Raw genomic sequence first — 71,859 nt, 5'->3', positions numbered from 1 at the left:
TTCCTTCCTGGCATTTGAGTCATTTCCCAAGGTCTTTGTCTGCTTTAGATAAGGAACTTAATACCCAAGATGGATTGTAAGTTCTACACTTTGTTTCTCCAGGGGCCTTCTATCCAGATATAGGCATGGGTTGGACAGAAAATCAGGTAGGAAATCAACAAGTGGAGTTTTCAGCAGGACATGACTCTATGTATGATCAACTTCACTGGATCTCCTGATGGAGACAAAAAATCCTGTTGTTTTAGAGATGAAACTCACTTTTTCATGACATAAAGGATCTTGCGATTCAGGGAAGGTACTTTCAGTGTGCCCCCCCCCCCACCCCCACTCAGCAATCCTGAGGGAGATGAGTGGGATTGAAGTGAGGGGTAAGAGAAGGGACTCTGGGGATTTGTAAAGACATCATGGCTCAGACATAAGGGGATGCAGAGCTGGTGAGGGCTCCCACAGCTGGCGAGGCCCAGAGCTGGAAGAAGTTCTGTGTTTCTTGCCCCAGTGGTGTCTTCCTGTCCTGATCCACAATCCAAGTATCAGCCTGAGTCAGAATCAGTATGAATGAACATACCCTCAGTGTGGGGTGTCCAAGATGGCCTTCATTTTCCTTTCCCTGGCCCCCAACCTATGTCTGCCCCTCTGCTGTCCCAGGTTTCTCTTCTGTAAGAAGGGTCCACTCGTGGGCATGTTAAGAGTTACCCAGGCCCCACCGATGCTGGATATGCTGTGTGAACTGCAAAAATGTCATATAGATATGAGGTGAGTATGGTGGGGGTCAACAAACCATGACCTGTGGACCAAATCCTGCCCACTGCTTGTTTTCATAAATAAAGTTTTATTGGAACACAGCCGTGCCCATTTGTTTACATATTGTAAACTGCTTTTGAGCTACAAAGACAGAGCTAAGCAATTGTAAGAGTCCATATGGCCTGCAAAGCTAAAAATGTTCATCATCTGGCCCTTTATGAGAAACATTGGTGACCTCTGATATTATGTTAACATTTTATATTATAGTACATATTATATTTATATTTTAGAGACACTAGCTGCAGAGGTGTGGCTGCTATGCTCACAGTTGAGGCATCTTCTCCAAATAGTGGAGGCGATGTTACTCACTGGTCCTTCAGTGGACCTCACAGACATGTTTGATGGCTCCCACACTTCCCATGCATTGGACTGGTGTCCTCCCTTCTGAGGGCCCTTAGCTTTGGTCCTACCAGAGGACCACAAGGCGTTGGGACTCCTTGGGACTAACTCTGGCCTGAGACAAAGGTTGAGACAGAGGTAGATGCTGGTGGGCCTCCGTGAATAGGTCTGGCTTTTCTGCAGCTAACAGGTGATGGAGCAATTTCCACCTAGGTTATATGCATGTGTGAATAAACATGTGTCCAAGACCCTCTCCTTTTTTTTTTTTTTTAACTTTTCATTATGAGATTATTGTGTGGTAACATTCAGTTTGTAGGAAAAAACACAGAAAGATGCCATGTTCCCTTTACTCAGTCTTCTCAATGGTAGCATCTTGCAGAACTATGTAATACACTGTCACACCTGGGATACCAACAATGATACAGTCGAGACACAGATCATTTCTGTCACACAAGGACACCTCCTTGTCCTTTTATAGCAGTGACAAAAATTCTGCCTCTCATTGCTAAAATTTTATCATTTCAAAAGTTATTATATACATGGAACCATACAGCGTATGATTGTTGGGACTGGCTCTTCTCACTCAGCATTATTACCTGGAGGTTGACACGTGTGCCTAGTTCTTGAGAGTGAGTTGTTGTTACTGAGTTGTATTCATGGTGTTTGATGGACCACAGTTTATTTAACCCTGAGCTAATGGAAGGACTTTTGGGTTCCTGCTAGATGGGGGCTACTACAAACTAATCTGATATGGAAATCTGTGTGCAGGTTGTTGTGTGAGCATGGAATTAATACAGTAGAGTCTCAGAGGGGTTGGACACAGACAGGCAGAAGTGTTCTGGCTATGGATGCCCTTCCCTGATAGTCTCCATAGACCTATGCACCATCAGGTTGAAATGGATAATAAACCACCCGGATGGATGCTCACCTGCCTGTCACCCTTCTTCCATCCTCAGGTCTAGGTCAGAATTCTGCCTTCTCCATCACCCCTGGATCCACCATCACCTATGGACCCAGCATTACCCCTGATCCCGTTATCATTTCTGGTCTCAATCATCATTTCTGGGCCCTCTGTCATTCATAGCTTTCCCATTGCCCCTGGTTTCATAATTATTCCTGGTTCTAACATCAATCACTCCTGGTTCCATTATCATTCCTGGGTGCATCATCACACCTGGCTCTATCATCACTCTTATGCCCTTCATTAGTCTTGGATCCTCCATTATTCCTGGCTCTTCCATCATTCCTCCAAGTTGGTCTTGGGTGCATCTTTCCAGTTTAGAGAGGATTGTCATTACCCACCTCAGCATGTGCTCTTGAGAGAACCTCCCTTGCTGGTGAGTAAGAGGATTAATGAGACAAAGTATGAGAAAACTCTTTGAACTCCCAGTTATCATAGATGCTCAGATGTCCTGTGGCTCAGCTTAAGGGCCCTGTGCACAACAGTGCACACACATATCCAGGCAAATGCTAGCTGCTGGGAAAGAGGTTTCTACTGGAGCTGCAATATGTTCTTCTATGAAAGAAAGGTGACATGTCTGTTCAGTGGGGGTATATTGAGTATTTGGACTGTTCCAGGCCTTTTGTTTCTCAATGCTGTGTGTGTGTGTGTGTGTGGGGGGGTGGTCTGGGTGAGTGTGTGTGTGTGTGTGTGTACGTGAGAGAGAGAGAGAGAGAGAGAGAGAGAGAGAACAAGGACACCCAGCCCAGGCCTCACCCACAGTGAATCTGATTTACTTGGTCCAGGCTGGGGCTCGGCACTGTGGTTTGTCACACTCCCACGATGATTCTCTTGATACGAGAAATGAGCATCATGCCCAGTGTCACTGCAGGAGCCAGGAGAAGTGGTGTTTGGTGGTTTCCAGTCCCTGGTCCTCCTGGTCCAGATTCCCTGGCAGCCTTAGGGATGCACTTTGTCTCTGCCCTGCTCTTCCTGCTTTAGAAGGCAAGAATATTCAAGTTGAATGCTTCATATCTGAGAGACTTTGCTCAAAATGGGGACACTTTAAAGGATGATGAAAACAAGTGTGACCAGATGGCCTTCTTCCTGCCATTCCCTCCTCTGTGCTTGTTCTAATCACCACCTTTGTGTGGGTGTTATTCCTTTAAAAGCATTCCCTAGTGTATTTAATGTGGGCTTTAATGTTTTACAAAAAGACACACAAGGAGAAGGAAAGTCAAGAAGGAACACTGAGTGGTGGGCCTTGAAAATAATATCTTAGTGTCAACCCTGCTTGAGAAAGCTAAGAACCCTGATGTTAACAAAAAATGGAAAGCACAACGTGGAAGGACAGGAATCCTTGAGGCATCCTCCAGAATGCATGTGCCCATGCTGACAGAATGGTGGAGATGGAAAAACGGAGCTTGACACAGGCAGAAGGGGTCTGGTGACCAAGGGTGAAGGCCAGCGTAAGGCAGTCATGAATTCTATTTCACTTACAGGAACAGAAGACCTGCAAGCAGCAGGGGGCAGGGGCCAACCTAGCAAACCCTCCTCCATTGCTTTTAAACTTGAACAGACCTCTTTCTGAAATGTAAATGCCTCAGACAAGTTGGCAATATACATCATAATTGTCCATTGGATTTCCCAGCTGACCAGACCTTCCCCTCCTTCCCTCCATGCTCACGTTGGGGGTTCATTCATTCAACAAATTGTTCATTCTTTCATTCAACCAACTCACTGAGTCATTGAACAGTTACTGACCTCCTACTCCTGTAGCAGCCACCAGGGACCTACGGTGACAAGACAGATGGGTTTCCAGCTCTGACAGGTTTATAGTTACTGGAGGGAGACACCGCCTCCCATACAGTTACTGGAGGGACACTGTGTCCCACATGCATATATGAGGTTTCAAATGTGTGAAGTTCTAGGGAGAAGAGGTGCAACGCAGGGAGACTTTGCTCTGAGAGCAAATAACATGGAATTTGGATCTACTCTGTGAAGATGGGCACAGCTTCACTAACACCTAAAGAAGTTAAAAGGGTTAACTAGTTAACTAGTCTGTGTGTGTGTGGCCATGTCTATATATGTGTGTATCGGAGTACATGTATGTGTGTGTAGGTGTGTGTATAGAAAGGTATATGTATAGATTTGTGTGTATGTGTATGTGTGTCTCTAGGCATGTGTGTATTGTTAGTAGGGATGTGTGTATAGGAGTGTGTGTGTGTGTGTGTGTGTAGATATGTGTGAATATGTGTTTATGTATATATAGGAGTGCGTGTATATGTGTAGGTGTGTGTAGGTATGCATATAGGAATGTGTGTTTGTGTGTATAAGTGTGTATATAGGAGTGCATATTTGTGTGTGTATAGATATATGTATAAGTACATGATATACGTGTGTATAGATATATGTGTCTGTGTTTGTAAGCATGTGTATAAGAGTATATGTATGTGAATATGTGTAAGTGTGTATAGGAGTGTGTGGATATGTGTGTCTAAGTGCACATACATGTGTATATAGGAGTCCATGTGTAGGTGTGCATGCATGTATGTGTGTAGATGTGTGTAGATATATGTACAGGAGTGTGTGTAGGCATGTGTGTAAGTGTATGTGTGTGTGTACATGCATGTTTGTGGGTATGTATAGGAGTTTGCAAGTGTATATAAGGGTGTATAGGTGTGAGTTGGTGCGCATGCATGTATGTATATAGAAGCATGTGGGGGCATGCGTGTAAGTGTGGATAGGTGTGTGTTGGTGTACATATATGTACAAATGTGTAGGCATGTGTGTGTTATCAGGCCAGTGTACATAGGTTGCAGATGCCCTGTGGGAGGAGCCGGCAGCCCCTGGTGCTACAGCTGGAGAAAACAGAGATGGAAAAAGAAAGGGGAAAAGTACCAGACCTAACCAGGCCATTTAGGATTTTGGTTTTTCTCCTGAAAGCAGTGGGAAGCCTCAGCAGCATCTCATTGAGGAGTATGTGGTGGAGGACGGGGAAGAAGAGACCACATTTACATATTAAAGTGGTTTCACCTTCCAGTGTGAGTGTGAGAGGCTGGAACTGAAGCAGGTGTCCCACCAGGAGTCCTGCACAAAGGTCCCCATGAATGATGGTGGAGATGCAGCACAGGAAGAGACTGGGCAGAGAGAAGAAGGGCAATTCTGGATTGATGACAGATTATCCATAAAAGGTTGGGGGGACAGAAGGTAAGGACGCCCCATACACATCCTGTATAACTAACTGCATGCTTCATGGGGCCAGGCAAAGAGTGAGTGTGACTTTGATTTTGGTGATTTGTAGCAGTCCAAGTGAGAAGTAAGGAGTTGGATCAGTCATGGTGATCTTTGGATACCTGAGGTAATTCAGGGGAGACCAAGACATCAGGAGACAGGGGACCAGGAGATCAGCCACCAGGGGAAGAAACCTGGGGGTATGCGGACTGCCTGATGTCCTTGACATCAAAGGAATGCCAGAAGGTTGAGAAACTGAGGACTGACATGAGCCATGTGGTCACCCACGGAAGCCAGAGGGGACTTTTGTGAGAGCAGCTTCAGGACATCAAAGAGGCTGTAAAGAGAGAAGCGGGAGAGACAGGAAAGCAGAGGTGACATGTACAACCATAAGGAGCGTGGCAGTGGCAGGAGGTGAGAAGGACATTGGTCGGGGCAGGGATGCGCTGTCCTGCAGGCACATTCTCGTAATGCGTTCCAGGCAGGTGCAAAGACCTGGTGAAGCCAGCCTCGCCTGTTGACTCAGCCTTTCCAGGCAGAGCAGGGCATCCCCTGGAGCCAAAATGTCTACTGCCCTTCTGTGTCTTTGTGAATCAGTTTGCTGTGTTACAGGGAGAAGAAATCAACAGTAAACTTCATTCAGAACAGGTCACTCATGTCCTTTATGACTCTACATAGATCTATTGAACGATGCAGTGTCCTAGTAAAGCAATCTACTGTCATTCTGCACCTCCACCACCTCTAACTTGAATTAGAGTTGAATGGAAACACATTTCTTTCACTGAATTCTATGGGACCAGCTGTTTTCGCCATGTGACAACCTAACTCTTGTAAGTTGGTCACCATTTAAAATTATAATTTGTTTGAGGGACACAGAGATGAATCACTAACACACCAAAATCACTTATGCCTTTTCAACATAAGAGATAAAAGAAACAACACACACTTGCTGAATCCCTCAGGTGAAGTGCCTGCAGACCCTGGGCATTCTGACTTTACTTTTTGTAGGGAATCATGGGGAGCTGCCGCTGCTCTGTGTGATGTGACATCATCATGTTTCATCCCAGTATCCAATCCTGCTTCTGCTGTAGTTCAGAAGCAGCTTCTGAACGTTGGAAACTGTAGCAACCTGGGTTCTTCTTGCCTTCCTTTCTGCCACCCACTTCATTCCCATGTGAAACAGGGAGGTGATGGCAGGTGTAGAAGCCAGGTCTCTGGGAAGCTCAGCCGTGTGTTCCATGGCCCCCTTTGTTCCATCTACCTCTCCCTGATGTCACTAGACCTCAAGATGAGGGGAGGCTATTGAAGCATGGACAAACAGACAAAAGCCTTCTCTCCAAACATTACTTTGCTGGCTGTTCCATGGCATTCCATCTGGAATATCTTCAGGTATAAGCAGCTACATCTCTCACTATCAGCTCCTGGCAAGGGATGCCTACTTTTCCACCAGAAAGAGCCCAAATAGAAGACTTTTTTCTCTTCCAATATGGGTGGGGGGAATAGTTTGACCCCTTGAACTTTTTTGGGGGGATTTGATTTGGCAAACAGACCAAAGCTCTGAAGACTTGGGAAAAACTTGAAAAGCTTCTGGGTCATCTCTTGTCCCACAAGGTAAAATATTTAGAACTCAAAAGTCTGGAATTAATGCTTTTGGCTGCAAGTGATAGCCAACATATAAGTTGTTCACACAATGAAGTATGCTAATAATTTCATTTAAGAAGTCTCAGGTAGGGTGATTTCAGGCTTAGCTAATGTAGCAATTCATTGAGGCCTCCGAGGTCCCAGGTTCCTTGTTCTCTCTTGTCCCAAGCATGCCTGCTTTTCCTGATCCCCAGCAGCTTTGTACACCAGCATCAGAGGATAAGAGGACAGGATGACTGTTGCTCACTTCCCTGTTTGAGGACAAGCACCTAGCACTCTCCCTCACACCACGTGGTCAGCCTGGGTCTCATGTCTGGCCAGACTCAGGTGTTGGCCAGAGGGATGGACATGTCATCATTGGTTCAGACTTGTCCAGGTTCATGTGCTGGATAAAGGAATCTCCCAGCATCTCCTGAAGCTTATGGCCAATGGATACACAACTGATTTCCTCTCTGGAAAATTAAGAGGGAGCATCTGTTGAAGAGGCATCAAGGAGTCATAAGCTGTTGTAATTAGAAAGATTCCCTACATCCTACTTCATATAGAGGGAGGGACCCACAGAATTCTGGATAGACCCCCTGTAACTTTCAGCTGAAGAATGATCATAGCTTTAGGTGGAAGACAGGTGGGCTACAGAGATGCTATTTAGTGGATTTGAGGTCCCAGGGCTACTGGATCCATCACAGCAGCACCCATGAGCATGGTGTGGCTGCTGATGGCCACGTTGGACTGAGGCCAGTGTTGTTACACACTCTGATTTGTCATAAGAAGCTAGAAACCCAGATCTTTGTGTAAAACCTTACACTTCTTAAATATTGATAATTAACTCAATTTTTTTTCAATATATGAAATTTATTGTCAAATTGGTTTCCATACAACACCAGTGCTCATCCCGAAATGTGCCCTCCTCAATACCCATCACCCACCCTACCCTCCCCCCCCCCATCAACCCTCAGTTTGTTCTCAGTTTTTAAGAGTCTCTTATGCTTTGGCTCTCTCCCACTCTAACCTCTTTTTTTTCCTTCCCCTCCCCCATGTGTTTCTGTTAAGTTTCTCAGGATCCACATAAGAGTGAAACCATATGGTATCTGTCTTTCTCTGTATGGCTTATTTCACTTAGCATCACACTCTCCAGTTCCATCCACATTGCTACAAAGGGCCATATTTCGTTCTTTCTCATTGCCACGTAGTACTCCATTGTGCATATAAACCACAATTTCTTTATCCATTCATCAGTTGATGGACATTTAGGCTTTTTCCACGATTTGGCTATTGTTGAGAGTGCTGCTATAAACATTGGGGTACAAGTGCCCCTATGTATCAGTACTCCTGTATCCCTTGGGTAAATTCCCAGCAGTGCTATTGCTGGATCATAGGGTAGGTCTATTTTTAATTTTCTGAGGAACCTCCACACTGCTTTCCAGAGCGGCTGCACCAATTTGCATTCCCACCAACAGTGCAAGAGGGTTCCCGTTTCTCCACATCCTCTCCAGCATCTATAGTCTCCTGATTTGTTCATTTTGTCACTCTGACTGGCGTGAGGTGATATCTGAGTGTGGTTTTGATTTGTATTTCCCTGATAAGGAGCGACGTTGAGCATCTTTTCATGTGCCTGTTGGCCATCCAGATGTCTTCTTTAGAGAAGTGTCTATTCATGTTTTCTGCCCATTTCTTCACTGGGTTATTCGTTTTTCGGGTGTGGAGTTTGGTGAGCTCTTTATAGATTTTGGATACTAGCCCTTTGTCTGATATTTCATTTGCAAATATCTTTTCCCATTCCGTTGGTTGCCTTTTCTTTTTTTTTTTTTTAATTTTTTTATTTTTTTATTTATTTTTATTTTTTATTATATGAAATTTACTGTCAAATTGGTTTCCATACAACACCCAGTGCTCATCCCAAAAGGTGCCCTCCTCAATACCCATCACCCACCCTGCCCTCCCTCCCACCCCCCATCAACCCTCAGTTTGGTCTCAGTTTTTAACAGTCTCTTATGCTTTGGCTCTCTCCCACTCTAACCTCTTTTTTTTTTTTTTTCCTTCCCCTCCCCCATGGGTTTCTGTTACGTTTCTCAGGATCCACATAAGAGTGAAACCATATGGTATCTGTCTTTCTCTGTATGGCTTATTTCACTTAGCATCACACTCTCCAGTTCCATCCATGTTGCTACAAAAGGCCATATTTCATTTTTTCTCATTGCCACGTAGTATTCCATTGTGTATATAAACCACAATTTCTTTATCCATTCATCAGTTGATGGACATTTAGGTTCTTTCCATAATTTGGCTATTGTTGAGAGTGCTGCTATAAACATTGGGGTACAAGTGCCCCTATGCATCAGTACTCCTGTATCCCTTGGATAAATTCCTAGCAGTGCTATTGCTGGGTCATAGGGTAGGTCTATTTTTAATTTTCTGAGGAACCTCCACACTGCTTTCCAGAGCGGCTGCACCAATTTGCATTCCCACCAACAGTGCAAGAGGGTTCCTGTTTCTCCACATCCTCTCCAGCATCTATAGTCTCCTGATTTCTTCATTTTGGCCACTCTGACTGGCGTGAGGTGGTATCTGAGTGTGGTTTTGATTTGTATTTCCCTGATGAGGAGCGACGTTGAACATCTTTTCATGTGCCTGTTGGCCATCCGGATGTCTTCTTTAGAGAAGTGTCTATTCATGTTTTCTGCCCATTTCTTCACTGGGTTATTTGTTTTTTGGGTGTGGAGTTTGATGAGCTCTTTATAGATTTTTGGATACTAGCCCTTTGTCCGATGTGTCATTTGCAAATATCTTTTCCCATTCCGTTGGTTGCCTTTTAGTTTTGTTGGTTGTTTCCTTTGCTGTGCAGAAGCTTTTTATCTTCATAAGGTCCCAGTAATTCACTTTTGCTTTTAATTCCCTTGCTTTTGGGGATGTGCCGAGTAAGAGATTGCTACGGCTGAGGTCAGAGAGGTCTTTTCGTGCTTTCTCTCTAAGGTTTTGATGGTTTCCTGTCTCACATTCAGGTCCTTTATCCATTTTGAGTTTATTTTTGTGAATGGTGTAATAAAGTGGTCTAGTTTCAACCTTCTGCATGTTGCTGTCCAGTTCTCCCAGCACCATTTGTTAAAGAGACTGTCTTTTTTCCATTGGATGTTCTTTCCTGCTTTGTCAAAGATGAGTTGGCCATATGTTTGTGGGTCTAGTTCTGGGGTTTCTATTCTATTCCATTGGTCTATGTGTCTGTTTTTATGCCAATACTATGCTGTCTTGATGATGACAGCTTTGTAGTAGAGGCTAAAGTCTGGGATTGTGATGCCTCCTTCTTTGGTCTTCTTCTTCAAAATTACTTTGGCTATTCGGGGCCTTTTGTGGTTCCATATGAATTTTAGGATTGCTTGTTCTAGTTTCGAGAAGAATGCTGGTGCAATTTTGATTGGGATTGCATTGAATGTGTAGATAGCTTTGGGTAGTATTGACATTTTGACAATATTTATTCTTCCAATCCATGAGCAGGGAATGTCTTTCCATTTTTTTATATCTTCTTCAATTACCTGCATAAGCTTTCTATAGTTTTCAGCATACAGATCTTTTACATCTTTGGTTAGATTTATTCCTAGGTATTTTATGCTTCTTGGTGCAATTGTGAATGGGATCAGTTTCTTCATTTGTCTTTCTGTTGCTTCATTGTTAGTGTATAAGAATGCAACTGATTTCTGCACATTGATTTTGTATCCTGCAACTTTGCTGAATTCATGTATCAGTTCTAGCAGACTTTTGGTGGAGTCTATCGGATTTTCCATGTATAATATCATGTCATCTGCAAAAAGCGAAAGCTTGACTTCATCTTTGCCAATTTTGATGCCTTTGATTTCCTTTTGTTGTCTGATTGCTGATGCTAGAACTTCCAGCACTATATTAAACAACAGCGGTGAGAGTGGGCATCCTTGTCGTGTTCCTGATCTCAGGGAAAAAGCTCTCAGTTTTTCCCCGTTGAGGATGATGTTAGCTGTGGGCTTTTCATAAATGGCCTTTATGATCTTTAAGTATGTTCCTTCTATCCCGACTTTCTCAAGGGTTTTTATTAAGAAAGGGTGCTGGATTTTGTCAAAGGCCTTTTCTGCATCGATTGACAGGATCATATGGTTCTTCTCTTTTTTTTTGTTAATGTGATGTATCACGTTGATCGATTTGCGAATGTTGAACCAGCCCTGCAGCCCAGGAATGAATCCCACTTGATCATGGTGAAGAATTCTTTTTATATGCTGTTGAATTCGATTTGCTAGTATCTTATTGAGAATTTTTGCATCCATATTCATCAGGGATATTGGCCTGTAGTTCTCTTTTTTTACTGGGTCTCTGTCTGGTTTAGGAATCAAAGTAATACTGGCTTCATAGAATGAGTCTGGAAGTTTTCCTTCCCTTTCTATTTCTTGGAATAGCTTGAGAAGGATAGGTATTATCTCTGCTTTAAACGTCTGGTAGAACTCCCCTGGGAAGCCATCTGGTCCTGGACTCTTATTTGTTGGGAGATTTTTGATAACCGATTCAATTTCTTCGCTGGTTATGGGTCTGTTCAAGCTTTCTATTTCCTCCTGATTGAGTTTTGGAAGAGTGTGGGTGTTTAGAAATTTGTCCATTTCTTCCAGGTTGTCCAATTTGTTGGCATATAATTTTACATAGTATTCCCTGATAATTGTTTGTATCTCTGAGGGATTGGTTGTAATAATTCCATTTTCATTCATGATTTTATCTATTTGGGTCATCTCCCTTTTCTTTTTGAGAAGCCTGGCTAGAGGTTTGTCAATTTTGTTTATTTTTTCAAAAAACCAACTCTTGGTTTCGTTGATCTGCTCTACAGTTTTTTTAGATTCTATATTGTTTATTTCTGCTCTGATCTTTATTATTTCTCTTCTTCTGCTGGGTTTAGGCTGCCTTTGCTGTTCTGCTTCTATTTCCTTTAGGTGTGCTGTTAGATTTTGTATTTGGGATTTTTCTTGTTTCTTGAGATAGGCCTGGATTGCAATGTATTTTCCTCTCAGGGCTGCCTTCGCTGCGTCCCAAAGCGTTTGGATTGTTGTATTTTCATTTTCGTTTGTTTCCATATATTTTTTAATTTCTTCTCTAATTGCCTGGTTGACCCACTCATTTGTTAGTAGGGTGTTCTTTAACCTCCATGCTTTTGGAGGTTTTCCAGACTTTTTCCTGTGGTTGATTTCAAGCTTCATAGCATTGTGGTCTGAAAGTATGCATGGTATAATTTCAATTCTTGTAAACTTATGAAGGGCTGTTTTGTGACCCAGTATATGATCTATCTTGGAGAATGTTCCATGTGCACTCGAGAAGAAAGTATATTCTGTTGCTTTGGGATGCAGAGTTCTAAATATATCTGTCAAGTCCATCTGATCCAATGTATCATTCAGGGCCCTTGTTTCTTTATTGACCGTGTGTCTAGATGATCTATCCATTTCTGTAAGTGGGGTGTTAAAGTCCCCTGCAATGACCACATTCTTATCAATAAGGTTGCTTATGTTTATGAGTAATTGTTTTATATATCTGGGGGCTCCGGTATTTGGCGCATAGACATTTATAATAGTTAGCTCTTCCTGATGGATAGACCCTGTGATTATTATATAATGCCCTTCTTCATCTCTTGTTACAGCCTTTAATTTAAAGTCTAGTTTGTCTGATATAAGTATGGCTACTCCAGCTTTCTTTTGGCTTCCAGTAGCATGATAAATAGTTCTCCATCCCCTCACTCTCAATCTAAAGGTGTCCTCAGATCTAAAATGAGTCTCTTGTAGACAGCAAATAGATGGGTCTTGTTTTTTTATCCATTCTGATACCCTATGTCTTTTAGTTGGCGCATTTAATCCATTTACATTCAGTGTTATTATAGAAAGATACGGGTTTAGAGTCATTGTGATGTCTGTATGTTTTATGCTTGTAGTGATGTCTCTGGTACTTTGTCTCACAGGATCCCCCTTAGGATCTCTTGTAGGGCTGGTTTCGTGGTGACAAATTCCTTCAGTTTTTGTTTGTTTGGGAAGACCTTTATCTCTCCTTCTATTCTAAATGACAGACTTGCTGGATAAAGGATTCTCGGCTGCATATTTTTTCTGTTTAGCACACTGTAGATATCGTGCCAAGCCTTTCTGGCCTGCCAAGTTTCAAAGGAGAGATCAGTCACGAGTCTTATAGGTCTCCCTTTATATGTGAGGGCACATTTATCCCTTGCTGCTTTCAGAATTTTCTCTTTATCCTTGTATTTTGCCAGTTTCACTATGATATGTCGTGCAGAAGATCGATTCAAGTTACGTCTGAAGGGAGTTCTCTGTGCCTCTTGGATTTCAATGCCTTTTTCCTTCCCCAGTTCAGGGAAGTTCTCAGCTATAATTTCTTCAAGTACCCCTTCAGCACCTTTCCCTCTCTCTTCCTCCTCTGGGATACCAATTATGCGTATATTATTTCTTTTTAGTGTATCACTTAGTTCTCTAATTTTCCCCTCATACTCTTGGATTTTTTTATTTCTTTCTTTCAGCTTCCTCTTTCTCCATAAGTTTATCTTCTAGTTCACCTATTCTCTCCTCTGCCTCTTCAAGCCGAGCCATCGTGGTTTCCATTTTGTTTTGCATTTCGTTTAAAGCGCTTTTCAGCTCCTCGTGACTGTTCCTTAGTCCCTCGATCTTTGTGGCAAGAGATTCTCTGCTGTCCTGTATACTGTTTTCAAGCCCAGCGATTAATTTTATGACTATTATTCTAAATTCACTTTCTGTTATATTATTTAAATCCTTTTTGATCAGTTCATTAGCTGTTGTTATTTCCTGGAGATTCTTCTGAGGGGAATTCTTCCGTTTGGTCATTTTGGAGAGTCCCTGGAGTGGTGAGGACCTGCAGGGCACTTCCCCTGTGCTGTGGTGTATAACTGGAGTTAGTGGGCGGGGCCGCAGTCCGACCCGATGTCTGCCCCCAGCCCACTGCTGGGGCCACAGTCAGACTGGTGTGTGCCTTCTCTTCCCCTCTCCTAGGGGCGGGATTCACTGTGGGGTGGCGTGTCCCGTCTGGGCTACTTGCACACTGCCAGGCTTGTGGTGCTGGGGATCTGGCGTATTAGCTGGGGTGGGTAGGCAAGGTGCATGGGGGCTGGAGGGGCAGGCTTAGCTTGCTTCTCCTTAGGTGATCCACTTCAGGAGGAGCCCTGTGGCAGCGGGAGGGAGTCAGATCCGCTGCCGGAGGTTTGGCTCCGCAGAAGCACAGAGTTGGGTGTTTGCGCTGAGTGAGCAAGTTCCCTGGCAGGAACTGGTTCCCTTTGGGATTTTGGCTGGGGGATGGGCGGGGGAGATGGCGCTGGCGCCTTTGTTCCCCGCCAAGCTGAGCTCTGCCGTCCGGGGGCTCAGCAGCTCTCCCTCCCTTTGTCCTCCAGCCTTCCCGCTTTCCGAGCAGAGCTGTTAACTTATGACCTCCCAGACGCTAAGTCGCGCTTGCTGTCGGAACACAGTCCGTCAGGCCCCTCCGCTTTTGCCAGCCAGACTCGGGGGCTCTGCTTGGCCGGCGAGCCGCCCCTCCACCCCGGCTCCCTCCCGCCAGTCCGTGGAGCGTGCACTGCCTCGCCGCCCTTCCTACCCTCTTCCGTGGGCCTCTCGTCTGCGCTTGGCTCCGGAGACTCCGTTCTGCTAATCCTCTGGCGGTTTTCTGGGTTCTTTAGGCAGGTGTAGGTGGAATCTAAGTGATCAGCAGGACGCGCGGTGAGCCCAGCGTCCTCCTACGCCGCCATCTTCCGGAACCCTGCCCGTTGGTTGCCTTTTCGTTTTGTTGGTTGTTTTCTTTGCTGTGCAGAAGCTTTTTATCTTCATAAGGTCCCAGTAATTCATTTTTGCTTTTAATTCCCTTGCCTTTGGGGATGTGTTGAGTAAGAGATTGCTACGGCTGAATTAACTCAAATTTTTAAGAACACTGTGTGATTCTAATAAAAAATGTGCAAGAGTTAGACCTAGTCTAGGACTGGCATTCCTCATACCGATAAAGAGGCTCACATCTAGAAGTTATGAGGCTTTGCCATTACTGATTGTCACTGACCAGGGGTGGCACCCCTGGATTGAGAGACACCAAATATTACAGCAGAAGCCCAGAGCTCTGTTACATTCTCCCAGGACTGAGGATCAGGCCACTTTCTAACTTTTATCTTCTAGAAAGGACTGGAAAAGGGAGATGACATAAACCAGGATGCTTTTAGGAAATAAGACAGAATGCATCCTGCCAACAGGAATATTTCCCTTGCCGTGTTGGAGAAAGGTAGGGTGCGGACCATGTGATTCATAGTTTCAGATGGAAACTAGACACAATCCAGAATGTTTATGGGAAAAGCAATGGGGTGATAAAACTTAGCCACCACTGAATAAAATTAGACAAATGAGCACAAGCATGGACAGCTAATTCCACTTTATGGGTAGCTGCAGTTGCAGAATCCTCCAGAAACTGGGACACAGGGCCTCTGTGTATTGTGGACCATCTCTACTTTGACTCATGTCAGTTCTAACAAGATTCGGTGCTGGTACTGGGGGGTCAGTCATGCCTTCTTGTCCAGGACAATCCAGTCATGGTTGGATGCCTGACTCATACGGACTTTTCTTTGTCATTGTGCCCTGGGTACCCACCCACACCCACACTCTCACCATGTCACATATCTTGCTGTCAACACCTACCTGTTAGCTGGAGACACTCTGGCCCCTGGGGCTGTGGGACACCTGTATCCCTACCCTGTCCTGACTGCCCAGCTTTCCTCTCCTTACACCCCTCTTCCTAAGCAGATGCTAAGGAAAACACAGCAGCTCATAAAAAGGTCAACTATTTATTTTTTTTTAAAGGATATTGAAAAAGCAACCTGGTTTATTTTCAAAACAAGTTAATGGAACTAAATTACTCCACCATTTTTTACGATATGAAAACAGGAGTCTTCTTCATTTGCCCAGTAAATGCTGTGACAGAGGCAATGAATGCGGGCTGATCTCCTCCAGGGTCTGCCCTCTCCTGCCCTCACCTCCTCCTATTGTGTGGAAAAGGGTCAGAGTGACACAGTAGCCTTTTGTAGATGGAAAAATAAGGGCACAGAAGAGCTGAGTCACTCCCCCGAAGTCACAGAGCTTGGACCAGGCAGCAGAGGAGAATTCACAGTGTATCTCTATCTAGACCCCAGGGGCTCTGACTTCTCATCCTATGCTACAGGAAGACAGGAGAGGGGGGTGTCTAGTTTACATTTCCATGGAATAGTCTGGGCCAATCAGGAAGATCAGATTCTAGGGAGCCCTCAGGGCACTCAGGGAGCCCTGTACACTCTGACTGCAGTTCTTGACTTGTGGATCTGAATGCTTCCCAGCCAGCAGGCGAGCTCCCAGCTCATTTCCAGGAGAGCCTGGCTCTGCTCCAGAAGTCAGGAGTCCACGCACGAGCCTTCTGATGGCGCTGTTTGAGCGGCAGTTACAATCGAATGGCCCTGCTGCCTCCTCTGTCTCCACCTGGCCAGCAGGGCCTGGGCCTTTGAAGCATCAGTGTCCTTGCAGAGAAGCAGCCTCCAAGCACCCATATGGGGTCAGCAGGTCCTAGGTGCCAACAGCAACTTGTAACCCCAGTGGCGAGGGTGATTGATTGGCATAACAGTGCACCACTGAAGGAAAATACAGTGTGGTAACTTCTGGACAATTCAATCCCACGGCAGGCAGGAAAAATTTGCTGGGCACATGTTGAGATCTCAGGTCATTGTGCTGTCTTTGAATACAGACACACTGCCCCATGCACTACACACATCTGCCTGGGGTCCTGGGTTAAAGACACCTATGGCCATGGTCTGTCTGCACTGGCTGGCTCCTCTCCCATTCATCCCCCCAGGCCCCTGCAGCAGGCAGTCGGACCTCCTTGGGTCCCGTTCTGGGCTATTGGGCATTGTGCTACCCCTGGGGTATTCGTGGTGGCTGTTTCCAGAACCAACTAGAGCAGAAATAACCGTAATCATAAAATTTTCACGTTGTGAATGTGAGACTCTATTCACAGGGCTAATGATGGCAATTGTTGGTGAAGCGCTGACTTCCAAAACCTTTACTATGTCATCTCATTTAATCCACATGCTTCCGGCTGTGTGACATAATTTACATATTAGGAAACTGAGGTCCAGAGAGGAAAGATATTTGCAAAAGTCACATGACTAGGAAGTGTCATATTTGCCAGCAATCACAACTACAGAAAGGGGGAATTATCATTCCTGTTTGTAGTTGAGGTGAGTTTGAGGATGCCAACTGAGGCCAGGCAGCAGCCCTGACCTAGAAAGATGGGGCCTGTCTTTTCTGTGTGCTCCTAGAGCAGGACACTCATCTCCTCTGCAGCCCAGGCTCCCAGTTGCAAATGGTTTAGCACCCACTCAGCATGTCCTGGACCTACCTGGTATCTGGCCTGTTCTTGATGGATGCTTGAGACATCTGCTTCTCTACGTCTAGTCTATACTTCTCAGGAACCCCCAAGACTGCCCACTCAGCTTCCTGAAAGCAGTAAAATTATATCTATTCAACCTGTGAGACCTCCTTGCAAACAACTGTAGTGTTACTGTTCTCATTTACCGAGAATCAAAACTTGGTGTGTGAGGCCAAAGAGGTCATTTGTATTTCTATGAAATTATATTGTCTAAATAGGGCTAACTTGTTATGACAGCTTATTGGAACCGCTGAGAATATTGTAAATGCCAAAGAGATCCTGAAAATTGCCCAGCTTAGCCATGGAAGCATGATTTACAACCTTGTATTTCAAGCACAGAGTTGCTGCTGGAGATGAAAAGAAAAAAAGATCCTGCCGAAAAGCATTATTCCTCTTTGTGATTTATCTCTTTCCAAATCCTGACAAGCGGCCTTTTCTTATCAAAGCCAGTTGTCAGGAGGTGAACACCAGTTAACCTTAAAAACAACATTCAGCCCAGTCAAGTTTTCTATAAATATTGTGCATGATAAATCACGTTAGGAGACTATTTACAAAATGTGGAAAAATCAATAATGCTCTAAGGAAGAATGTTTAATCAGCCAAGGAGCCAAACAAGACTTGAAGGCAGGGAAGTCTTTGAAAAAGAAAAGCTCCAAGTCTCCACCAAATGTAATGGGGCCTTTTTGTCCCTTTCATTTTTTCTTCAGTGGGGACTGGCCGGAGGTGTGGAGCCTGCCTCTTCTCTGTTTCCTTGCATTCACAGTAACAGTGACTCTTGACTCCTGAAGATCTGCTCTGCCCCAGCCTCCACAGGAAGTGCTAACAGCTATTGTCTCCTTGAATTTAATGCTCACAACATGATGGTATCTTGATTCTTATTTTCCCCTTTTTCAGATGAGGAAATCAAATCTCTGGACGTGAAGAGGTTGGGTCCAATCCCAAAGCCAGCAAATGGCCAGATTGAGGCTCCAGCTCTTGTAAAAGGAGAGTCTGGGCCGTCTCAGCTCCTCAGTCTCCTGGTGTGATGGTAGCTCACCTCCTGCCAGGCACTGTTCTGAGTGCTTTGAGGTATGAGCTCATTTAATAATCCTCACAAAGACCTAGGAAAATGACACTGCATTGTCTCCAATTGCATTTGAGAAAACAGTCACAGATTGTTTTACTACACAATGAATAACAGAGTGGTTCAGCAGCTTGCCTAAGGTCACACAGTTACTAAGTGACCCAGTGGGATTTGAACCAAGGATGGATGTGTTCTATCCCTTCAATGCAAAAAATCCACAAGCTGCCCCTTGGGACGCCTGAGCATACTTGCACCCTGGGTGGGTGAGTGCAGTGGCTCACTCTTCTGTCTAATGCCGTAACTTTCAGAAATGATCATGTCACGATCACTATTAGTGAGTTTTCTTTATCTGTTTTTTCATTTTAAAATCATGTACTTTAGGGGCGCCTGGGTGTCTCAGTTGGTTAAGCAACCGACTTCGGCTCAAGTGATGATCTCGTGGTTTGTGAGTTCAAGCCCTGCATTGGGCTCTGTGCTGACAGCTTGGAGCCTGGAGTCTGTTTCGGATTCTGTGACTCCCTCTCTCTGTCCCTCCCCCACTCATGCTCTGTTTCTCTTTCTTCAAAAATAAGCAAACATTTAAAAAAAATTTAAACCATTTATTTTAAAAGGTGAAGCTTCAGTTGAAAAGAAAAAAAAAATACTCAGATTCAATTAACTATCTCTGTTCCCCTGGTTTAAGCTTTCAATCACAAATAACCCAAGTGGCCACAGACAGTGATGGAATACAAGTGGCTTGAGCTCTGTGTCTTTCTCTCTACAGACTCTGTGCTGTTACTGTTTGTTGGGAATCTGCTAGAGGAGCTGGAGACTGAGCCGGCTGAACAATTCCCTGCCACTGTGAACTTGCTCCACAGGTCTGTGGAAGGTGTGGTCCATGTGGGGTGGAGTCCTGCTTTGCCACTGAGAATTTCCCAAATAAGCTTCCACAGAAAATACAATGTTTATTAAAGGTTATGTAATTACAAGGTGCTGCACTGAAGCTTGCCTATACATTATTAAACAGGGGTGCCTGGGAGGCTCAGTCGGTTAAGTGTCTGACTCTTGGTTTTGGCTCAGGTCATGATCTCGCGGTTTGTGAGTTCAAGCCCCGTGTGGGGCTCCATGATGACAGCATGGAGTCTGCTTGGAATTGTCTCTCTCCCTCTCTATCTCTGCCCCTCCCCAACTCATACTCTACTGCCCTTCTCTCTTTTTCAAAGTAACTAAATAAGCTTTAAAAAATAAAATAACAGTAACCACCACAATTGTTTAGAATGTAGAGCAACAGAGGTGTGTGTGTGTGTGTGTGTGTGTGTGTGTGTGTGTGTTTGGGGAGCAGAATTTTATCACTGATCTTGTTTAGAATTAGTGGGAATTGGCAAAAGTAAAAAGACAATAAAAACAAAACCATCATTGAATCAGTTTTAGTACTTTACTATTTGAAATTCCCTGCAGACCCTGTGAAGTGCACTGCTCCCTGGCAGCCACCTCAGGCCCCCCACTTACCTGGGTCACCTCTAGAAGGTGTCCTTCACTCAGTAAGAGAATTGCTGATGAGAGCCTGTGGCCGGCCAGCCTGTCCCTCTCTACCAAGGACTGTCCTCTTGTCCTTTGTCTTACCTGTCTGGTGCAAAATCAAATAGTACCGAAACCCATGTCCCTTCCTCCTCCCTGTGCAGAAAACAGAGCCTGGCACATAGTAGGTGCTGACATACATTTCCTGAGTGAAGATACAAAAGGGGGACAATGAACTGACATACATATTGGGGATACCTGCTGTGTATGTCAGGAAAAATGCAGTGTACCTTTTGGACACACCTTCATTCAATTTTTAGTTTAGAGAATAAAGAAAAAGAGACATCAGATGCCTGAATGACCCACAAACCGATCACTGTGCTCCAGAATAATTGAGATTAAACTATCCCCATATTAGAGACTGGAATGGATCCATTCCGAACACTGTATGAAGTACATTTTAGGACAATTTAAAAAGTAAGCGCAGAGTACTCATTAAGAGTCCAGAATAAAAGTAGACAGTTTGGGGTCATGGCTCAGTGCTTACACCATGCTATTAGGTTTACATTTATTCTAGAACATGTAAAGTGGCTTGTATTCAAAGATCTGCCAAGGAAAGCTCTCTGGTCTTCCAACTGCTGATTCCTGTTTTTTAATTATCAATCTTCAGAGAGACTTAATAAAATCTACATTTTAAATAAAATGGGATAAATTGTCATCCATGGAGGGATTCCATATGTGATGTTCAGAATTTCCTCCAAGTTGGTATCCAAACAATCCTCAATCCTTTGTGAACTTAGCTAAGTTCTATCTAGTAAAAGTAAGCTCTCCTTCTTCTGCTGAGCTCACAGGCACAAGCACTGTGCTCCCAACCCCACCATGCTGATGCTCCTGCCACATCCTTATGGAGTATACAGCAGGGAGAGGACAGTAGGACATCTGGAGCTAGAGACCTCAGGCCATGGGGTGCCAGCAGAGTTAACTCAGCCAAGTTCAGGAGGCAGAGACTGAAGGCTCAAGGATCAGAGGGAAATTCAGAAGATGTGAGGTACAGGGGGAGAGGAGATAACAGAGAAACTGTTCTGCATTCAACATTCAGTGGGTCAGTATGAGGCCAAATGCACTCTTGTGGTTTAGACAGATGGTTTGGTTCCTTGTGCCACATAGTAAGGGCTCAGCAGTGGACTCCGTCCCTGCTTTCTTGCTAGTCTGCTTTCTTCCCAGCTCCAGAGGAGGGAATGATACATAACTACATGAGTTCACTGTTGTTGACACTAGAGTAAAAAAGATATCCAAAGGCCCTGTTCCCATGTCATTTGCAGATGAGGGGGGTCAAGAGTGAGGCTTAGATAACCAGGTTACTGGAGATAATAAAGTAGAATCCACAAGCCTAAGAGAAGGCAGCTTTCTGCACTGAACATGGTCTTTCTCACAGTTGGTGCTTTACAATTCTCCCTGGGTTAATGAATAGATAAACTGAGCACATGGCCTTTCTTCACTTTCTTCTTTATGATGTCAACACTTGGCTAAGTGAAGAGTAGTTGATTTGAAAGTTCCCATGTGAAAGATGAAGAACTGCCAGAAAAAGAATACCCTGACAAAGATCTGGGGGTCTGACTGGTTAATAAGTTCTAAGTCACTGATTCAACCCACGTCCTTAAGCACCAACCAAGCAATGTGTTGGATGAGTCCTGCAGGATCACAACAGTTAGCTGAGGAATCTAGCTCTGTGCTATACAGACAGTAAGTAGTCTGAACCTGGCTACTTCCCAATCTTCCTAAGGGGGTGAATGCAGAGTCCTGAGGAGGCAGGGAGACTCTAAGCCCCAAGAGGCAGCCTCCCTCCAATTGTTCTCTGGCCCAGGTCCCATTTTTCTGCCTCCAGTAGACACAGCCTTCTAGGACCCCCAACCCTTGGTAGTATAAGCAGAGAGTCATGAAGTCCTACTGGGTACCTCCCATGTCCTCTATTCCTACTCCATCCATTGCCAAGAACAGAGTGTTCTGGATCCTTATCACTAAATCTGCTATCCCTAATCCAGGGGAACCAGCCCAGGTCAAGTGACTGTCATATGCACCTGGAAATCGGCAGTTGCCTGCTGAGTGATTCCCCCACATTGCTGGGGTCCATCAACCTGTTCCCCAATCTTCTACATGCAGGTCTTAACAAGTTGGCCCCTGGGTGTTTCCCCATGGATTTCAGAACAAAACTCCAAATTTTCATTGTTTGGACTCACAGAGCTTCTCCTTGACTGGGTCCTCCTTTCCATTTTTCAGGCTTTGGTCTTACAGCCCTTCTTTCACTCCCTTGTAAAGGGTACAACCCTCATATCACAGGGCCTTTGTTCGTGCTGTTACCCCAGATGGAAATCATTCCCCTTCTTCGCTATTCTTCCTTTTGATTCCAGCTTCACTGCCATTCTCCATCAGAGGAGACTGTCACACTTCCCACTTCCCACTTCCCAACCAAGTCAGTATCTCGGCTGACACCCTCATCTTCTCCCTGTGTACGTGTCATAGCTACAACTGTTCAACATGTTCATAGCTATCTAATATAACAGACTTCAAGGGTCATGAAGGTAGGAGTTCCCTCCTGTAATCCCTGTGCCCAGCCCAGTGCATGCTGGAGGCTTAAATAACATTGGCTAGGTGGCTGGATAGGTGAGTGGGTGTATAGATGGATGGATGGATGGATGGATGGATGGATGGTTGGATATATGAGTGGGTGGTTAGATGGACGGGTGAATGGATGGACGGATGGATAGGTGAGTGGGTAGATAGATGGCATCAAAGAACACAGGAGTATCCTATGGGTTCTGGGAGAGAATCTCTGGACTATCTCAAATATCTTATTAAAATAAGAACATAAGGAACACCTCTGATGAGTGTCCAAGAGTCTGAGATGGGCGTTGCATGCCTTGGGGAGGCGAAAGCCAGCAAGTTCATTATCTTCACAACACCCTAAACTCAGATCTCTGTGGAGGGCCGATGTAGCAGACACTGGTGCCATGCCCATAGCCCCTTGGCAGCTCCCTGCAATTCTCTTCAGTGCTCCCTCTGGCCAGCTAGGTTATTCCTGTCAGCCCAGAGTGCCAAGAACTTGTTGCCTCCAGTGAGGAAAGGGGCTGGAGGAGAGCTGCCACAGTCCCCTCTCCTTGGCTCAGAAAACTGATGAAGGTGTTCCAGAGACCACGGTGCAGGAGCCCCAGTGTCACCTATGCACTCAGGCACCCTGTGTTGGTGCCCCCCATTCCCTGCCTGACCTGCCCTCTCAAATGAATGACTTGTCCCCAGTCCTTGAGTCAGGGTCTACTTCTAGGGGAAGTGCCCCAACCAAAGACAGCGCCAGTGAGTAACACATCTGCAGGAAGAACTGCAGGAGGAACACCCTTTGTTTTCTTCAAGGGCCTTTGATGAGCTGCTGAGCGGAAGGGGCCTGCCGTGACCAGGATTCTCAGAACTCTGGCCCTTCCTGGTAACCCTGAGCTGGGAGACAGGAGTGCCAGTCCAGGGCCATGAGGCCAGAAGCATTTTCTTTTTTTCTTTCTGATGCCTTTTTGTGACACTGCCACCTCACAACACAATATATGCACCACAAAACCCTGAAAACTGCCAAATTTCACCCTATTTATTTTAATGTTCTTTAGGAGCTTGGCATTGTGTTAGACACTCTGTGATTCCCACGGCCCGGTTCCTATTTAAAAACTGCCCATCTATTTAAAGTTCATGATGGGGGGATAAAAGAAAAAAGACTTCCAAAGCCAAAGGGAACATGAGATAGGCAGAAGAAAAATCCAGTTTGCTTCTAAAAAAGGCTGAAAATTATAACCATCCGTGGCCTCATGTCTCAAGTCTGAGAATTTTTTTTTTTCTCTTCTGGCTGTTTGCAAACCAAAGTGGAATTTTATTATGGGTTACTAAGTGAGCTTTTTCAAGTTCTTAGTCCCCAAAAGTCTCCACTCACTCTGTAGCATGCCATTTAAGTTCCTCCTGCAGATGGGGAAGACAAGGGAGCCCAAATAAAACAGAAGGGTGTCTCCCAGCTGCAACGGTCTGCCCCCACGCCTCTGCATTTCCCCAGCGATTAGCCAGGGACCCAACACAGCCGCCTGACCTCTTTTACGAACAACAAAACCGTGATGAAGGCAACAGGAGTCAGAAAACTATTCACTGCAGGAAGCCCCAGTATCCGGTGAGAAATAAGAAGTACAACAGTACAGGATGCGCCTTGGGTCAGGGGGATGTGAAAAGCCCTCGGTCTTTGTGTTCTTCCCTGTGCCAGAACGTCTGCGTCGGAGCCCTCAGTTCTCCTCTCAGCTCAGCTGCTGTCACTGCACGGCTGCCAGCCTCCCGCTGAAGGGGACACGGGGCCATAATGGCCACCTCTGCCGGCCTGCTGCTGCCGCTGCTGCTCCTGGGCCAGCCCTGGGCGGGGGCTGGAGCTCCCGGGGAAGCTGTGGTGTGCGCGGGGAATGCCTGCTACACAGCCCACTGGGGCAAGCTGAGTGCGGCCGAGGCCCAGAGTCACTGCAGCAAGAATGGGGGAAACCTGGCCACCGTGAAGAGTGAAGAGGAGGCTTGGAACATCCAGCGAGCCCTGGCCCAGCTCTTGGAGTTGGAGGAGGCCCTAGAAGCTCGGATGGGCAAGTTCTGGATCGGGCTCCAGCGCGAAAAGGCAAAGTGCTTAGACTCCAGCTTGCCGCTGAAAGGCTTCAGCTGGGTGGGCGGCGGGGAAGACACACTTTACACCAACTGGAACAGGGAGGTCAGGAGCTCCTGTGTCTCTAGGCGCTGTGTATCCCTGCTGCTCTATCTGTCTCTGCCGTCTCATGCCAGCCACCTCTCCAAATGGTCTGAGGGCCCCTGTGGGACCCCAAACTCTCCTGGAAGCAACATCGAGGGCTTTGTGTGCAAGTTCAGTTTCAAAGGCATGTGCCAGCCTCTGGCTCTGGGGGGCCCAGGCCGGGTGGAATACAGGACCCCGTTCCAGGCCACCAGCTCCTCCCTGGACACTGTGCCCTTCGCCTCTGTGGCTAACGTGGCCTGTGGGGATGGGGACGAGGGTCGGGAGCATTACTTCCTGTGTAAGGAGAAGGCCTCAGATGTGTTCGACTGGGGCAGCTCAGGCCCCCTCTGTGTTAGCCCCAAGTACGGCTGCAGCTTCAACAACGGGGGCTGCCAGCAAGACTGTTTCGAGGGTGGTGATGGCTCCTTCCGCTGTGGCTGTCGGCCGGGATTCAGGCTGCTGGATGACCTAGTGACCTGTGCCTCCCGGAACCCTTGCAGCTCCAGTCCCTGCAAAGGGGCAGCCACCTGTGTCCTGGGACCCCACAGGAAGAACTACACGTGTCTCTGCCCCCAAGGCTACCAGCTGGACTCAAGTCAGCAGGACTGTGTGGATGTGGACGAGTGCCAGGACTCCCCCTGCCCACAAGAGTGTGTCAACACCCCTGGGGGCTTCCACTGTGAGTGCTGGGTGGGCTACGAGCCCCGTGGCCCTGGGGAGGAGGCCTGTCAGGATGTGGACGAGTGTGCCTCTGGTCACTCGCCCTGCTCCCAGGACTGCACTAACACGGATGGCTCGTTCCACTGCTTCTGCAAGGAGGGCTATGTCCTGGCTGGGGAGGATGGCACCCAGTGCCTGGATGTGGACGAGTGTGAGGGCCCAGAGCATGGCCTTTGTGAGGGCTTGTGCCTCAATACGCAGGGGTCCTTCCGCTGCAGCTGCCTGCCGGGCTGGGAGCTGGGCCCAGATGGGGTCTCATGTACCGCAGGGTCCACGTCTCTGGCACCACAGACTGGGCCTCCCCAGGGAGAGGATATGGGAGATAGAGAGGGGAATCTTGTGTATTCTTCCACAATATCCAGGCCCACCGGGGACTCCGAGGGCACCTCCAAGGAGCCACCCACCATGAAGAGACCCTCCCTCCCATCTGAGGCTCCCACCACCCTGACTGCGCCTGACATGCTGGCTCCCAGTGGGCCCCCTGGTGAATGGATGGAGCCCATCACCCATCACCCCAAGGCTACCACAGATCGTGGGGAGAATATGGATGAGGCCAAACAAAGTGACAACGGCACCGATGGGCAAAAGCTGCTTTTGTTCTATATCCTGGGCACAGTGGTAGCCATCTTACTCTTACTAGCTCTGGCTCTTGGACTTCTGGTCTATCGCAAGCGGAAAGCAAAGAGGGAGGAGGAGAAGGAGAAAAAGCCCCAGAACGCTGCTGACAGCTACTCCTGGGCTCCAGAGCGGGCTGAGAACAGGGCCTTGGAGAATCAGTACAGGTAAAGGAGGCCTCAGATCACCTACAGGGGGCAGGAGGGTGGGCAGGTGCAGGGAGGCGGGAGGGCAAGGACCACCATACAAAGCAGGCGGAGCACAAGGGGCAGGCGCTGTCTAAACCCTTTGGCCCAGAGGCACTCACTGAGGCTCTTTCCCTGCCTGGTACGTGGACCACGCGGGTTTCTCCCAGGGTCTAGATGTGCAAGGCGGGTCAAAGCGGCTTCCAATACTGTCATCATTGTTTCTCATAGTCCAACGCCAGGGACGGACTGCTGAAAGGTGAGGCAGCCCCAGGGACACTGACAGTCGGCCATCACCATCCTCAGAGCTTTCCACACCCCATCGGAAGGGGCGACCCACATCCTTCCCAAAGACTGGACTGGAATCTTAGCAAACAGTTGTAAACATTCTTAAAAGCCTAGCACCTTGGAATATACAGGTATTTTCTACTTGTGCGTGGTAATCCTGAAGTAGAAGCAATGGGTTGGCATGTGATTTCTGGAATTTTGTGGATGTTAACAATTCTTACTCACTTTCCCTTTGCAAATTCAAATGTGACCAATTTCACATTTCTCACTGATTCTGGATGAGTGAGTTACAAATCAGGTGCTAATGGGGCTCCTTCTAAACTGCTTCCCTGCTCGCTTGAACATCTGAGGAGAAAAGGCTGTCTGCTAATGCTAATTAGGGTTGAAATGATTTGTTCCTTTTGGTATAACAGAGACTAAATCATTGTTTAATGATGTAAAAAGCTTTTCTTTTCTTTTTTTGTCAAAAGGAACATATTGAGGACTGGAAACATTTCTTTACATTTGCATTCATGTATTTTCCCATCACAAGCCCTGATAAGCTTGACCTTGTTGAAATCCTCCAGAATGACCATAGTACCCTGGACTGCTCAAGTAGCAAGGATGCTGGAAGTTTACAAATTGCATTTCTTAGTTCTTAACATTGCTAATAGTTTTGGGTTTCTTTGCAAGTGAAGTCTGGAAAGTGTGGGAGAAGGATGAAGTGAGTTGAAAGTGTTTTTGAAAGCCAGTAATCCAAAGAGCTGGAGAGAGAGGCCTGGGGTTTGTTTCACAAATACTTGAATCAATCCATCTAAATGCACTTGTGTTAACACACACTATTGATGAGGTGAACACCCACAAGGAGAAAAGTCAGAGTCGTCTCTCCTATGCCACCTGCCTTCCCTGCATTGTGCTCTGGATTTAAATGCTCTGATTGTAGATGGATGAAGCCCCTAGAAGTCTCTCATTCTGACTGTTAACACTGTATGAGGGAGATGAGATGCTGAGCTTTGAAAGCTGGCATCATAAAGCATTTTAACACAGCTCACAGTTGGTATTGCTTCCTGAGGGTGTGATTCCTGATTTGTGGCTATAGCTTGCAATCAGGTCAGGGACCAGACAGGAGGGACGCTGGCCCTGTGCTGCTTAAAGAACATTTGTCATATTTTTCTCTTGTTCTTAAAAAAGCGGGGGAGAAGAGAAGGAGAGAGAAAAAGAATAATTCAAATCTTTTGCAACCATAAAAACTGCCTGAAGCAATTTTAATTTATATCCTCCTTTTTAAATGCTTGCTTGTGAAGATTTCCCCTCCTGAGGTAATGGTGGAGAGCACTGTCTCCTCATGTGGTTCTGCCTGGGTCACTGGAAAGTAGCCGTGGGATTCACCGATGATCAGAGCTTTTTTTTTTTTTTTTTTTTTTTACTTTATATTAGAGGAGTTTTAATTTTTTTAATATAATTTATTGTCAGATTGGTTTCCATACAACACCCAGCGCTCATCCCAACAAGCGCCCTCCTCTCTGCCCACAACCGCTTGAGTAGCACCAGGAGGACTCAGGTCACCTGAAGGCTTGTTGCTGTCACCACGCAGAACAGATTAGGAATGTGTTTCCTTCCGGGGATTCCCAAGTCTGCCTCTCAAAACCAGGGTGCCCTATTGTTTCTGGCTTTGCCTTAGAAACACATCTGTTCCAGAGGAGGACACCTGGGGCAGGAAGAGCTGCCAGGTGAACAGCTGGCCCTCAGAGTTAAGTAAATATCCTTTTGCCAATATTGAAATGTAAATTCTATAGTTCAGATTTTTTTTTTTTTTTTTTTGGAAAAAGAGTAACTGAAGGAGTGAGTATACAGAAAGATGAAGGTTTTGGAGGACTTAGCAAGGTGTTTGGAACTTTGCTTTTTAAAGACATCTAATATTATTTAGATTTCAGTTGAAATACTGGTGTGTAACACTCAGGAGACAAAGGCTTATATCCACTGGCCCCAGGACCCTTGGCTGTCTGTTGTGTGGGAACCAACCACACCACTACTCAGAGCTGGCCAGAGACATTGCTGACAATATGTGCACTTACTTGAACTAACTGCAAATTCAACAGCTTTGCCTCCAGGCTTTTACAGTTCTACCCTTATCACTAGGGGAAAGAAGACATTCCTATTTAGGCTTCCCCTAAGTCCCTCTGAGGGCCTGTGGGACCTTGTACTGGCTGAGGTCCTCAAACATGCTCTCTCATTTTTACAGAGTCTGACTTCTTCTACTGCCCAGCCCCATTTTTGACTTTTGTGTTCAAATCCCTCTGTGCGTGGGAATGTGAAGCCCTATCCCTGATGACAGGCAGACTGTAGATACCCACTGTGAAACACACAAGGGGAGAAATGGACCGATAAATAATTCCCCAAATCCCCTCTAGCAGAATCAGTCCGTTCGTGAGCAGATGAGCCCTACCTTCTCTCCCGGAAGCTCCAACCAGTGGCCAAGATCCCTGAATTGGATGATCTTATCTGATGAAAACCACTGGCCTCAAACAAATACTGTTCTCCCCTTTGATTCTGCTGCCATTTTGTATGAGGGATGTGAACTACTGTTTGGGGAGATGGGGACCCAGCAGTGGATGAACCACTGGCCACATGGCCATTGACAAACTAGTTGCCGGCAAACTGTCCATTTATATATACAGAAGCTCCCCGGGTGGCTCGGCCATGACACGGCCTGAGAAATGGAGGGGTTGGAGCATGGGAGAGGTAGACTCTGCTGTGCACAGACTCCTCCAACTGTGTGCCTGGGCTGGGCTGGGGCAGACTGAGGGCTGTTCTGTCCCTGACCTGCAGAGCAGCAGAACGGCCAGGGTGATGGAGAAAGGGTGACAGGTCCATTTGGCAACAGGCTTAAAGACAATGGATACTTTTGCCCAAATAGAATTTCCCATAGTTCAATAATTCTAGGATGCTCTTGGACAATTTATATTAGGAAGAAACTCACCCTCTCCCCTCTCTCCATCTCCCAAGGCAGATAATTGAAGGGGAGAATGACTCCTAAAACATGCAGCCCACTATGTTCATTCCCGAACTTAGAGATAATCACTGCTCTTTTTTCTTGTTCATTTGAACATGTGATGCTGGACAAGCCTCGCTCCAGAATCTGAGGAGTGTAAAAAGCAAAGGTGGGACAATTATCTGAAAATGCCTTTGAAAGAGTTGGACCCAGTGAGGTCTTTTGTAGGATGCACCCACCCCTGCTCAACATCATGACCTTGAGGCAAAAGATGGCCTTGCAGGTGTCCCTTTGGTTCACCCACATGCCTGATCATCATAATTGTGGCATCTGGCACCACACATCCACATCGTGTTTTCCCTTCAGCATCAAGTGGGTGACTTAAGTGGGTTCTGCCTTAAGAACGGGAGGGATGCAGGCTAACATCCTGTCCGTGATTAGACAAAAAGGTGGAATAAAAAGTTAAACATGTATGTGAGCGTTGTATGTGCACAGTACAGGAAGAATTAAGTTGGAAATGAATCTTTGTCCCTGAAACACACACATGTGTGTTACTATTCTTATGTTTCAGTCAGGAGCCCCTGTTTGAACTCATTCTGGTGGCACCTGCACTTTTATCACTGAACGTTACCTTTGGAAAATATAGATGTGATCATTAGCTGATTTTATTCCAACCCTCTTTCCCATAAACGTTTCTGTGAAAACTGAGAACAGAGGAGTTTTGATTCCCAAAAATGTACTACATTCAAAGTAACACATTTTTAAAAGCAAATATAGGACAGCCTTTTCCTATTATTTTTCTCCTTAGCTTCTCCATTGTCTAAATCAGGAAAACAGGAAAGCATGGCTTTCTAGCAGCTGCAAAATGGTGTAATGTCCCCTCCATGTTTCCATCACCTTAAACAATAGATTAGCATGGGAATCCGAGATATGATCCTTGAAAACATCTGTCCCTGTCTGGCTGCAAAACCTACTGCTTATAGCCATGTGGTTTGTGGCATTTGTCAACCAAAACAAACAAACAAAAAAGCCGATAATCAGAATTCTCCACATATTCTGTAATCAAATACCATATTCTGTTCCAGATTCTCAAAACTAATACACGCTGAAGTGCTTTTTTAAAAAGTGAATTGTGTTTTGACCTGTTCTTGGGGATCATGCGCATCTACTCTAGGAAGAAACTCTAGAATATCTTTCTCACATTGTTCCTCTTTATCTGTAAGGGGGCAAGCATTTCCTTTCCACAAATCTTGCCCAACATTCTTCTGGACTGGGTTCTTGGTGCACATTTGACTGAAGCTTGAATTAGGTTGTTTGCAAGGCCTTGTTCTATGACACTCAATGGGACTGTAAATGTCAGTCATCACTTCACAAATGCTAGATGAGAATTTAGTATTTTTAAATCTGTGTATTTGAAATTTGTTCCACTAATTCTGCCATCGTGGGATTTCTGTGCAGGGCGTCTTTCTGTCCTGGGCCCGACTGTTTCCCAGGCAGGGGGAGGGCAGGCTTGGCTGATGCACAGGGCCTCGGAACTCTGAGAAACCAAGGGCCATATCGAGTCTGCCTCGACAAGCAGCAAGCCTGCCGTCCTTTGTGTTTTATGTCACATGCCTAACCTAATAAACTCTGGACTGCAGTTGTTGTCACCTTGTTTCAATCTATTTCATAACAACTCAAGATACACTGCAGGACTTACATTCATGGCCATTAAGCATATCTGTTTCCCTTCTCAAAGAGCTGCTAAAAAAATGTACTTTGGCTGCTCCACTTCTGCATCTCTACCTACTGGTTGTGATACTGACCCCAAAGCAGCTAGGTTGGGGCAAGGCCCTGTCCACAGGAACAGGGACATTCAGAGGGATGGGGCCACAGAGTGTCCTGGGTTCTAGCTGCTGAACCCAGCCAGGCCGGACTCCATGCTTCCAGATATTTTCTTCTGACCTGGAGTCTACTGCCCCATGCCTCTCTGCCTGTTTAATTCCCCACATCATTTTAACTCCACAGGGGACACCTGGTGCAGGATTAAACATGTACAACTGTTGTGATGTGAGCACACCATTCCCTAATTAGCATAGGAGCATTTGTCACCACTTTGTCAGCAAAGCCTTTTCAGTTTGTTTAACTCATTGGACAGGCAAACCTGATCCCCTCCAGCTTGGCTGCACGAATCTCACTGTGGCTGGATGCCAGGGCAGCAGGTGTTCAGATCTGAGCCTGCCTGCCTCTTGGATGGTGCTGGGTAAGAACAGGGCTTGGATAGGATCCTGCTGTCCTGAAGACGGACAGGACACGTGCGATGACCATTCGTTTCTTAGAGTTAAAGAAAGCTGATCCTGTTAGCAGTCCAGTGAGTGACAAAATACATTTGGAAATTATATCTTAACATAAACAACCATCGCTGCTCCCCAACACACACACACACACACACACACACACACACACACACCACAATTTCAACATTGTTCTCTTTCATACAGAAAAACCCAAGGCTGGTGTTTCCTAATTTATGAAAAGCCCATGAACAAAAATGCCAAATTTAACGTCTCTTGGTGACTTTTGCTATCTGCTAACTAAAATAACAAATATTAGATAAATATTTCAAATATGAATCATTTACAAGGGAATTCAATTTATACAGAGTTATATTTATTGCACAACAAAGTCCATTTGTAACAGATGACATGTAGATTAAAATACAAGACTCACATATATATCATGCACACACCAGGGAGTTTAACATGGATGGATGAACATATCAAGTTCTCAACCTACTCTTAAATTTATTCAGTAAGAGGGGACAGAGCACAGGAAATAAACCCGCATACTCTAAGTCTCCTTTAGCCCTTCACAGCTTCCTTATACCCCCAGGCCATCCTTTGTGGAGGAAATGATGGACAGGTAAGTGGTGAAAAGTGAGCAAAGGAGAGCAAAGAAATGAAAGAGCCAGGATAACCCATGAGGCCAGCAACCACTCCCAGGGAGCCTGAATTGACAGGATGCTCTTCATGGGGCTGCACATACATGTCCTCACCTGAGCCTCTGGGTCCCCACAACTGCAGCACCTTGAGCTGCTGCCCAACCCCAAATTCTAGTTTTGGGGTTTTTATTTGAAATCTGTCACCATTGACTTGGATGTTGATCTTCTCTTCTGGTTGAAACTGGTCCATAGAATTCAACTGCGTGGTTAGAAAGAAGGAAGGAAGGGGGCGCCTGGGTGGCTCATTCGGTTGAGCGCCGACTTCGGCTCAGGTCACGATCTCGCGGTCCGTGAGTTCGAGCCCCGCATCGGGCCCCTGTGCTGACAGCTCAGAGCCCGGAGCCTGTTTCGGATTCTGTGTCTCCCTCTCTCTGACCCTCCCCCATTCATGCTCTGTCTCGGTCTCAAAAATAAATAAATAAACGTTAAAAAAAAAAAAAGAAGGAAGGAAGGAAGGAAGGAAGGAAAGAGAGAGACAGACAGACAGAAAGGAGAGGGAAGAAAGGAGGAAGAAATGGAGGGAAGGAATGAAGGAGAAAGAAAGGAAGGAATGCAAGAAGGGAAGGAAGGAATAGAAGAAACAGAGATTTAAAAAAAGGAGAGAGCAGAGAGATGGGAGGGAGAGAGAGAGAGAGAGGGAAAGAGAGAACAGCAAGGTAAAGGATGACTCAGCAAGGTCATTGGGTCACCATTCACACATCTCCACTTCAGTTTGAGATATTTGGGGGCCATTTGTCCTCACTGCCATCTGTAACCTCCTTGACCACACTCACAGAAGGCATAGCTCTGTTTCGCCGAGTTTGGATGAAGACCAATGCCCTTTGTATCATGATCCTGCCAGCTCTTCCTGCGAAGCACTGCTTATCTCTCCCACTTCACGTTTTATGCCTGTCCACATAATTCATATCATAATGTTAAGCTGATTGATGACTTGTGTGCTGTAGAAATCCTTCTATGTTCAAATAACAAATGAAAATAATAAAATTTGTGAGGTAGAGCAAATAATTGTGCCTTTTACCCTGTTTCACCAGGGTCTTCCTTTCCCAAAAACATTATGTCACAAATCAAGTGTTTCACTTTCTTGTCAAAGCTATCATCTGCCCTCCCAAGCAGATGACCTGGGCGTCCTGGTCTGCCTTCTCTGGTCACAGTGTGGGCATCCCAAGCTGATGACCCCTGGACGTACCAGCCTGCCTCCTATGGTCACAGCATGGGCACCCCAAGCAGATGACCTCTGGGCATCCTGGCCTGCCTTCTCTGGTCACAGTGTGGGCACTGCGTGCAGGTTCTGCATGTTGACCACATCAGGCTCTTCCATTGACTTTGTCCCTGTCATCTTCTCTCATGGTGGTGTGACTTTGCTGACCTTTCTACCGGTTTTGCTTTCTACTTAAAACTGTGTGGTTAAGTGATTGATATGTATTTGTCAGATGCTTTACCAATATGAAGTATACCTTTCTTAACAAGTTCATATCAATTATATTTTGTCTATCACAACTGATATACCTGATTAATTGGTTACATTTGTTGAATACTTTTTCATTTTTAAAAAATTAAAAACAAATGTTCAGCTTCTTTGTGTCTCCTTAGTTTGTCTCTTGTAAAAACAAAGCTGGATTTCCCCCTCATTTTATCCAATCAAAAATCTTTGTCTTTTAATGGGAGATTTAACCTATTCACAGTTACTGAGATTACTAGTAAATTTGCAGCAGCTTATTTTGTTTATTCTATTTTTAATGTGTTTTTGGTGCTTCTATTCTCTTTCTCTCTCTCTTTTTCTCTCTTTTTAATCAATTATTGGCTTGATTGACATTTCTTTGTCTATTTTCTACCTTAATAGTATGGAAATTTGTAAGGACTGATTGTATTCTTCAAATGATTCATCTCAATTTTTGCCTCATATACTTAAACCTGTATTTCTCCATTGATATCTAATGCTAATTAATAGCTATATCCTTCTCCCTGAAAAAAGAAATGACAAGAATCGTAGCAATCTGTGATTTCTTCTCTCTTCTTCTCAAACTACACTAACCTCCAACACTATCACCCACCTTCACTGCATCTGAATTTTACTGTTTGATTTCTATACATTTTTATGATCAACACCTATTTAGATGCTACGAATTGTACATGATCTCCTTCTCCACTCCCCCTCCCCTAATTCCAAGTGCTCTTGGATTTCACAGGAGTGGAGCTAAATACCAAGTGTTCTGGTTGGTTGTTTTCTGTCTTTTACTGAGGGGGCCATTGAAGACTAGATTTGCTGCAACCTTGTGCTACTGGAAATACTTCTTTTCCCGATTGAATGATGGCTTACCTGGATAATGATTTCTGTAATATACAGATTTTCCTTGATTTACAATGGGGTTTCATGCCAGTAAAGCTATTGTAAGTTGAAAATATTGTAAGTTAAAAATGCATTTAATACGCCTGACCTCCTGCCGCCCCCTAACATCATGCCTTAGCCTAGCCTACCTTAAACATGTTTGGAATACTTACATTAGCCTACAGTTGAGCCAAATCAACTAACCCAAGGCTTATGTTATAATAAAGTGCTGACTATCACATATAATTTATGGAATACTGCACTAAAAATGAAAAGCAGAATGGTTGTCAGTGGACCATTTGTTGACCCTGGTGATGGTGTGGCTGAGTAGGAGCTACCCCTGCCCAGCATCATGAGAGAGGATTGTAACTCATATCACTAGCCTGGGAAAAGATCAAAATATGAAATTCAAAGTGTGGTTTATACCGAATATGTATTGCTTTCACACTGTCATAAAGCCTAAAACCTAGGTGGAGTGATGGTAAGTTGGGGACTGCCTGTAAACTATCATCCTCAGGAACGCTGTAGATACGGAGCCCTTGCATTCTCGCAGGCTGTTCCTGGTGTGAAGGCTGATGTCATACGATTATTTTCCTTCACAAGCAATTTGTTTTCTTTTCTATTCTACTGCTGAATGCTTTTATTATTTTCTCACTTCCTTTTGTGTTCTGAGGTTTCATGTCAGGTGTACAGATGTGGTCCTTCTTCCCATCCTGCCTGTGCTAGAACATTCCCATCTCGGGAGGGTGCTTTATTCTGGCACTTTGTGAACTTGAACATGTGTGTGTTGGGGTGCTGAAGGGGTGCTAAATCCCACAAGGGATGCTGAAGCCCACAGAGCTGGCCTCAGCCCAGAGTTTCTGAGTCAGCACGTTGGGGATGAAGCCCGAGAATTTACATTTCTGACAGGTTTCCAGGTGAAGCTGCTGCTGTTTCCTGGAGAACCTCTGCTTTATTCAGTTTAGGGCAATTTTCTTCTCTTACTATTGTGAGCATGCCTCTTGTCTTTTCTCTTGACTCTCTTATTCTGGAAACAATTTGTAGGTGGTTCTCTTTTCTGTGTCTCCTGACTTTTCTTCCATACTTTCCACCTTTCTGTTCTGTCTCAGTGGGTTATGCTCCTTCTCTCCAGCCTCCCAGGGATGCTTGCTCGGCCCTGCTTTTTTTCAATGCACTGGATGCCTTCTAACATAGCTTATAATTTCCTTTCATAATTACGATGCATTATTTATCATCCATATTTATATATATGCAAGCTCCAGAAGGCCAGTGGTCTTTGACACACCCCAGGCATCTAGACCAGGGCCTGGCACACAGTGGTGCTCAATAAGTGTTGAATGGTGAGAGAGCAGGGCATTGGAGCAGTATAACAGGCAGGGTGAGCCAATGCCACCCCTGGGTGGTCCTGTTTGCACCCTTGACATCTGTGACCTCTCTCTCCCCTACCAGAAGGCAGAGACCATCAACTGCCCCTTCACAGTCTGCTCAGCCTGACCGTGTCTGTCTCAGGATTCTGCCTATACTCAAGCCTTCACTACAGTTCCCCTGGACTGTCACCTTAATGTCCATCTGGCCTCCAGGCTCCTTTCACTCCAACTCCCAAAAGCAGAGCTGGATACAAGGATTCCAAAGCAAGTACTTTCCTTAGAAGTATGAGGAACATTGGTAGAGTCATGTAACCATGGAAGTTCTAGGAAATGTATTAAACCCAGAGGGGTCATTCCACCTGCAGGACAAGGGAACCAGGGTATTCATACACCGATTCCTGTCTGTAATGGGGAGGCGGCTGCCCTCAGGGGTGGTGGTGAGTAATTGCTGGCACTTCCAGACTACCAAACATATGGGCAGAAGGGCTGAGGAAGCCATCAGGTACAGGGATGGGGCACAGGCAGATGGGACTTGACCCGCACACAGTGAAAAGCCTAAGGGCTACAGGTTAAGCACTGGCAGCATCTTCACCTGTCCCTTACATCCAGCTGAGACACCCCTTCCTTCTTCCACAAGTCATAGACTGATTTTCTCAGGAGGAATCAGGACTCTAAGAAAGGGGTTCTCTTTCTGGATTGTTCTATCTAATGTCCTCAATCACTTAATTCTCAAGTGCTGGCTCAGTGGCTATGGCCTCCTAAGAGATTATAAGGTGCTAGAGGGAAGGGACTGCATCTTTATTGTGCCTCACACAGTGCTTCACACATAGTTGAATAATAAATATTCTTTAAATTAAAGACCAACTGGATATATTATTTCATGTGACATGTTATTAAAACCACATAGGGGAAACCATTCATTTAACTTTTACTACTTACTGGATGTGAAAATAGTATTTATTGATTGAGAAACAGGCCCTATTACTATTCTCACTTTAGATAGGGAAGTGAGAAACCTGCCCATGGTCACACAGATGCCAGCTGATGAAGTAGGGATGGAAGCTGGTGGTGTCAGTCTTGATCACTAGGTTTCACTGCCTTCAATTAACATGAATGGGAGCTATAATTGAAAAAGTGTCAACCAGCAACAAGCTAGACTGGTTGTCCTCTCAACCTATTCAAGATAAGAAAGGTGGAGCATGAAGCAATTGTGGGTAGTTTTAATAATATTTTATGTCCAAATGAACATACTTAAGCTTGTGCATTCCCCTGACACACACATACAGAGACACACACAGACACACACTGACACACACACAAGTACTGGGACTGGAATCTCTACAAAGCTGCCTGCCATCCCCAGAGAGATCGTGCCACCTGCAACTCACCATGATCTGAGGGCAGATCCCACGACCACACCCTCACTGATCCTCAGAGTGGTCATCCATCTTCTATCTGGATCAAAATGATGTGTTTGTGTATGGCAAAGGAGGAGGAGGGAACAAAGCATGTGCAAATCACCCTGTAGTTGTGCCTTGCCCTCAAAGGCTACTTCTCCACTGAGGCTGTCATGTAAGCCCATGGGAATGCAGCAATCTTTTCAAAACTATAGACTATTTTCTTAAAAACCTGAATACACATGTATGATGTAGCAGTCTCCTCTTAGATATTTACTCAAGGGAAATGGAACCATCATCTATACAAACTCTTGACCACAGATACTCACAGGAGGTTTATTTATGGAGGCTCAACCTGCAAACTACCTAAAAATTCATCATCAGGTGAATGGATAAAGATTGAGCTTTTTACCATACAGTGAAATATTCTGAAGAAGTCGAAAAGGAAGAGGAAAAAGGAGGAGGAGAAGGAGGAGGAAGGAAGGGAAGGAGGAAGAGGTGAAGGAGGAGAAGGAGAAGAGGAGGAAGACTTTTGTTATACACAACAATGACATGGGTAAATTTCAAAAGTATTATGTTTTGCAGAGTAAACCAGACACATGAGACTATAACTCACATGATTCCATTTCTATGAAATTCTAGACTGGGTAACACTATTCTATCATGCTAGAAAGTAGATCAGTGGTTATATGACAGTGGAATGAGAACTGATCACAAAGGACCTTGAGGGAAATTCACGGGAAAAAAAAATTCTGTTTTGATTGGGTGGTGGTTACATGAGTGTTTGTATTTATCAAAACTCATCAAATCATACCTATAAAATGGGTACATTTTATTGTATATAAATTACACCTCATTAAGTTTATTTTATTTTTTATATTTCTTAAGTTTTTTATTTTAACTCCAATATAGTTAACATACAGTGTTATATTAGTTTCAGGTGCACAATATAATGATCCAGCAATTTGAGACATTAGTCAGAGCTCATCATGAAAAGTGTACTCTTAATCGCCTTCGCCTATTTCATCCATCTCCCCAGCTCCTCCCCTCTGGAAACCATCATTAAGTTGACTTTAAACTCTTGGTTAGTGATGTTATAGATAAAAATAAAAGTTTATAAGTTGTGATCTGTATTTTTTATGGAACAGGGAACCATGATTGAGTTGGGCTTCATTATTGCAGAGGTAATAAAAAATGAATGACTCTGAAGTTAGCCTTGAACCGTATGAATTGTCTCCAATGCTGGTTACTTGTCTATATCTTGCACTCAGCTTTAATGATTGGGGAGGTACCTCTTCTGTGACCAGTCTTCTCTCTACCTCTCTCCAAGGTAGCACAAGAAATATTAATCCCCTTCATTTTGCTGACCTCCATCAAAACATTCAATAATACCATGAAGAAAATATCTTGTCTGCTCCACACCCACTTTCCTCTCCCATATAAGGAATATGGACTTCCCATTATTGGGTTATTTCTTTTATCACAACCCCCCTTCTTCACTTCTGTAAATCATCTAACTACACATTTCCTTCTTTGAGATGGCCAGCCAAACCCTACCCTTTGGCTTTAAGCCGAGTACTTTTAGGGAAGCAGCTTTTTACTATGGAAACAACTTTTATGTTATTAAAATTCATAAGTAAAAACAACTTTAGAAAAGCTCTTGGTTACTGCAGATGCCAAGTTGGAAGTGAAACCAGTGTCAGCCAGAAAGTCATGGCCTTTCATTAAGATACTTTTTTGCATTGCACAGAGGAGACCAGATGCCCAGAATGACTTCTTTAATGCTCACAGAGACTAGATTTGATGCTTAGTGGTCTGTGGCTGAAATTAAGTGTTGTTTGTTAACTTTAGATACATGATGAATGGTCTTCACCATGAGGCATTTATCCTTTTTGAGCACAGAAAAAAATAGTTCATTTGGGCCTTGTTATTTCAAAATTTGGAGTCAGAAGGTCTAGAATCAACTCATGAGTTAGTTGAACAAACAAGAAAACAAACCATAAATAAATAAATAAATAAATAAATAAATAAATAAATATTCATTGGGGAAATGAGTTTGATGAGAGATTTTCAGCTAAGCTGTTTAGCCTAACTAAAAATTCACCTTTTAAGACACTTATCTCAATGCTTATATGCTATTTTGTAAAACAGATATGAATTACAAATAATTCTTACATGAATGGAAATGAATCAGTATCTGTTCTGGGTATTTTATTCTGGTTCCACTTGTATGTGAAGCAAACTCACAATATTTAGCAGTGAATTTGACTGTACGTAATAAAGCCGGGCTGACATTATGCTTATTTCTCTCACTTGATAAAGAGTTCAGAGGTGGGGACTCTAGGGCCCCTGTTCTCAGAGGTCTTCCAATCTTTTTGGTCCTTCATCACCAACCTGTGGCTTTCATCTTCATGTTTATGGCATGGCCCACCAAGGCAGTCCCTTTTTCTTTTCTTGTTTTAAATTTTGAAGTAAGATCTACCTGCTGAGAAAGGTACCAATCCAGACTATACAATCTGATGAGTTTTGATGAATGCATACACCCTATCATCATCTCTCCAATCAAGACACAGAACATGCCATTACCTGGCACACATCCCAAGCTCCCTCCAGTCGTTTCTTACCCCAGAGACAAACACCCTCCTTTCTATCACAATGCATTACTTTTGCTTCAAGAAAATCATATTGATGGAATCAGTTTACTAGGTTTAGGCCTATCATTTTGTTGTTTGTTTTCTGCCTCTCTTGCCTGTTTTTTTTTTCTTTTCTTGTTTTATTTTGGGTTAATCAAGTATTCTTTTTTTTAATTACTAGACATTTTTTTGAGCAGTTTTAGGGTTATGGAAGAATTGAGCTGAAAATACAAAGAGTTCCCGTATAATCTTTCAATACTTAACCCAACACTTTCCCTGTTATTAACATTCTGCATTGATGTGGGACATTTGGTACACTTGATATGCCAATATTGACACATTATTATTACCCAGAGTCCACAGTTAACATTTCACTTTTTCTGTTGCATATTCTATGGGCTTTGAAAAATGTGTGATGACATGTATTCATCATTACAGTGTCATGCAGAGTATTCACTGCCCTAAAAAAACCCTGTGCTCCACCTGTTCACCTCTCCCTCTTTCCTCCCCTCTGAAGCCCTGGCAAAAATTGATCTTTTACTGTCTCAACAGTTTGGCTTTTCCTAGAAAGTCATATAGATATAATCATATAGTACATAGATTTTTAAGATTGGCTTAGCAATATGGCTATGCTATGGCTTACTATTTAAAGTTCCTCCATGTCTTTCATGGATTGATAGCTCATTTCTTTTTAATATAGAATAATACTCCATTGTCAGTATGTAGTACAGTTTATCTGTTCACCTTAGGACATACTGGTTGTTTCCAAGTTTTACATTATCAATAAAATATAAACTTTTGTGTGCAGGTGTTTGTGTGGACATAAGTTTTCAAACCATTTGGTGGGTAAAAAACCTAGGAGTGTGCTTACTGGGTCAGATGATAAGAGTATGTTTAGTTTTATAAGAAACAGCCCAACTGCTTTTCAAAGAAACTGTTTCATCTTGCCTTTCCACTAGCAATGGATGAGATCTCCTGTTGCTCCACATCCTTGCCAGCACGTGGTATTGTTAGTGCTCTGGATTTTGGCTAATCTAATAGGTGTGTAGTGGTATCTTATTGTTGTTTTAGTTTGCATTTCCTTGATGACATGATGTGGAACGTCTTTTCAGACACTTACTTGCTATCTGTGTATCTTCTCTGATGAAGTGTCTGTTCAGGTCTTTTGCCCATTTAAAAAAATGGATTATTTATAGTCTTATTGTTGAGTTTTAAAAGTTTTCTGTATATTTTGGGTAACATTTCTTTTTCAGATATTTGTTTTGATGATATTTCCCAGGCTGTGGCTTGTCTTTCCACCCATTAAGAGAAGTTTTAAATTTTCAGTATATTTTACTAGTGCATTTTTATTTTTCTGTTGGGTGTCAGGAGTTCAGCTGAGCTGGAAAAAGAGAGAGAGAGAGAATCTGTCAGGTGTTGGAGTAGCTGATTAAAACAACAATAAGGCAAAATGAAAGAGGGGTGCCTGGATGGTTCAGTTGGTTAAGTGTCAACTTTTGATTTTGGCTCAGGTAATGGTCTCATTGCTTGTGGTTTCAAGCACCACATGGGGCTCTGTGCTGGCAGCGTGGAACCTGCTTGGTATTCTCTCTCTTCCTCTCTCTGTGCCCCTCTCCTTCCTGAGCTTTCTCTCTCTCTCTCAAAATAAATAAACATTAAAAAAAATTAAAAAACTAAGTAAGCAATGAAGCCTTTAATCACTTACTAAGACAGTATATGCAAGTATCTAAAACGGGAGAAAGTGCTGAACCCCTGTTCCATTTTCTCCCATGGAGTTGCATGGGTAAGGGGTCAGCTAAATCAACACAAGCATGGGAGTGGTCTCACTGTGGAGGAAGCCCTGAACAAAAGGCTCCAGAAGTTTTATGGGTTATGAGGAGGTAGAGTCAGAGAAGGGGAAGGCTAGGAGTGGACTGAGTCAGAGTGGGGAAAAGTCTTCAAGATTCTCCTTGGCTCCCAGCCTTGCCCATAAGGAAACCTCAGCCAAGGTACAGGAAAAAGACCTCTGTCCAGGCCCTCAGATAAACAGACCTAGGAATGAAGGCATCCAGGGCTAGGAATGCAAATATGTAGGGAGCAGCTCCATCCAGGGGGTCCTGAGTCCTGACTGCACCCCCATTCAGAGACTGCAGTGCACTGGCCATGCCTCAAGTCCATTGTGGGAGGGCAGCTTCGCCCATGACACCCATTAGCTAAAGTCTTTGCAATTACCTATAGTCAAGCTTGAAAATTTCAGCCTGTAGACGGACTTCCCGTGGGTATTTACAGATATACCTGAATATTATTATTTTATTGTTGCTTTAGAAATTATATCTAATCACAGTCTATTTAGAATTAATACTGTACCACCTTGTATGAAATAACAAGGACTTAAAACAGTATAATTCTATTATGCCTGTCTTTTGTATTTTTTTGGTCATGTGTTTTATATCTACAGAACTTATAAATCCTACAATACAATGTCATAGTCTTTGCTTTAAATTGTCAGTTGTTTTTGAGGGAGTTGAGTAAATGTTATCTTTTATAATTATTCACATATTTACCATTTTGGATGTCATCCCAATTTTCATGAGGTGTCATTTCCTGTCACCTGAGAGCTTCCTTTAGCACTATTACAGTGCACATCTGCCAGCACTGGATTATCTTAGTTTTCTTTTATTTGAAAATGTATTTACTTCTTCTCCATCCTTGACGAATATTTTATCTGGGCATAATATTTTGTGTTGACAGTAGCTTTATTGTTTGTTTAACTACTTTAATGATATTGTCTCATTGTCTTCTGGTTTTCATTGTTTCTGATAAGAGATCAGTTTGTTTTTCTTTAGCTACTTTCAAGATATTCCCCCTATTGTTCCTTTTCATCAATTTGGCCATAAGAGACATAATTATGGTTTTCTCTGTACTTACCTGCTTGGGGCTCACTAAAATTCTTGGAACTAAAATTTTAACAAAATTTGGGAAATTTGGGAAATACTTCATCAAATACTTTATTGTTACATTCTTTCTCTGTCTTCTCTGCATCTAAGACTCCAATTTCTTATTATTGAAGCTTTATTTATTCTTTCTGAATCTATGTATCTTTCTATTCTTCATACTGATTGATTTCTACTGAGTTATATTCAAATTCATAAGTTTACTGACTTATCTCCCTACCATTTCCTATATCATAATGTAAAGTTTTCATTTCAGATATTGTAATTTTCAGTACTAGAATTTCCTTTTTTAGCTTTCATTTATTTGCTGAGATTTATTGTTTACTCAATATGATTATCTTTTCCTTAACTCTTTGAATATGCTTATAATAGTTTCTTTATAGTTTTTATCTGTTAATTACACTTTTTGACTCATTTTAACACCTGTTTCATTGATAGCTTTCTCTCTCTCTTTTTTTAATTATGAGTCATTTTTTCCTGTTTCTTTTTACATCTAGTATTTTAAATTTTATGGCAGACTTTGACATACCTTGGAGGCTCTCGTTTGTATAATTTCCCTCTGTTCTGTGAATTTGACTTTTATTCTACCAGGCTGTTAAATTCTTGGTTGATTACACAGAACTTGTGAAGACTTGGTTTTATGCTTTATTAGGGTATGTATATTTTGTGTTTTCTCCCCTTAATCCTAGAGTAAATTCCTTAGTTCTGGGATATAATCTTTACTTCTAAAGTATGGCTTTTTGGGGGATTTCAGTGAAAAGCCCAGGTGTTTACCAAGCCCTCCTAACTTGGTGATACTTAAACTTTAAACTCTGCCTCCCCTGTGGTGGTCAGTGGAAGACATATATGCTCAGCCTTTTCATTCATCTGTCTGTTAATTTCCACTGGGCTTCTTGGATTCTCCTTCCTGCATGTATTTCATGGGGTTAGTCAAAGCTTTAAGTGGAGCTTATATTTAGATGATCTGGGACTCTTCCCTGTGGCTTCCTGTTTTCCAAGATTACCATCTTAATATCCAGCTGTGTAAACCCTGAAATCCATCTTTTGACACTTCCAGCCAATAACACAAGACTGCCTACAAGTGTTTTAGTTACCCCACGTTCTGTGAATTGGGGGTATGTTCAGGGAAAGTATGAATAACATGGATATCATCCAAAGTAATTTCCTTCTTCAAAGGGTTAAATCCCTGCAGCTTCTGCCTGGTTTTGGTCATGTCCCAGTGCCTTCAAATGGCTGTTTTTCATATTTTGTCCAGAAGTATTATTACTAGTGTTTTGTTTTGTTTTCCCAAAACCAGATCCTAAGCTTGTCATTTTTGAAGAACCCTCCAAGTCACTCATCACGTGTTTTTATGCTCAGTTGGCTAGAATTGGACAACATGACCTTCTCTAGCCCAAGCACTGGAAGGGACATTAAAGTGTAGGGCTTGTGGATCGGGAAAGGAGGGTGTCACAAAGTGTCTGCCACACTGCCATTTAAAACATTCTCTAATTCAATTTTTTTCACATTTTCAGACTCACTTTTTCTCTCCCAACAAGACAAACACATCCTCCTATATCCCATCTAAATAAATGAAGTTTGACACAATAATTTTGGATTAAAACTGAAGATTTGCCCGGGAGTTTTGTATGACCTTGATGTATAGATTATTGAAGATGATCATACATCCCCGTAAGCTTTAAGATTTGAGGACCATGGATCTTCATAACAATTCCTTGCCAACAAGGTCTGGATAGGAATTTAATAGCAGTATAATTGCTGACAGTAGCATAAGCAGCAACATCTATTTTCTCTGTAACAAATGCCTGACACTTTCCCATACACCTGCCTGGTTCCACTGCCCATCCTGGATGTCCATGAGGCAGACCCAGGAGTTCAGAGTAACTTTGATTGTGTCACCTGTATTGTGTCATCTAACCCTAGGATGTGGCTTTTATCTTTACTTTGAAAGGGAAGGGAAACCGAGACTCAGAGGTCCTAGCTATCATGAAAACAGAGCGAATAGTAGTAATGATTATTTGGGCCCATCCTATATGCTTGGTATTGTGCTAAATGTCTTCATTATGCACTAGACACTATGAATTATGCTCGATTTATAGGTAGAGAAATTAAATCTTAATGACATTTAAGCAATTTGTCCATTGTCACAGCTATCAGAACCAAGATTTAAACTGAAGCCTATATGATTCCCCATAACTTTGCTCTTAAAGCCATGTCACTCCCTAGATGTTGATGAAAGACTATAACAAGGAAACACAATTCTGGTTATTTTACTAGGCACAGTATAAATTGTATCATTCAAAGAGATGAACTTTGTTTACCCTGGATCAATAAAAAGGAAAGCAGGGAGTTTTATTTTACTCTGATTGAAATCTATTAAGAGCTAGTTTAGGACAGAGTAGATACCAAACTGTGTGGAAGGGGCCTGGTGGAGGTAAGAATGGGGGAGGGTACATGTGGTATGTGTGTGTGTGTGTGTGTGTGTGTGTGTGTGCAGACATGTGCACATCTCAGAACATTGGCTGCAAAACAAGTACAGATTGAAACATACCAATCAATGGATCTTTAAATTCATGCCAGTTGCTAAATGAAATGGAACCTTGCATCAAAGGCAGGTACCGAGAGCTCAGTAAGCTCACTGGTCTCCCTCTGCCAATGTGCCTATCTGTCTCTCTGGTTGAATGGGACTTCCCATGCTGTCTCTTCCTTGCACATCCCCTTCTTCATCTTTGGCCTTGCCAGCACCATCTCCTTCTGCCACCTGGATCCCTGTGAGAGTCTCCCAGTAACCATTGGTATCCAAGACCTCAGCAGCCCTTCTCATCTCCAGAAGCGTCCTAGGACTTGGACTATTGGTAAGTGGGTGCCAAAGGATGGAAGGGTAAGAAGTTTATAAACACTGTATAATGTAGCTGAGAAAGCCATTAAGAATCTTCTCCTAGACAGGTTCTGAGACACATTGCTGAAGGTGGCTTTCATCCTCACTGCACAGAGGAGGAAACTGTGGCACAGAGAGGGGCCTTGCTCCAAGAGTCAGCTCTAGAAAGGGACTGGAGAGGGTCTGCACCAGACTTCACTAAGGCCTAGGTCTGGCTCTGTCCCTGTCCCTGCCCACCATGAAGACACCAGGCAGCTCACCTCCAGAATTTGCTTGTTTAATCTGCTCATTTGCTTGCACTGAAATGAAGGAGTGTCGGGGGAGGGCCGTGAGAGGATCCAGTAATATTCTAAGAGTTCGATAAAACAGAAGTCCTCAGAGCTCTAGATTCTGTACTTCTTTAAATCCTCCCTGAATGTTTGTGGCTCCTGTGGGCACTATATTCTGAAGTTTACTAAAACCATCATGTATTTAATTTCTGAAAAAAATCAGAGAAGGTTTTGCAGTGGCATGAGACATTGACTAGTAAAACCAGTTGCAAGCTAACCTTCATGCACTGTTGTTGGGAAGGCAAACTAGTGCAGCCACTGTGGGAAACGGTATGGCAGTTCCTTTAAAAATTAAAAATAGAATCACCATATGATCCAATAATTCTACTAGTTGGTATTTGCCCAAAGAGAATGAAAACACGAATTCAAAAAGATATAGGTACCCTCATGTTTATTGCAACATTATTAATAATAATCAAGATATGGAAGTAACTCAAGTGTCCGCTGATAGATGAATGGATAAAGAAGATGTGATATTTACAGATGGAGTTTTATTCAGCCATAAAAAAATAATGAGATCTTACCATTTCTAACAACACAATGGACCTAGAGGGTATTATGCTAAATGAAATAAGTCAGATAAATTCTATGTGATTTCATTTATATGTGAAATCTAAAGAACAAAACAAAGAAGTAAACAAATAAAAAGCAGAAACAGACCCATAAATACAGAGAACTGTATGATGGTTTCCAGCAGGGAGGGAGTTGGTTGGTTGGATGGGCGAAATGGGTGAAGGAGGTGGGAGATACAAGCTTCCAGTTATAGAATGAAAAAGTCACAGAGATGAAATGTATAGCACAGGGAATGTACTAAGTGGTACACTGAAGGTACTTAATAGCACTATATGGTGACAGGGGGTAGCTACACTGTGGTGAGCATAGCATGATATATAGAATTGTCAAATCACTATTTTATACACCTAAGACTAATGTAATTTAGTGTGTCAGCTAAATAAAAAAACGAAGACAAAAAATCTTCTCTTAGACAGAAAATAATCACTTGAGGGGCGCCTGGGTGGCTTGGTTGGTTAAGCGTCCGACTTCGGCTCAGGTCATGATCTCACGGTCCGTGAGTTCGAGCCCCACGTCAGGCTCTGTGCTGACAGCTCAGAGCCTGGAGCCTGTTTCAGATTCTGTGTTTCCCTCTCTCTCTGCCCCTCCCCTGTTCATGCTCTGTCTCTCTCTGTCTCAAAAATAAATAAACGTTAAAAAAATTAAAAAAAAAGAAAATAATCACTTGATAGATGGTTAAGATTTCCTACTATACATAAAATATTGTAATAGGGATATTAGATTTAGTTGTAGCCTGCAGAGAGCTTACAAATCAGTTGAGAAGCAGATGTACCAAAAAGAGCAATAAAAATAATAGACTTATTATTTTTTAAATGTTGGAGCTTGAGCTAGGCTTTTAAGCTCAAGTATTTGAATACATAAAGACCAGAACAGGCTGAGATGAACAGAAGTAATTATTCATTCAAACAAGTGATATCTATTCTAAGCCTAAAATGTGTGATGGCCATCATGCTCTACATCTAAGCATAAGTAAATAACATGGACATGATGCCCACCCTATGGAGCAGATAGAAGATAAGTAAACAAAATAAATATGTGATTACCACCTATGTGTGTGTGCATGCACATGTGTGTACACAAGTATGTGTATGTATGTATATTTACATGCTTACAAACATTAACTGAGGAATAAAATAAATATATTTGATGGATGAGATAAGGGAAATGGCAGGTGGTGGAAATAAAAAGGGTGAAGCAGTGGTGGCTTGGGCATGGTGCTGATAAGGAGTAAGAAAGGCACAGACATACAAAGTGGGAGATCGAAGACAGCTACAATGAGGAGCAGCTGGCACAGCCGCCCAGGGCAATGTGGGTCAGACCGCTCAGGAGCTGAGTGGAGGGAAGTGGCTAGGGTGTAGAGATGGAAGATGGGAGGGGAAAGCTTCCAGGAAGTTCCTTAGGAATACTAAAGAAAGAGTTTACATGGAAGGAAGGCTCATGAAGGGGAAGAGTGAAACAGCCTTGGAAGAGCACATAGGAGCTGATTAGAAGGAACCTCAAAGCTGCTGCAACTTCCCAGAGGGATGACAGTATGGGTGTCATCCTGCTGGGTGGATGAACCGGGGCCTTCACAAGGCTCTTCTTGTGGCTGTTCTTAAACTATTCCCTGACTTAAAGAAGGATGAAATCACAGAACAGCCGCTGTGGTTGCTATTACAGGTGTCACACAGATGGACATCCACCTAGTGCCTAAAGCAAATGCTTATTGCATATTCAAGATTGTTATTTGTCAATGGAGCAAAGTGAGTCTCCCTCAAGTTAGTGAAAAATGTTTAATGGAAAGAGGGTATACTCCCCTAGCAATGCCATTTTTCTGACATTTTGTTATGAAAATGTTCTAACATGTAAGTGAGCATCTATACACCCACCCAGATTCTACCACTAATATTGCACTGTAATTATTTTATCACATGCCTACCCATCTATACACCTATTGGTACATCTTATTTTGGGTGCATTTTAAAGTAAATTGCAGACATCAGTACACTTCATCCTAAACACTTTAGCACATGCCACTAACTAGAGTCCAATAATTGTTTATGGTTATGTTTTTCTTATGAGGTAAAATTTACATACAATTAAATGTATACATTTTAGGCATACCATTCTGTGACTTTTGACAAATATGGACACCTTCATAACTCACATCCTTATCAAAGTAAGGAATATGACCATCACCCCAGAAAGTTTCCTCACCCTGCTTCTCGGTCAATTGTGACCACACACCCAGCCCCAGGCTCTCACTAGAGGCAACTGCTACTCTAAATTTTTTTCCCCACCATTGATTAGTTTTTTAGAAAACTTTGTGAAAAATGGAATCAGAGCTTACTCTTGTATGTAAATCTGTTTTCATTCAGTACAATGTTTTTTAGATTCATCCCTACTGTTGTGTGTTTATTCCTCCTAATTGCTCAATAGAATTCCATTGAATGTACATAGCACAATTCATGTATCCATGTATCCTTTTAACTACTGAGGAACACCTGGGCTGTTTCTAATTTGATGCTGCATTTCACAAGACTGTCTTGCCAGAGCCTTGACACGTCAGAGACAAACTCATCCTGTGGATAAGGGTATACTGCACTTCCTTTTAAAGGGTTAGAAAATGTCAGTGGCAAAATATAGAAAAAAAACAACATAGTTGTTCTTACAAGAACTATGTTCTTACAACATAGTTGATGGTGACATTTTTATTACCAGGCACCCTGCTGGGTGACATTCCTGTTAACAGAAATTTTCTTTCCGTCTATTAGATTGCTAAAGCAAATAAAATCTCTCCATAAATGAAGGACTGTTATTCTTTGCAGTGCTTTCCTGCTTCTGATCACTTATTTTTGCCATAAACATTGCTCAAGTTCAACAGCACTGCTCTGTACCAACTCTGAAACTGGAGGAAAAACTGACATAGCCTTTTACCATGTTTCAGGTTTTCCAGTGGTTTAAGGTATGTGCCTTTTTAGAAGACAAGATGGTATTTCCATCTTTCAATGGTTTGGCTAGGGGAGGTGACTGTCTTAAAAGTAAAATTAATTGCTGAGAGAAGGGAATTGAAAGTGAGCAATAAAGAATGTGCTGGTCACTGTGGAAGTAACAGACAACTATGTGGGGTCAGACCACCCACACTGATGTCATTGAGTGAGTAGACATCGAAGCTTTAGATCTTGAATCCAGCTCTGGCTTCTGGAGAGGCATAGGGCAAACCAAATCTGTGAAGAGAACAGCTCACAGAACCTTTTTATTTCCATTTGTCTTTCTTCTCCTACTTCAAATTCTCCCGCTTATCATTAAATTAAGAAAAAAAAAGGAATATGTGGTATTATAAGTAAATTGAACCTTTTAAACTCAGGTTTGGCGGCCTTGCCAACCAATTTGAGAGACACAGATTTGCTGCTAAATCCAGGTGCATCTAATTCAGATGACAGACAAAAGATGTGTGGATGTGGATTTCTGACACTCTGCTGTGGTAAGTGAGGTGCCACAATTACACCTGGCCAAGAAATCCTCTTTGAGGATTTATGACATTGTACTTCTCATTCATCTGCCCCAGGAATCAGCATACTATTTTGTAATTTTAAGTGTGAAATTTAAAAAATTGAATGAAATTCAGAAATGAATTTTTTTTTGAAATGATACTTTTAAGTAATAAAGTTAGGGTCAGAAAGATGAATGGTGTTTTTAATTCATGTCATTTATAAGCCCCTGAAGATTTCATGAAACATGGTCCAGATAATATCTTTGATGTATTTGACCTATGTAAAAATCAGAAATGTTAGGGTTATTATGTCATTTCAACAAAATGATTTTTTCCTTGGTTTTATTATTAACCCTTTATTATCTTTGGATCTACAGCCTCAGTCTGGTGGGCCCAATTATAATCACAAATTCCTTAAAATATGGAAGAGGGAGATAGAAAAGTCAAAGAAAGAGATACAACAACCAAAGCAAAGGTTGAAGAGAGAGATTGGCAGGTACTAAGCTGTTGGCTTTGAAGACAGAGTGGACCATGGGACAGGAAATGCAGACAACCTCCAAAAGCTGGAATGTTCTCCCCTAGATTCTCCAGAAGGAACATGGCCTTACCATATCTTGATTTTGAACTTCTTACATCCAGAAGGAACTGTTAAGATATTAAATGTGTATTGTTTTAAACTACTAATCCATGGTAGTTGGCTACTGTAGCAATAGGAAACTAACATATTCCCTTGCATACTAAGATTATAACTAAATTATAGATATTTCCAAGTTTTTTTTTTAATGTAGCTTTGTTCTGTAATATAGTATCACCAAAAAGTGATTTCTAAAAGTGCATGAAAAACAGTGTCTGAACTAGTATATGTCTGCAGGACAGTGACCTTGGCTCCCATTTGCCAACCTTGTATGAACTAATTCATGGGACAGAAGCACCTGTGCAGCAGACCAGATTGAGCTAATTAAGTAACCAAAGATGGAAAGGGCTTATTTCTGCCTTGGATGTGGTGAGTTCAGAACATGGAGGGGGATGTTAAGCCTAGGCTCACAACTTACTGGAAACTACATGACTGAGGGTTCCAAGTACCTGATGGGGATCAGTCAAGGCAAGGCCAACTCTGTCTGGGAGCCATGGGGAATCTTTGTGGCCTTGAACTGAAAGAACTGAACAGTATTTCTCTCTCTTTGCAGTTCAAAGCCTCCAGTCATTTTAATTCATCCTTCCCCAACTCCAACTTCTTAAACACTCTGGCTTCTCCTTTCTCCTTTTTTCCTTCTGACTGTAACCTCTTTTTCACCCACCAGATTTGTGCAGCAGTGATAAATACATCCATAATGGGGCAAAATTTAGAGCTGGGGTCCCCTCTCTGCCACTGCCCCTTACATTTGAATAAGTACTACTTCAGTTGTTGGGTTTTTACCTTTCTGTCTGCATATCTTCTTTGAATTAGAGAAAACTCTTATAAGTAAGGTCTATGTCATCTGGGATTTTTCTTTTTTAATGTGTTTAAGGCAGGGATCAGCAAACTATGACCTGTAGGCCCAATCTGGCCTGCTGCCTGTTTTCATAAGGCCCATGAGCTAAAAATGGTTTTTACATGTTTTAATAGTTAGGCAAAAATCAAAAGAAGAAAAATATTTCATGACATGAGAACGTTGTAAAAAAATTCAAGGTATACAAATAAAGTTTTATTGGGACACAACACTTTCATTCATTTAGATATTGCCTATGGCTGCTTTCATCTATGATAGCAGAGACCAAATGACCGGCAACACCTAAAATATTGACTATCTACCCTTCTTTGTTGACCCCTGGTTTAAGGGATATGACCTAATGAACATATAGAAGATACTATTAAATGATGTATTTGACTAAAAATAGGGGTCAGGCCTTGAAATTTAAAGAAATTAGATCAGATAAATGGCAATCCAGGAAGCTATACTTTAATTTATTCAAATTTGTACCAACTAGGCATGTGACTGGTTGCATGTAACAGAAATCCAATTATAGTGGTGGAATCAGAAGATTGATTTATCTCCCCTAACAAGAATTCCAGGGGTTGATTGTTCATGAGTGGGGCTATGAGTTCTTAATGCTTTTAGCATCTTGGATTTCTTCAATCTTTCTGCTTTTATCCCAATGCATGACTTTCAGCCTCATGATAGTGATGCCTGCTGTACCTTCTTCTTTGTGGCTAAATTCTACTAATTCCAACTTGATTGGCTTAAAAGTTTATCTCTACTATTTAATTACAATAAGATTTGGGTTAGATGTGGCCTTGGAGCCAAGAACTGTGGTTTCAGGGTCTATGGATGTGTTGGCAGAGCCAGGACCCAGAGTGGAAAGCACAGGAGATGAGGTGGGATGGTGAGGATGTGCTCAGAGCCTTAGAGGCCACTTTCATTCATATCTCATACACCATGAGCCCGTGGTTCTCATGGGTATACATCAGAATCCCCAGAAATACATGCTCAAATCCAGATGATTGGGCTCAACCCCTGGAGTTTCCGATTCAGGAGGACTGGGCTGGGCCCAGAATCTGCTTTGCTGACAAGTCCCATGGTGATGAATGGTGTTTACATCGAGAAGACATAATTTTGATGTTAATGGTCTTAGGAGCACCTTTCCGCACACCTAGAGAGGATCATTGAAACTCTAATGGAGGGCAGGGCAAGGAGCTTCTCATCTCAATGAGGCCATTCAGTTGCCTTCCTGGTTCCTCCTCAGGCACAACCATGCTGGGGGACTTGTGTGTACCAACCCCCCAGGATCTTGTCAAAGGCAGATTCTGATTCAGAAGCCATGGGGAGGAGTCAGAGACATTTCTCTAACAAACTTCCAGGTGAGAATGCTGGTCTGGGGATCACATGTTGAGGGACAAGCCTGCAGGAGTCTACTGTCTCCCTCCTCTTCCTCAGCCTGCATCACAGCAGGGCCACCCTGTTTCCAACCCAAGCTATCTTCCGCTCTGCTAGAGGCAGCAATGCCCAAATATTCTGGGGGTAGGGTGTCCACATCTTTGTCAATTCTACTGAGCCCAGGAGAATATCTCATTCGAATGATGTTTTCAACTACTTGGAAAGATGCTGGGCCACTTTCTCAGAATTAGGAAGTCAAATATTTTTTTTTCAATTATTATTTTCCCCCAGATTCAGAGATTGCTTTATTCCCAACAAAATAAGTACTTTTAGATTACAAGATAAAATATGAAAATGATGTCCAAGCTCAGAACTACAGGCAAAAGAACAGAAAGTGCACACATTGTGAGAAAATAGAGAATTACAGAATGTTTCTGTGGCATATTTCAAGTTCTGCATTTACTTTATTTTCAGCTGTGTGCATTTATCTGCTTGCTGTAGAACCAGTTGGAGTTTTTAATTTGCACCATGAATAATGCTGCCAGAACTTTCCCTTGCATCTGTTGGCTCCAAGGTTCTTCAGTAGCCAGCTGGTCACCAGAAGTGACCATAAAAGCAACAACCAGTTCCAAGGAAAATCATTTCTTCCGTGGAATAAGACAAGGAAGGGTGCCATGGTTCCTCATGTTCTGGAGAGCCCTTTGAGGGACTCTGGAAAGATGGGTTTTACTAAATGTCCCAGAAACCCCTTCCGAAGAAGAAGAAACCCTGATGAGGAGTCCTTGCCAGTGCTCCTCTGGAATCTGGCTTCAGAATTATTCTCACTCTGGAAAGTATTCACAAGGACTTGGGTGTGGACTGAATGCTTCCCCATCTCCCCATGGGTGGGCTGGCTCTGGATGCAGGTGAGCAGGACCTGAAGCTCCCTCAGTGGGGATCCACTCCCTTTCCTCTCCCTCAAAAGCTTGAGGAAGCCTCAAATACCTGCAGGCCTGTGGGTAGAAGTGGAATTTCTGAATAACAGACTCAAATGTTGGCCACCTTGAGCCCAGAGTAAAGCTCCCTCCTTACAGTGGACTGTGGACTGTGACTCCTTTACTCCTCAGAGGGCCTGTGTTCCCAAGTTCAAGATGTTCCGAGTCAAATCACCCAAAGTTGTCAAACCATCCTGCAGGACTGCAGCCACCAAAGGTGTGTAGTAGCTAGTCTGCAACCCTGACTGACCAGATATTGATGGAAATAAGCTAACTAGCATCTAGGAGTTCCTAAAAGAATTCAGGTCTACATTATTCAATAACAATCTGACTAGATAATGGGGGGGGGGTGTCAAATTTTGATTGTTCCCATGACTAAATTTTAGGAAGATTTATTGCATAGCAGTAAATAGCATATTGATTATATTGGACAGTGCTATGCTTATGCTACAATGCCAGTGTTGAGTAGTTACAACAGAGACAAAAGGGCCAGCAAAGCCTGACACATTTACTACCTGGCCTTTTACAGAGGAAGTTTGCCCTGTACAAAATTCTTCCCATACCTGGGTCTTAACTGGTGCTCTGATTGTCTCACCTGCCACAACTGAAAGCAAGAAGCCACAAGATGTAGCAACTAAATAGTAAATTGGTAGTTATGTTGTGGGTGCATTAGGATAGGGCTCTACTACATAGCCTGGTTGAATCTCTGTGATAGAAATCTGTTCACTTGTGAAATCATTGTTTGGGGAAGCATGTGTACTGAGATCTGGGATGCAAAAACCTAAGTTCTTCCTAAGTCCACAAGGGCAACTCTCCTGTGATGCTGCTAAAGACACTTTCATTAAATGCTTCAAAAGCAGTGAGCTAAGAGTGACTCAAAATACATTCTATTTTGCATAAGACTTCAAAACTTAGGTGGCATATTATTAACAAATTACTTTCAAAGCCACTAGCTTTCAATTGCCAAAAAGTAATTTTGCCTTCTTTATAAAGAATTGGAGGGGTGCCTGGGTGGCTCAGTCAGTTAAGCATCCGACTTTGGCTCCAGTCATGATCTCATGGTTCATGAGTTCGAACCCCGCATCAGGCTCTGTGCTGACAGTTCAGAGCCTGAAGCCTGCTTCAGATTCTGTATCTCCCTTTCTCTTTGTCCCTTTCCTGCTTGTACTGTCTCCCTCTCTCAAGAATAAACATTAAGAAAAAAAAAAGAATTGGAACCCATTACTTATGAAGAACATGTTTGTTGTAAAAAATATAGAGGAAAGTGAAAATCATTTGTTATGCTTCAACACAGATAACTTTATTAATATATACACATATAAACTATATATTATGTGTAGTTTTTTTTTTCTAAATCAGATCATCTATTTCCATAGCTTCCCATCCAATGGATATATCTGTTATAATTCATTAACTGTTCTTTGTATGTTAACAAAATATTCAGGTTTCCAATTTTTGAAAAGATTATGTGTAGTTAGTTTTATGACAGATGAATGTTTTTGTTGCTGGATTTCTTACATTTAACACATTTAAAGTACATATTAAAATATAATTTTGTTACATAGCATTAAAATATATAAGTTCTCTTTTCTTAATTTCATAAGTAAGGTATGTTTTCCACACATGCTTCACTTTTAAGCCCTCATCCTGCATGTGGCTGAGCCAGGAACGTATCCCACAGGAAATGTTTGCCAGACGTCAAAGCATATTTGACGTTTTTCAAATAACGCTTTTGGATTTCTTGGCTCCCTTGTGAAGAGTATCTTCAATGACAGAGCATTCCTTTCAAATATGTATTGTGTTTTCAATAAAAACATAATCTGCTGTGAATAAATATTACATAAAAAAATAAAGGGAGAGTCTAAAATGGCATACATACACCTTGACGAAACATAGTTCTGGAAATTTCTATTTGACTAACCAAGATAGTTTTGCATTTTTTTTTTACCTCAGTTGTTCTTAATTCAGTTATTAATTCAGTTCTTAATTCAGTTATTAAATTCATAAATTTAATAAAAAATATTGCATCCTTATTTTCACTAATCTCTACCTGAAACTTAGCGTATACTTCCATTCTTGGGGGAGAAAAAGTTATCAGCACTGAAATCACAGATACTTCACACCACACCATGGTTATTATTATAGATCTCTCAACATCTTGTTTGCACTGATCACCACTTTGAGATTATGATATTTATGTGATACACCATAAAGGTCTTGTGATTTTAAAATCCATAAAGAAGTATGTGTATTTAATTTCATGTATTTGTTTCTTTTTTATATTCTTCTAACTATATTTCAATATGATTGGTACTCTTTGTAATTCTGTGTATCATCTCACATACAAAAATTAACTCAAAGTGGATAAGAGATCTAAACGTAAGAGCTAAACTAGAAAACTCTTAGGAGAAAACACAGGTGTAAATCTGATTCATAAATAAAGGATGACTTTTCATCTATTTAGAACTTAACATTTTTTATTTCAACATTGTGTGGTTTTCGGAGCAGCATTGACCCCTCAACAATTCAGGTTTGAACTATATAGGTCCACCTATATGGGAGTTTAGTGCAGGACTGTGAATGTATTTTCTTATGATTTTGTTAATAATTGTTTTTCTCCAGCTTACTTTATTGTAAGAACACACTATATAATACGGGTAACATACAAAATATGAGTTAATCAACTGTTATCAGTAAGGCTTATTTTCAACAGTAGTTAATTAGCAGTTAAGGCTTTGGGAAGACAAAAGTTAGATGCAAAGTTTGGCTGCATGGTAGTGGGGGAGTGACAGCCCTAACCCCTGCATTGTTCAAGGATCAACAGTATACAATTTACACTTCTTTTGTTAAATTTATTCCTAAGTATTTTATTCTTTTTGATGCTATTGTAAATGGAATTGATTTCTTGATTTTGTTTTCAGTTTGTGCATTGTTACTAATAGTAATACAATTGATTTTTGTATATTGATACTGTATCCTGTAACTGCTAAACTCATTTATTAGTGCTTATAGTTTTTAAATATTTTCCTTAGGACTTTCTATGTACAAACAAGAGAATGTCATTAATGAATGTATATAATGTTATTCCTTTTTTTTCTGATCTGGATGCCTTTTATTTCATTTCCAGCCTTAACTGCTCTGGTGAGAATCTGCAGGACACTTGATAGCAGTGGCAAGAGCTGACATCTTTTTCTGTTTCTGATCTTCGGAGGAAAGTTTTTAGTATTTGATGATTAAGTATGATGTCTACTGTAGTTTTTTTGTAGATGAAACACAATTTTACTAACAAAAAAATGAGCCAAGAAAAGATTGTCCATTTTTACCTTGCTTCTTGAAGAAAGCCTGGGTAAGAGTCAAAATTTAGTAAAATATTTGCTCTGCCATACTGACATGATATTGTTTATTGAATAACATTTGCTTATCAGGCATTTATTTTCCAAGCTTAGACCCATATATTGCTGCTTAGGCACAGAGTCTTAATTTTTATGGCTGCATTTTAGTATTGTTATGGCTTATAAATATTATGTTTTTACCTTTGTAATTTCTTTCTTCCCAATATCTAAATTATTATAATTAACATCAAGGTTAAAAATAAGATTGATGTATCTATTAGTCAAGTACTAATGATGGTTATATAATTTTAGCACTCCTCTTTTAACAAAAATTAATGTTTTTATTTATTTTTGAGAGAGAGAGAGTGAGAGAGAGAGAGTGCACTCTCTGGGGAGGGGCAGAGACACAGAATCTGAAGTGGGCTCCGGGCTCTGAACTGTCAGCACAGAGTCCAATGTAGGGCTCGAACCCACGAGCCATGAGATCATGACCTGAGCTGAAGTCAGGTGCGCAACTGACTGAGACACCCAGGTGCCCCATTTTTAATTTTTATTCATTTTTGAGAGAGAGAGGGAGACAGAGAGACAGAGAGACAGAGACAGAGCTAGTGAGGGAGAGGCAGAGAGAGAAGGAGACAAAGAATCCGCAGCAGGCCCCAGGTTCTGAGCTGTCATCACAGATCCTGACCAGGGCTCCAACCTATGCACTGTGAGATCATGACTTGAGCTGACTGAACCACTCAGGCATCCCTTAATACTTCTATTAATGTTCCCCCTTATAGATTTTGATTGCAGTTTTGACCACCATTACCTTGAAAACAGTTGTGAAACAGCATCCTTTGAACCTAAGAAAGGGACACTAATGTTCTTCCAGCAATGGATGGTACATTCAGGTGACATTATCTGACTGTATACAGCAACACCATCTAAAAGAAATTTTGCTAATGATCAAATATTCTCTCTCTGTAATGCCCAATCTGGTAGTCACTAGCCTATGGTGCACTTGACATAGGACTGGTGACACTGAGAAATAAACTTTTAACTTTAATTTTAATGAGTTTAAGTTAACTAACCACAGGTGATTAGTGCCTATCATATTGGATAGTGTATGCGACTTTTATCTGCCTTGTCCCCAAGTTTTTCCAACATCATTTTCCATCCAAAGGTCCTGGAACTTTCATCACCAGCAACAATTAGTAGTCAGTCACGTATCTCCACAGTCTTGATGTTCTTAGCACCTGGAATTGTGCCCTCTAGCAGGTGGTTTTTCAGTAAGTGATCATGTTGGAACTAGAAAGTTCTTTTCAAGTCTTTTAAGAGAAAAGCTGCCTCCCACACTTGAAAAAGATCTTTGGCTAGGATATGTCTGGGGCAACACATTGCCCTTGGACCCCCTCCTGCATCTGGACTCCTCTCCACTTCTGTTCTAACAACATTCACCAGTAGTAACAGCTGTATTTGTTGAATAGCTGCTATGTTACAAGGAAGGTAACACCCCCTGTTAATAAATTTTCTAATTTCCATGACAACCTTGTAAATTAGATATTATACCTCCAGTTTGGGAAGAGAAAACCAGAGATTTAAATAACTTAAATTCCAACAATGGGTAAGTGACAAAATCAGGGCTCTGATGTACTGCACATTCTAATTCTTTCATCCTAAACCGAGCTAGAGAATCTTACTTTCACCACTGACTAGCTGTGTGGCCTTGGGAAGTCACCTATTCTCCCTGACCTTCAGTTTCCACATCTGGAAAATGAGTTATTGATAATGGATGCCTCCAGCCAGATGGGGAGTAAGCCTGAGGCTTACTAACAGCCCTCTTGGTACACTGGGGCACGGGTCATGCTTCTTGGGCTATCTTCAATTCCTTCCTTATTCCTCCTGGTCTGTGAACTTATTTTTGTCCTTGATTTTATTTTCACAATTGCTTATTGTTATTATTGGTAAAAATGCTCAGCTGAATTGCATTTTACCCAGTAGACATTTAGTGAGTCTCTGCTATGGTCAGGAACCATGCAGGGTGTCGAACACAATCAATGCTGAATTCAAATTATTGAAACCCGAGTATATCCTTTTTCTAGCTAAAATTTGTTGAGAATTTGCCATGGTTCAGCCATTCTGACTGCTTTACATGTGTAACTCATTCAATCCTCAGAATAACACTTTGAAGGGGTGACTATTAGGATTCCTCATCACACAGTTGAAGAAACTGAGGCACAGAGAGGCTGGGCTACTTGCTAAATATGACACAACTTATAAATGATGGAGCTGGGACTCAAATCCAGCCATGGTGGCTGCATAGCCCACACTCCTTACCCTGAGGCTCTGAGGTCCCCCACCTTTGCGTTTGCAGGTTAACATGAGAAAGTCACACTGGAGGCAGGGCACAGAGAAATATCTATAACAGGTGCTCAAAAAACTCCTGAACACTGTCTGCAAACAAAACATGCTGTAGGTGGATGAGGATACAAAGATGTGTAAAAGCTATGCTCCACTCTCAAGAAAGTAGATTATAAATCTAGCAAACAGCATGATTAAAAACACATGATTACGGGGCGCCTGGGTGGCTCAGTCGGTTGAGTGGCCGACTTCAGCTCAGGTCATGATCTCGCGGTCCGTGAGTTCGAGCCCCGCGTCGGGCTCTGGGCTGATGGCTTGGAGCCTGGAGCCTGCTTCCGATTCTGTGTCTCCCTCTCTCTCTGCCCCTCCCCCGTTCATGCTCTGTCTCTCTCTGTCTCAAAAATAAATAAAACGTTAAAAAAAAAAAAACAAAAACACATGATTACTTGTAAAACAGGGAAGGTGTGGTAAGTGGTAAATTGCCAGTAGAAAGTCCTATGAACTTCAAAGAGAGATCAGTTCTGGTTTGGTTACTCAGAAACACTTGTGATGGGGGCAGCATGTCACCTGTGCCTTAACAGAAGGGTCAGATCTCAGTAGATGGAAAAGAAACATAGGTGAGAACATTCCTGGTAGACAAAAAGACAGGAGCCATAGATTGGAGATGATACAGGATGAGGCATTTCTCTGACAGTCAGCAGGAACTCCTCTTCCTGAGACCTTCAGCATCCACAAGAACCATTGAATTTGACAAAAGGGTGGGTTGTAAAGAGATAGGTGAAGGCCATGGGCAGAACTGTGAGGACTGGCCAACCTCCTGGGGCAGGAAAGGCAAAGGATCCACTCTTCTGGCAAGCAGAGGAGAGAAGAAGCAGAAGCGCAGGTTTCTTAGAAGTCGTGGGAGGGGAGACTTGAAAACAGCCAGGGCTCAAGAGTGAAAACAACAGAGACATCAAGAAAAAATGAAGAGGGAAAATAAGTTTTTGGCTTCAGTATTTAGAAGATAATGGGTATTCTTAAAGAGAGCTGTTCCAATGAAACAGTGAAATGGGCCTGGGCTAGTAAGTCCTCAGTGAGGGTGGCAGGGCCAGGGGTCAGCCAAGGAGAGGGAACTGAGTGTGTCATCCCCATGGAGACATAGGCAGTGGTCCATCCCTTTGCACAGGAGGTACAGAAAGGAAGGACAGAAGTTTAAAACATGCATAAAAGCCTCAAAGTGATGGCTCAAGGAGACCTGAATAGGACTCCCCACTAGAGATGGCCATGGTGAATGAATCAGTTAGAACTCATCCAAGAAGTGAGCCAGCATGCTGAGCGGCAGGGCCCTATCCTTGCATGCCCCTCAACTCCGGCGAGAGCTGGCAGGCTTGAAAATCTTAGTAAAGTTTGAGCAAAGTGTGTAACTGGTCCTGTCTCTTCTCTAGCCTCATGCATCCGGACGGTTGCTCCCACTTCCTGAGATCTTTCAGCTGGGACCTGGTGGTTGGGAAAGGCCAAAGGGATCTGCCCAGATGTGAAGGCCCCACTCCCAGAGCAGGCTGTCCCTGAGGCAGCCCTACTCCAGCTCAGGCAGGGGGCAGGCCATGGGGGTAAGTCCAGACACTTGGCTCAGCCCAGGCAGCTGGTGGGATATCAGGCCAGCACCTGTCTGCTCTCACTGGGAGACAACCCAACTCTTCAAATCTGCTGGTCTTTTCTTCTTCTTCCCAGAGGAGTAGAGGCGCCCATTCCGGGAAGCTTCAGACCTCAGTCTCCAAGCTGTGCTCCTCCCCCACCCAGCTCTCAGGAGGCACTGCTTGTCCGAGCTCTCTTGAATGTCGGGCAGTGTAGGGAAGGACCCTCATCCCTTTCATGCTGGGAGTGTCATGTACCTCATCCCTTTCATGCTGGGAGTGTCCACACCCCACCCCCTGGGTAACTATCTGTCAGTACAGTCTGGAGGTAGGAGTGGGCAGGTGCTTGTCTTAGCTAGTGAAGACGCTACACTGCACTTCTCTCTTACAAGGTCTGGGCTCTGCCCAACCAAAGAGGCAAGATACCCAGCTAAGCGACAGAATTTGCTTGGGACTCCCTGGGAGCCAAGTTTCCTGCCCTAGGCTTAAGGCAGTTAAGGCCCCCACACCCTTAACTTTTTTCCGCCCAAGTTTAGAGAGCTCCAACTTTGGGGCCTTTGTTTAGAGTTCAACAGCGCCGCCCCCTGGTGCTTTGTTGTGAGTGACCATAGCGGAGACGGCACAGGGTCAAAAAAAAAAAAAAAAGTTTGTCACTCCGTTAAGTTTTGGAACCACCCCCGGCATTCTTGGTACGTGAATAAGCGGAAAAGGTCGTGAAAGTGACAGATTCTCATCTCCTCCTCGCTGCTCTCCCCACCCTGCCCGTCCGCACGACCGCTCTTGCAAGTGGCATTTATATGCACTTTATGTCACTCTGACATCTCAGCCAAATGCAAAAGTCCTTAACAGTCCCAAGTGGGATCCTCTTGGAGCCAGCAGCGTCTTCCTGCGAGGGCTCCCGTGTGCCCCTTTTGGGGTGCGAGATAGGCTATCCCTTTGTGAAGCTGGACAAAAACAGACCAAACAGGCTAGCGCGCTTCCCAACTCGCCTGCCCCTATAGGGTGCGGCAGGAATTCGCCTGCCGCTGCTTCTGAAGGGTGACAAGACCTTGGAACCCTGACAGTATCCTCGCGACTTTCCCACGCGACGAGATGAGATCCAGCCAGGCAGCTCGCGCTCAGGGACCCGTGGGTCCTGGCTTGTGCGCGGGGGTGCTTGTGTTACCCCAGTCTTCCCCCTCTGCCTATCCTCGCACCAGCCACACCCTCTGTCCTCTGGGGCCGAGCGCACCCGTCTCCTGCTCTAGGCGCCCGGGGCGGAGTCCAGTTCTCTTCTACCGATCGTGTCTTCAGGGATGTCCACGCTCTTGGCAGTTCCTCCCGAAATCCTCTTCTTGGCGGGCACCTCCCTCTAGAGCCTTACAGGTCCAGGGCATTACTTCCCCCCACCCCTCATTCAAAACCCTCCTCCCCCGTCTCCATTTCCCAAGGTTCTGCAATCCAGGCTTCCTTTGAAATCGGTAGTAACAATACATTTATAAGAAAAAGAAACAGGAGCAAGAGATTAGGAGGGGCTGCGGATTAAGACCCCCCCCCTCCCCCCAGAACTGCGAGCTTGAGGGCCCTAGTGGCGGCGGCTGACACGGAGTGTAGCTGACAGAGGTGCTGTCTTCCCGTGGCGCCTGCGCCTGGCGGTCCAGTCCGGGGACCTCCCAGCTCCCCCGCCGGGTTTACTCATCTCCGCGAGGTGATCCCAGGAGCGAGGGCGGGCACAAGTCTCCCGAAGAACCCAGTAATCCGAGAATGCCGCATCAGCCCTTCCCACTAGGCACTTCCTTCCTTTTCCCGAACGTTCAGGAGGGAGGGCCGCGCACTTATAAACCCGGGCCCCGGTCCGCCGGCATGTCAGAGGCTGCCTCTGCAGGGCTGCGCGCCGCGGCTGGACGCGTCTGGGCTGGGACCAACGCAAGCGGCTGTCGCCAGCAGCGCCCTGCGCCTCTCAGCCCGAATCGGACTTGGGCCCCGTCGCCGCGCTTGCGCTCTCCCCGGCGCCTGCACAAGGCGTGCCGGGACAGCATGCTTCGGGTCCTGCTCCTCGGTGTTCTGGCCCCCGCTGGCCTGGGGCTCTCCGCACCTCCAGGGCCGCAGCCACGCGGCAGCCAGTGCGTGGAGCACGACTGCTTCGCGCTCTTCCCCGGCCCCGCGACCTTCCCCGCCGCCAGCCAGGCCTGCGAGCAGCTGGGGGGCCACCTGATGACCGTGCGTTCCTCAGTGGCGGCTGATGTCATTTCCCTGCTACTGAGCGGCGACAGCGGCGACAGCCCGCGCCTCTGGATCGGCTTGCAGCTCCAGCACGGCTGCCACGACCCCGAGCAACTCGGGCCCTTGCGCGGCTTCCAGTGGGTTACAGGAGACAACCGCACCAGCTACAGCAGGTGGGCGCGGCTCCACGTCGACAGGGCGCCTCTCTGCGGTCCCCTGTGCGTCGCAGTCTCGGAGGCCGGGGCCCTAGCATCCGGCGAGCCGGCCTGGGAGGAGCAGCAGTGCGACGCGGAGGCCGACGGTTTCTTCTGCGAGTTCCACTTCGCAGCCTCCTGCAGGCCCCTGCTCGTGGACTCTGGCGCGGTGGCGGCCGCCGGTGTAGCGATCACCTATAACACCCCGTTCCGGGCCCTTGGCGCTGACTTCCAGGCGCTGCCGGTGGGTAGCTCCGCCGCTGTAGAGCCCTTCGGAGTGGAGCTGGAGTGCATGGCGCCGCGGGGAGAGGCCGAGGCGCGCTGGGGCCGGGAAGCGCCTGGCGCCTGGGAATGCAGCGTGGAGAACGGCGGCTGCGAGCACACTTGCAACCGGAGCGCCGGGACGTCGCACTGCTTCTGCCCAGCTGACGCCGCCCTGCAGGCGGACGGGCGCTCCTGCGCCGCCGCGCCTGAGGAGCAGTCCTGCTACGAACTTTGTGAGCATTTCTGCATTCCCAGCCCGGACGTGCCTGGTTCCTACTCGTGCATGTGTGAGACCGGCTACCAGCTGGCTGCAGACCAGCACCGGTGCGAGGACGTGGACGACTGTATCCAGGTGCCCAGTCCCTGCCCGCAACTCTGTGTTAATACGCAGGGCGCCTTCACTTGCCACTGCTACCCGGGCTACGACATGGTGGACGGCGAATGCTTGGAGCCCGTGGACCCGTGCTTCGGGAGTAACTGCGAGTACCAGTGCCAGTCCGTGGGCCAAAATGACTATCGCTGCATCTGCGCCGAGGGCTTCGTACCTAGCCCTCAGGCCCCGCACAGGTGCCAGATGTTCTGCAACCAGACTACATGCCCAGCTGACTGCGACCCCAACAACCCGGATTCCTGCCAGTGCCCTGATGGCTACATCCTGGACGATGGCTACATTTGCACGGACATCGATGAGTGTGAGAATGGAGACTGCCCCTATGCGTGCCGCAACCTCCCTGGCACGTACGAGTGCATCTGCGGGCCTGACTCGTCCTTTGCCGGCCAGGTTGCCACTGACTGTGACCCCACCAAGATAAACGGTGACAATGACAGTGACAGTGACAGTGACAGTGGCTCTGGGGAGCCCCCCGTCAGCCAGACTCCTAGCACCACCTCCATCCCCTCTCAGGTAGGGCCCCTGCATTCTGGAGTGCTCATCGGCATCTCCATCGCCAGCCTATCTCTGGTTGTAGCTCTTTTGGCGCTCTTGTGCCACCTGCGCAAGAAGCAAGGCACCACGCGGGCAGAGCTGGAGTACAAGTGTGGGTCCCCAGCCAAGGAGGTGGTGCTGCAGCAAGTGCGAACCGAGCGGACGCCTCAGAAGCTCTGAGGGGCTGCCTCCCCGGACCCCGGTGTTGGCTAGGCCTTCCCTCCCTCCTGTGCCTCTCCCCTGCCCCAGCCTTACTCCTTGGCCACCTAACCCAAAGCACTTTAACTGGCATCGGAACTGGAGAATACCCTCCCCGCCCCTTTTGCCGATTCTGCACACTGCTGGGGAGGGGTAGGGGTTGGAAGGAGTATGTGCTCCAGCCACTTTCACACGTCATTGGACAACTGGGCAGAGATGGCAATGAAGACACAGACTATAGAGTGTCCCATGCCCTTGCCAAGGGGCACAGGAGGGGTGAGCATTGTTGGTTGGCAGTCTTTGGGGCAGACTGTGATCCTGTGGACTAGTGAGTGTAATCGAGGTGTCAGGAATGACGAAGATATTTATTTTTTAAGTATTTAGGATGGTTTTGTTATTTTGTTATTTTTTGCTTTTGCATTTTTCCCTACCTGTATGTGTCCAATACCCACTTTATATTCCTTCTGCTGTTTCTCCCTTCCTTGCTTCCCCCTCCTCTTTTTGTATATTTACGTACTTCCACTCTTCAGGTGGCGGTGAAACTATCTTGGTAGGTTTTTTTGGTGGGCTCACCTTGATAAAGCCAAGCCCCAGTTCCCTATTCATTTTCTCCCAAATTTCCCCTACCTGGAACTCAGCCAACCCACCTGGAGTCTCCCACCCTACCCTAGACCCTGCTTCTACCCTTCCATGTCTGCCTAGGCAAAACTCCTCCGTGACACAGAAACAGAAACACTACAAACAAGGATGGTTGGGAATCCATTTGGTCTTGAAGCAGATTTGCTAATTTATCCTGAAACTTCAGACTTCCAGAACAATATCATTTTAACAAAAGTTAAGATGTGAGAGACACTCATTTAACTAATGTTTGCTGGACTGTCATAGAAATTCAAGCTAAGGGATGTTTGTTTGTTTGTTTGTTTGTTTTTAACTTTTTAAACAGTGAGCCTGGGTTTTATTGTTGTCACTTTTCATTTGAACCAAAAGGTCTTTATTGCTCCTTATGCCGTTTCTTTTTCCCATTATTACAATTGCTGTTGTTGTTGTTGTTACTGGTTATTTTTGACAATGTTGAAAATGCTCTCGTGATAGCTCTAGATTCAGAAGGGAATGAAAGATCTCCCACGAGACAGTTTAAGAAAGTTATGAGCTGCACAGTTCATGCCAGTTACCATTTTGAGTTTTACTCTTCTAGTAATTTGTGCTCCAAAATAAAACCAGTTCTGCTGGCCTTGTAGGGAGTGGGGGTGGGGAATTTGGGAGCTTGGGAATGGAGCCTGGAGGATGCTCAATTAGGACCTCACCTTGATCAAGCCCTTAAGAATTTCTCCGACTTCCAAGAAGCCTTCTCACCCTGGCCACTTAGAACATGGTTGCTCGACAAGAGTTAGGAGCTGCCTGCCTCTGGCAGTTGGTTAGAAATGCAGAAACTTGGGCTGCATGAGAATCTATATTTTAACAAGATCTGCAGGGGTCTGCCCAGTATAGTTTGAGAACTGTTTCAGACAGCTTCCAACTTTCTGGAATACATTAAATGTGGATCAGTAATAAGTAGCAGGCCAAGTCAGGGCCTATATTCTCAAGAAACTGAGGAATTTTCCATTTATAGCTTTGCTTTCTGATAGAAAAGACTAGGTACACACCTTTAGACATTGCTACACAGGGTTGTTGGTTCAACTAAGCTAGGAACGAAATCGAAATCTGAAATCGAAATCATGTTTCACTGTTTGGGGAAAATGTATCATACGAGTGTATCTTTTGTAATACAAAGATTTTCCTCTATTTTGTAAACTCGGCACATTTGTACATAGTTATTTATTTATTGGAGACAAACTAGAACACAGGCAAAACTCTTGCTTATGACATCACATGTAGAAAATAAACAAATAACAGTGTGCTCTTGGGTTTTGTTTCTGTTCACCTAGGCTTCCCCAACCGCCTCATTTTGTCATTAAACAGGGCTCACAAACAATGCAAACTCCATGCCATGCATTTAAAGGCTGTTCCACACCCCATCACTAGTTCCATCTGCTCAAGGCACCATCTCTGACTTCAAAGATCTCTCCAGAGGAGATTGTTTTCACTGTAGGAGGACTTCATGTTATTTCTGTGTGCACAAATATTTATGTTTCTCTCTGTAACCATAACAACTTCATACACAGGACTTGTGTCTATGTGTTTTGAAACACATTATAGGATTATTTGTTGGGATGAGTTAAAGAAACAGTTCTTCTTGGGGCATCTCTAGAATCCCAGCTTGTGTCCTTCCTGTGAATGGTTTGGCATTATCTGCCCTCTGAGATATGTAAACACAACAGTCATGAGGGGTCTCAGTCTGTGACTCAAATTCAAACCATCATTTCCACATACCAAGGTCTCATGCAGTATTAAGCCATTCTTATTTCTGTTGGAGATTAGAAACATTGTCTTTTCCTGGGCCTCTTTTCCTCACATGGTGGCACTGGCTAAATTTTATATGCAGTGCTCTGAAAATTTTCATAAAACAGAAGTTGGAAGGGGATGGAGTTTGATCAAATATTCATGTATTTTTATACATCTGGATAATGCTGAATTTCCTAGCTCTCATCTGAATAGTTACAGTTGTGAAGATGAAGTTGGAGATTTCAACATCCATCCTGGATGAAGCTGACAGCTTTGGGGTGTGGCTACTATGCACAGTGCCCTCCCGAGATAACAAATTTGAGCAATGTTGCCCTTAGGAGTTTGGTAGGCTAGCGGAAAACCAAATTCAGTAGGAGGCACATATGAAGGAAAAACTTGATGTGTGCAGGCAAAGCTGGTACACATGAATTGTGCTGGGGGTCAAGAGGAGAGAGTGATACCTTACAAATTTGTCCTTACTACTGGACTTCCATTTTTCGAAAGGGCTTGCTTCCAAGTAGCCAGCAAATTGACTTAAGGTTTCTTGCTTTAGTGTTTCCTCCTCCAAAGGAGGGGGCTTTTCTTAAGGAATATAAGAAGACCAAAACACACTTCTAAGACTCAGAGCCAAAAACCCTTACTGGGGCATCTTGGAGCCCAGGGCACTAAAAGAGTCCTAGTTCCTCCCTATCCTCCTCATTCCCTGCCCAGTGGGAGATCAGCATCCCTGCTTATAGGACTCGTCTGAACTTGAGATTCTCAAAACAACTGGGAAACCACAGCCTCACTCTGAGAAAGATGCCAGGGTCATAAACAAATCAGTCAGCTATAAGAACAATTCCCCAGCATTTAGAATCAGAGTAAGCCTTATGAAACAGGGGCTGTGGGTCATCTTATATGGTCTCACTCTGTGTTCACATTATTGGATATTCAGGTCTGAGGGAGAACTCCAAATCTCAGCAACTGGTTCATGGTTGCTGATGATGTCCCACAACTTGTAGGGCTTGGGGAAGAGGCCAAGGTCATACTTCTAGATAAATCAGAATTTGATTTTATGAGTTAGATGGCATTTCTTCCCTCCTCAGCTCTAGCCCCTTTGTTAGACTATTTTGGCAAATATTTATTGAGCACATACTCTGTGCCTGGTTTGGTGATTGTCATGTTAACAAGCCCTGCCTTAAGAAGCTTACATTCTCATGGGGGAGGTACATATAAAACAAATTGCTCCCAAACTGTATTTAACTTAGAGACAGTAGTAGGAGCTAAGGAGGAGAACTTCAGCACAATAGGAGAGTGGGACTTAGGTTGCAGGAGTAAATAAGGTGTCTTTGACCCTTAACACTAGATGTGAAGGAGGAGCAGGGGTTGGACAAATGGAGAGTGGAGAAGAATACAGTCTGGGTGAAGGAACAGCATGTGCAAAGGTCCTGTGTAGGAAAGAGTCTTAGCAGAGGGCAGGGCATGAAGCATGATGAACAAGGTGGAAGATCACTAAGATGGAACTGAAGAGGTAGAATGGAGAGGTAAGGGGGGAGAAGGATGGGGTGAGGGGACTCCAGGTCAGCTTACAGACAGGAAATTCTATACCAGAAGCAAGTATGTCACTCAAGTTTTTTTTAAGTTTATTTATTTATTTTGAGAGAAGAAGAAGAAAGAAGAAGAAGAAGAAGAAGAAGAAGAAGAAGAAGAAGAAGAAGAAGGGAGAAAAGCATGAGTGGAGCAGGGGCAGAGACAGAGGGAGAGCTCCACATACTGTCAGTGCAGAGCCCAGTGCAGGGCTGGACCCCATGAATCATGAGATCATGACCTGAGCTGAAACCAAAAGTCAGATGCTTACCCGACTGAGCCTCCCAGGCATCTCATGTCACTCGAGTTTTATTAAGAGGATATTGGTATTCAATTTCTGTACTAAAATTGGTTGGGATGATAACAGCTACTTGTAGACTTATTTACATGCCCTCATAGGCAGACACCTGCACAGTTTCCCTTGTAAGCATCCGCCAGAGCAAACATGAGTTGTGGGTGTCATATACACCTGGGTTTGAATCCCAACCTGATACGTGGTTGTCACATGACCATGGATACCATGCAACCCCTATAAGGTGGTAAAATGGGGTACTAGCACAGCCACTCCACAGGGTTTCCATGAACATTAAATGAAGTGAGTTAGCACAGGTTCTGGCACACAGCAGGTGCCCAATAAATGTTTGTATATTTGCCAATAAATTAGTAGATGCATAAGTGGATTAAAAATGATTATGTTGAGATCTCAAATGTCTTGAGAGCAAATTCAGGGTGGTGCAGAGAGTGGAAAGTACTCTTTCCAGGCAAGGTGCAGTCACTTGGAAGGGTTGCTGCCCCCTCTAGAGGAAGCATCATGGTGGGATGTGGGGATTCCTCAAGGAAGGATATGTTTGCAGAGTGAGAAGCAGCCCCTTGGGAGCTGTAAAATCCTGCTTCCAAGTTCTATTTTCCCTGCTCACTAAGCCTGTCAAAGCATAGGGGTTCAGAGATCCCCTCCATTGTGCTCCCGGGGAGGCCACAGAGAAGGAGAGAACACACCCCTAAGCTTGCTTTCTCCGGGCTCAAAAGTGGCTCAGCCCAGGCAGACCCTGGAGCTGTGGGAAAGGCAGCACTACCCACACCTTCACCCTCACCTGCTACACAGGGCCTTCAAATGTAGCAACACCAAAGAGGAGGAACTTGCAAAAGAGAGAGGAATCATGAGTTGAAAGTGATAGACAGCCCCGGATGTCCACAGATTCTTGAAGGGTGACTCTGGGCAAATCTTTTAACTCTATCAACCATCTGCCCCACTGAGGACTGCAAAGGGGCTGGTGGGTGTGGACACCTAAACAGATTCTTCTGTGATTCGTCTTACTGATTGAGTTCCCAGGGGCCTGCCGCATATGGGAGACTGCCGACTCAGAAACACTGACAGCTGCCACCTGCATCTGAGGGAAGGCGGTCTCATCCACCAAACTGAGGGAACTTCGGAAAAATACAGGCATGTTTGCTCATCTTTGTCCTTCTCTGTGGGGACAAAGAAGAACCTAAGCTCCTAAGGACCTAAGTGGTATTTGATCACTGATTAGGGTGCCACAAGAATTAAAATCTGGAGACCTGGAAAGTTTTCGCCATTAAGACCACAGGTCGCAGGAAGAGCAGGCTAGGGCCAAATGGTGGCCAGTGCATTTTATTTTATCTCTTTTTTTTTAAGAAAAAGAAAACCACAACATAATTGGCATACATTAAAATTCACCCTTTTTGGTGACCCAATCTGTAAGTCCTGAAGAATACGTGCATTCTGGGAACTACCACCATTATCAATACATACATCATCCTGGTCACACCAGAGAGGTCACTCAGGCCACTCCCCTTCATGCCACTGGAGCTGTCTACACACACCAGATGACACTCGATAACCCTCCCTCGACCTCTTCAGGGTCTCCCCGCACCAAGAATCCTGTGTTTTCATGATTGAATCACAAGGATGAACTTTTCTGAGCTTTGACCAGACAGCCCGACTCTCTTAACCTTCTGCAAACAAGTTTCAGTGAAATCTGGCTCCTAGGTCTCCCAGTGCCCTGCTCATTTGCCTTGTGTTCTGGACTTGTGCTGTCCAAATTTCTGGCAGCCCACCAGGAATGTGCAAAGACACAAAAAAGCTAGATGGTGAATCCCCTGCTCCACAATTTCGGGGGTGGGGCTTGAGGGTGCAATAAGGAAGTAAGGAAGGTGTGTGCAAAGGGAAATCAGGGCACTGCTGCCTCCTACCCCTTGTGCCAACCACCTGCTGTGCCACTCTCATTCCTGGGCCCCTGGGTCTGCCATTCTGGATGTGGAGGGCCAGGTGACAGAAGAAGGGCCAAGCTCTCTGCGGGCTTCTGTTGGTCTCATGTTAAATAGGGGTTAATTATTATTTCACATCTTCAGGGAAAACTAATGTTACAAAGAACATATGAAAGCACATTTTCATCATGGTCAAGACTCAGTGGGGGGGGTACCCAAGCTCATTTGAAAACACATCCTCTGACCTTTGCAGGCGCTTCTTCATAAAATAATACAAGCAATGCCTGACTCTTCCTTTCGTTTTCAGAATGTGTGCCCAGATTCAGCACTATCTCTTTTTGTTTTGAGAAAGTCCTTCTCCACCGCCCCCACCCCCTTTTTGTCTC

General features: G+C 44.1%; 2 protein-coding genes across 4 annotated transcripts; both read left to right on the top strand.

Annotated features, from left to right (window-relative positions):
* Positions 1–23,948: 23,948 nt before the first annotated feature.
* Positions 23,949–56,190, top strand: CD93 (CD93 molecule). Of its 3 annotated transcripts, none has more exons than XM_019462361.2 (2): positions 23,949–26,234; positions 53,729–56,190. In XM_019462361.2, exons 1-2 carry the CDS (start codon positions 24,322–24,324, stop codon positions 53,772–53,774), a joined length of 1,959 nt encoding a protein of 652 aa, XP_019317906.1. In that variant the 5' UTR covers positions 23,949–24,321; the 3' UTR covers positions 53,775–56,190. The 3 variants fall into 3 exon arrangements, with proteins under 3 accessions (XP_019317906.1, XP_053746447.1, XP_019317907.1); XM_053890472.1 differs by lacking the exon at positions 53,729–56,190 and adding an exon at positions 27,993–31,150; XM_019462362.2 differs by lacking the exon at positions 53,729–56,190 and adding an exon at positions 26,484–27,782 and having other exon boundaries at positions 23,951–26,234.
* Positions 56,191–63,151: 6,961 nt separating this feature from the next.
* Positions 63,152–67,196, top strand: THBD (thrombomodulin). Its single transcript, XM_019462363.2, has one exon. The coding sequence runs from the start codon at positions 63,260–63,262 to the stop codon at positions 65,279–65,281; it is 2,022 nt and encodes a 673-aa protein (XP_019317908.2). The 5' UTR covers positions 63,152–63,259; the 3' UTR covers positions 65,282–67,196.
* The last annotated feature ends 4,663 nt before the right edge of the window (positions 67,197–71,859 follow it).

This window comes from Panthera pardus, unplaced genomic scaffold (assembly GCF_024362965.1).
Source record: "Panthera pardus isolate Hobbes unplaced genomic scaffold, ASM2436296v1 HiC_scaffold_25, whole genome shotgun sequence".
NCBI classification, from domain to species: Eukaryota; Metazoa; Chordata; class Mammalia; order Carnivora; family Felidae; genus Panthera; species Panthera pardus.
The sequence above is the reverse complement of the archived record's forward strand: the minus strand, read 5'-3'. Positions and strand labels throughout refer to the sequence as shown.

Coding starts and splice junctions, on each gene's coding strand:
- THBD (XM_019462363.2), top strand. CDS start 63,260: ATGCCGCATCAGCCCTTCCCACTAGGCACTTCCTTCCTTTTCCCGAAC.
- CD93 (XM_053890472.1), top strand. CDS start 24,322: ATGGCCACCTCTGCCGGCCTGCTGCTGCCGCTGCTGCTCCTGGGCCAG. Junction 26,235..27,992: donor GCCTTGGAGAATCAGTACAG/GTAAAGGAGGCC, acceptor ATTTATTGTCAG/ATTGGTTTCCATACAACACC.